The 72,089-nt window shown below is 44.8% G+C and overlaps 1 protein-coding gene across 1 annotated transcript; it reads left to right on the plus strand.

Annotated features, from left to right (window-relative positions):
* The first annotated feature begins 8,694 nt into the window (after positions 1 to 8,694).
* LOC143774426 (beta-1,3-galactosyltransferase 2-like) lies at positions 8,695 to 41,681 on the plus strand. The gene is made up of 2 exons (XM_077262010.1): positions 8,695 to 8,764; positions 39,685 to 41,681. The coding sequence occupies exon 2, from the start codon at positions 39,711 to 39,713 to the stop codon at positions 40,728 to 40,730; it is 1,020 nt and encodes a 339-aa protein (XP_077118125.1). The 5' UTR covers positions 8,695 to 8,764; positions 39,685 to 39,710; the 3' UTR covers positions 40,731 to 41,681.
* The last annotated feature ends 30,408 nt before the right edge of the window (positions 41,682 to 72,089 follow it).

Raw genomic sequence — 72,089 nt, forward strand, 5'->3', positions numbered from 1 at the left:
CTATGCTCTGGTTCGACAGACAACCTGAGTCCTTTTTGTCGGCTTACCCCCTCTGGGAGTACTGCTGAACTCTGTGTCTGTTGCTGCGTCTTACCCTGGGGAAGCTGATATCACCTCACTTCCTTCCGGTTGCTGTATTATATATAATGAATATAGCCACGGATCCGGTATCCATCTCTGCGCCTGTTATGGGTAGTGATTATTGCTTCCCGGTTCTCACAATGTCCTTTTTCTCTACTCCTCTTTTCCTACTATGGGTATTACGGGCCTATAATCCGTCATAGGGCTGTTAGGAGTTCAGTTATACGACCTCTCACTTTCAGCTCCTCAGCCCAACTGCCAGCCCTCCTCTCAGACCAGAACAGATCAAGGGGAGTCTCTGGAGCTCCCCCTTCTGGTCGGAGATGGTAGTGCAGTCTTGCTATTTTAATATTTGTATTTGGTGTCAACAACTATTTTCGTGGCAAATACCCCTAGGGGCGCCACATTCCCCCTTAGTTAAGAACAGTACTCCGGGACTGTGGGACGATAACATTTTGAAATAACAATTGATATGTACAGAGTCTTAAAAATGAAAAGTTACAAAAACCACTCAAAGAAACAAAAAAAAATGGAATTCTGTAAAAAGTCACTTCAAATAGCGTCCATTAATACAGTTCTATCCTTGAAGGTACTAGGAAGCAAAGTTCACAAAGCAGTCTTTCCGGAGCTTTGATTTAGTGTTTCCGGGCTGATAAAAAGTTCAAGAATATGCAAGAAGTTCATACAGGTAAGTCTCTGTAGGTACTGGGCTTAAACGTTACAGAACGATAACAATGACTATAGTCTTATAGTTGGTAATCCGCATACCTGGCCGGTAATTGACCCTGGGTACTACGCTGGGATCTACGTAATAGCGGTGTCTCTTTATGTGGTGTACTACTGTCTACTGCGGATATAGTATCTGCCCTCTCTGCTAAAGATAATTCCACCACTATGGGGTTGGCAAGTCCACCGTGAATGGGTTGAATAACTTCTGATTCTGGCTAGACAACTTTTGGCTCTTTCAACGTTTCCAGACATAATTTAAGATTGTCTCTTGACACTAGTACAGATGTTAAACCTCCATTTTTGCTAATGAGACACATTTTAGGATTATCCATTCTTGTTGGTAAAACTGTGTAGGGTACGGCTTCCCACTGATTATCCAGTTTATTGGTTCGATGATTCCTCTTGAGTACTTGGTCACCCGGTCTTAATGGAGTTGCTAGAGCACTCTGGTTGAAAGTTCGCTCTTGTCTTTCTCTGGTTTGCTGGAGGCTTCTTTCCACACTCTCTTGTACTTGGCGATACTGCTTTTGCCGTACGACATCCCAATTGGAGTCTTGAACTTCTGCGTCTGGTTTCAGAATTCACATTTCTAGATCAATTGGCAATTGGCCGGGTCTTGCACGCATAAGATAAGCTGGGGTGCAGTTGGTAGAGCTCACCGGAACATGATTATACAGATCCACCAAGTCAGGCAATTTCTCTGGCCATTGATTCCTTTCCGTTTCAGGTAAAGTCTTTAGTAGGTCTATCACAATATGGTTCATCTTCTCACATAAGCCGTTTGTTTGCGAATGATAGGCCGTCGTCCGGATCTTTTTGCAACCATACATATTACAGAATTCTCTGAAGATCTCTGATTCAAAGGCTGTACCCTGGTCAGTGAGAACCTGTTCCAGATATCCGTGGGGTCTACAAAAGTACGTTTGGAACGCTTTGGCCGCTGTTTTTGCAGTCAGATCTTTTACAGGTACTACTACCAAGAAGCGCGAATAATGATCCACGATGGTCAAGGCATAGACGTAACCGGACCGGCTCGGTGTCAACTTCACGTGGTCCATGGCTACCAGTTCAAGTGGTTGTTTGGTGATTATGGGCTGCAGTGGTGCTCTTTGGCTCTTTTGATCGTTCCTTCTGAGGTTGCACGGGCCACAGTTTCTACACCACTGTTCGATTGATTTTCTCATCCCGACCCAATAAAATCTTTCTCTCAGAAGTACTTCTAGCTTTTTCCAACCAAAGTGACCAGCACCATTGTGGTAAGCCTCGAGGACCATCCTCACATCTTGTTTAGGCACGATAATCTGCCAAACCAATTCATGTGTTTTCGGATTGGTGTATCTTCTACAGAGTTTCCCTTGATACAGGAACATTTTGCCTCTCTCTTTCCAGAGTTGATGCGTCTCTTCTGGGGCATCCTCATCGGGATATGCACTTTGCTCAGTCAATAGTTCCTTCACTAGCTTCACAGCCGGATTGCTATCTTGGGTGTCAGCCCATCTATGGTGTGCTAACGGATTAAAATTCACTTCTTGTTGTTTCTGATAGGTATTTGACTGACGATGTTTTACCTTGGGCTGATGAAAGGCTGGTAGTTCAATTTCTTCAAGCTCCCCCGTTTCTTCTTCTACATCTCTCAAGTGTGGCATCCGGGATAGGGCATCGGCATTTCCATTTTTGCGACCTGCTCGATACTTGATCATGAAGTTGTAATTAGATAACCGGGCTATCCATCGCTGTTCTAACGCACCTAATTTAGCCGTGTCTAGGTGGGTCAATGGATTGTTGTCAGTATAGACAATAAATTCTGCACCGGTCAAATAGTGTTTGAAACGTTCAGTCACAGCCCAAACTACTGCCAGTAGCTCCAATTTGAAGGAGCTATAATTTTCAGAATTTCTTTCAGTAGGCCGGAGTTTTCTACTTGCAAAGGCGATGACTTTCTCCCGACCTTCTTGCTTTTGTGACAGCACCGCTCCCAATCCCACATTACTGGCATCGGTGTAGAGGATGAAAGGTTGATGGTAATCCGGGTACGCCAGAACTTCTTCTCCGGTTAGTGCCTTCTTTAGTTGTTCAAAGGAGTCTTCTCTTTCGTCGTTCCACTGAAAAGGAGGGTTTCGGTTTGAAGGTTTCTTCGTCTGCCCTATCAAAGTATCTTGCAAGGGCGCTGACAATTTGGTAAATCCTTTTATAAATCTACGATAGTAACCCACTAATCCCAAGAATTGCCTCACTTCTTTTACGTTGGTAGGTCTTGGCCAATCCCTTATGGCAGTTATTTTCTCGGGATCCGGTGCTACTCCCTCCGAACTCACGATGTGCCCTAAGTATTGTACCTTTGGCTTGAGAAGGTGACATTTGGATGGTTTGATTTTCATACCATACTTGGATAAGGCTTCGAACACCTCTGCCAGGTCTGTTAAGTGCTGTTCGTAAGTCTTTGAGTAGACGATCACATCATCTAGGTACAGGAGGACGGTCTCGAAGTTCTTGTGTCCGAGGCAACATTACATCAGTCGCTGGAAAGTACCGGATGCGTTGCAGAATCCGAACGGCATGCGATTAAATTCGCTTAGACCCATTGGTGTGGTGAATGCCGTTTTTTCTTTATCTCTCTCAGCCACAGGGACTTGCCAATACCCGCTTGTTAAGTCTAAGGTGGAAAAATAATTAGCAGATTTCAAAGCAGTCAAGGACTCTTCTATCCTAGGCAAGGGATAGGCGTCTTTATGGGTGATGTTATTAATCCGCCGGTAGTCTACGCACATTCTCATGGTTCCGTCCTTTTTTTTGACAATCACCAAAGGGGCCGCCCAAGGGCTACAACTATCTCTTATTACCCCGGCCTGTTTCATCTCTCTCAGCATGTCCTTCGCGCATTGATAGTGAGCGGGCGGTATGGGTCTATATCTTTCTTTTATCGGGGGATGGTCACTGGTGGGGATTGTATGTTCCACCCCTTCTATCCGTCCAAAGTCTAATGGGTGTTTACTGAAGACCTGTTCATATTCCGTCACTAATCTATACAACCCTTGTCTTTGATGGGTAGGTGTTGAATCTACACCCACGTCTAGCTGTTGGCACCAATCCTCCGATTCTCCATCTGAGCCGTTATTTTCCACCTGACAGGTCGATTCTAAGGGCTCAACGGTTGTGATGGCATTGTTGTCAACAGTATATAACTTTGCCACTGTAGCGTACCTTGGCAAAGTGACCTCTTCCTCTCCACAGTTCTAAAGTCGTACCGGCACCCGTCCCCGGTGTACCTCAACCACCCCTCGTGCCATGAGTATAGTGGGCCTGCAGTCGGTGTACGCTGGTTCTATTAAGGCTTGATAGTCTCGTCCTTTAGTACCAATGGCCGCTCTACACCATACCAGCATTTCTGTTTTTGGTGGGATTACAATAGACGTTGGATCACTCACCCTCACACTGCCGATTTCTCCACCTGCAACTTCTATCTGTTGCCTTAACATTAATACTTTTATTTCCCTCCGGAGAACTCTCTGCTGGCAGGATCGGGCAGTTTCAGCAATTTGTTGTAAGACAGAAATAACTTCGGAAAAGCAGTTCTCTAACACATTCATTCCTATCAATACAGTTGGTTCACAGTTCTGTCGGTCAACATCAACGACAATTATACCCTGTTTCTTCAATTCTGCTTTACCAATCTTTATGGTCATCTCCCTGAATCCTAGTTTCGGTACCAACTTACCATTACTGGCCCATATATCTAGTTCAACATCAGAGGGTCCTTTATCAATATCTACCTCAGCCCAGTACCTCTTATAAAGGATATATGGTATAGATGAAATCTGGGAACCTGTATCCAGCAAGGCGTTGAGGGGAATTCCGTCCAGCACGATAGGGATGATGGGTCGTCCTCCGATGTACCTGTCGTGCCAGGGTGTTGGGCCTTGAAAATTCATTCCTGCGAAGCGGCCCGCATTCCCAGGGGATTCCCGTTTAAATCACAATTTCGTGCAAAGTGGCCTGGCTGCTGGCAATGGCGGCAAATGGGCTGTCCATCCGGTTGGTAGTGATCACAGGGTCGTCCTCTCCATGTCGGGTATCTCCGGGACCTCATCCATGGAACATCCTCTCTACGGTTTGCCAACTCCATCTTGGGTTCTCTCATCTCCTGCATGGTTTTAGCCATTGAAGCAACAACATCAGTTAAAGAGTCAAGCTTTTGCTGAAGAGCCTCATTAGTAATGGGCCCCGGGGACTTAGCACTGGCACCGGACGTAGCTGATGTCACTGGCATTCCCCATTGCTGAAGTGCATCTGCCATGGGTTGTGTGAGATCCTGATCCCGAGGTGCCTCTGCCAGCTGGAGACGTATAGCGCTCTCCTTTAATTGGGCAAATGTCAATTCGCGGTTCTTAAAAACAAGCATGCTCACATGCAACCGGTGAGAAGGGGTGTAGAGTCCCTCAATAAATTGATCTCTTAACAGTTTATCGGCTCCTGTGTTAAAAATGGGTTCAGCCAGTATAAGTGATTTAAGGGCTTCCTGCAGGTTTAAGGCAAAATCTCTCACGCCCTCATTAGCTTTTTGTTTGCAATTAAAGAATCGTACTTTAGCTTTGCTGCTGGTAGTGGTTTCAAATGTAGCTTTTAATCCAGCAAATATGCGTTCAACAGTACCTTTTAGATCAGTTGCCCATGCCGTGACTTCTCGCTTAGCATGGCCACTTAACTGCATCATCAGGAGACTAACACGCTGAGCTTCACCCACGGGGAACATATCAAAATGAGCCAGCATCTTTTCTCTGAAACCGTCAAGGGTATTAGGTTCACCTTCATACATTGGAAGTCACGGGCCACCCGGGGTATATGGCATCAACACCGGCATGATGGGCGCCACTCCTTGCACTGCTGCGCTGCCGGACTCTCTATCGACACTCTGTCTTTCAGTTGCATTAGCGTCGCCGGGTGCTGCGGCATCTCCGTGCTGCAACATACTGTACCCCCTTAGTTAATCCAGACCCCTCCGGTCCCAGCTTCCGTCTAGATAATGTAGATTCGTTCCTCTGTGCAGCAGGATGACAATGACACGCCCCCTGCTGCCTCTAACTGCCGCACGCTCTGTGATGGTGGATTTTGAAGTTTTTCAGTTAGACTGGGGCTTGGGTAATGACGTAGCTCGATTAACAGTTTTGTGCTTAACGGTTATGAGATGATTACATCAGGGGATGGCGGCCATTTTTACCCCATTATAACCAATGGAGAAAAGTCACTTTCAATAGTTTTCAATGGGGAACGGGATTTTCTTTAACAAAGTCAATTTCCAAGATTTTTCATCCAAATTTTCACAGTTTCAGACTCCAATTACGGCACACAATACCCGGTGTACGGGCTGGCCCAATCCTGTTCGTGACGCCAGTTGTGACGCCCGGGAGACCGAAGTACCCAGCACCAGATCAATGAGGTCTGTTTCTTGAGGGGGATGTCACTAGTGGCTTGACCCGGTGCTGTAGCCTCAGGCGATGCACAGTGTAAGGGATATCATGAAGGAACAGACACTTACTTGATCAGCAGCAGGTCCTCTCAGCTGTGATGACCACGATCCTGGATTGATGGCTATTGTCCAAATGAAAGATTCAGGCGCTGAAACGTTTAACCAGTTTACTTCAACAAAAAGGGATTTGTGACCAACACTGTCACCGGAGTCTGTATGAGAATTCTGAAATTACTTTAACCCTGTCAGGATTTCCACCTCTTATTATGCGCAGTTTCTGTATGGCCCTGCTGCTGTATGTGAACTGACTGCCGGCCCAATCTGTCTCTTCTATGCTCTGGTTCGACGGACAACCTGAGTCCTTTTTGTCGGCTTACCCCCTCTGGGAGTACCGCTGAACTCTGTGTCTGTTGCTGTGTCTTACCCTGGTGAAGCTGATATCACCTCACTTCCTTCCGGTTGCTGTATTATATATAATGAATATAGCCACGGATCCGGTATCCGCCTCTGCGCCTATTATGGGTAGTGATTATTGCTACCCGGTTCTCACAATGTCCTTTTTCTCTACTCCTCTTTTCCTACTATGGGTATTACGGGCCTATAATCCGTCATAGGGCTGTTAGGAGTTCAGTTATACGACCTCTCACTTTCAGCTCCTCAGCCCAACTGCCAGCCCTCCTCTCAGACCAGAACAGATCAAGGGGAGTCTCTGGAGCTCCCCCTTCTGGTCGGAGATGGTAGTGCAGTCTTGCTATTTTAATATTTGTATTTGGTGTCAACAACTATTTTCGTGGCAAATACCCCTAGGGGCGCCACACATCTCTACAACAAAGTTCCTCCAGGCAAAAAAGATCAAGGTGCTCAAGGACTGGCCAGCCCAGTCACCAGACATGAACATCATTGAGCATGTTTGGGGTAGGATGAAAGAGGAGGCTTGGAAGACAAAACCAAAGAATCTAGATAAACTCTGGGAGGCATGTAAGACTGCATTCTGTGCTATTCCTGATGACTTCATTAATAAATTGTATGAATCATTGTTGAACCGCATGGGTGCGGTCCTTCAAGCTCATGGAAGTCACACAAAATATGAAGTATGTCTCTAATAGCACCACAACTTCATTCACCAATGTTGTGCAACATATATTTGTATTTTAAGTTAATTATTTGTTTGAATATCACATCACTTTCTGTGGGCGAAAAAACTTTTGCCTTGCCAAAATCTGACCATTCTGTGTCCATTAAATGATCAATATTTCTGCATTGATGCCAATTTATTTTCTTAACCTAAACCACATTTCGGAGGGTTTCAGCTTTCAAAAGAATAATTTATACAACCAATGGATGAATTTAACGTCAGGTTATAAGCTTTTATTTACATAACATGGATAAGCGACATAACTTCTTTCAGGGAGTGTAGCGGACATTTATGGCATATCATTTTGATATGCCTGAAATGTGTCAAATGTTTTCCCTCTAAATTTTATTGGGATAATATATAGGAAAGGCTTGAGGGAACTGTTTGGTGAAGGCCCCTAGGCAATTGTCCCTGTTGCGCTCCCTATAATCCAGTTCTGGTCATGGATTGACAAGTTGACTTTTTATTTTGAAGAGAAGGAATATAAACCAGCTCACCCGTGATGCATAAGCTGAGTTTCGGGAGCACGGACCCGCTGTGTCCAGGCGTGTAGAATCCAAGAGAAGAAAATGTCCAGCTTCACCGAATCGGTGAAAAAAAGTTTTCTTTAGTCACAAACTTAAACATGGAGGATACAAACTTCAGCACAAACCAAATGGGTAAGAATCTCAACGCGTTTCTGGAGACTAAGCTCCCTTAATCTTGTCATGATGTCTGGTTTGTGCTGAAGTTTGTATCCTCCATGTTTATGTTTGTGAATAAAGAAAACTTTTTTTCATGGATTCGGTGAAGCTGGACATTTTCTTCTCTTGGACTTTTTATTTTCCCTGAACAACATGTCAAAAAATCAAGGATAGACAATATTTTTTATGAACATATTGCAAAACTATAATAAATCATTATTCTTATAAGTGATTCATGTCTGAAGCTCATAATTCTGATATGAAGACATTAGTTGCATTCATTGTAAATTGTAAATGATGATAATTACAGTCAAAAGAATTTGTATAATTTTAAAAAAATTCATGGGACGTTTTCAATTTTTTTATGGACAGATCAAAAAAGTGCCCTATTTTTTTGGGACTTTCTGAGAACTTCTGGTCGGTTGGTAACCTAGATCCTGGTCCACAGCCGTCCTTTATCCCAAAGCTGATTCCAGGTGTGATGTGGTGTGTGCATCCTGTCTATTATCAGGTTGCTATTGTGTACAATCAGTACACAGGGTGAGTGAGGCACAAAATCGACATGCTCCTGTGCCCTCCCCTTATAACACTCACTGCTCGGCTGTGCCCTGTCATGTGCATCTGACCTCTCCTCCATAGACAGGACACCTGCGGCTGCTGCTGATACTACAGGTATTATAACTCACTATTCATTATATGCTATCCATTCTTTATAGACTAGTCCTTCGTTATATACTATATTGTCTGCTCTATTATTATTATTATTATTATTTCTTTTTAGAGCACCATTAATCCCATGGTGCTGCACATGAGGAGAGGTTACATACAAAATACAGATATAAATTACACTGAACAAGCTGACAATGACAGACTGGCACAGAGGGGAGAGGACCCGGCCCTCGTGGGCTTAGAGTCTACAGGGTGATGGGGAATTAGACAGTAGGTCGGGGGTTGCAGCAGCTTCGGTGGTCGTGAGGTAACAGCGGGGTCATTGCAGGCTGTAGACCATTCTGATGAGATGAGTTCTCACTTTCTGACAGAAGGTCTCGAATGTGGTGGATAATCAGACGTGTTGGGGCACAGAATTTCAGAGGATGGGGGATACTCGGGAGAAGTCTTTGAGGCGATTGGATGAGGAACGTATGATTGTGGAGGAGAGAAGGAGGTCTTGGGAGGACTGGAGATTACTCTCTGATCCATCACATTCTCTTTTTTACATTTACCTACATTACAATATTCATCTTCTCACTTCTTATTGGAACTTATCTGCTGTTCTTCTAAAGGGTGTCTCAGTGGTTCCTAAATTATTTGAAGATTAGAGGGATAGTCTGGGACTGGGACTAAGCTTTTTTTTTTTTTTAAAATCACTTTATACCCTAATATTTTGTATCCTCCTGGATCTGCTATTCTTGCTACTATGACACCCTTGTCTCTTGGTCCCCTTTTCCGGCGACATGCTTGATCACATGACAGAGATCATGCCCTTTTCATAATTGTGATGTGATGCACACAGGACATTGCAAACTAGGATAATCAGAAGAGGAGCCGTGGAGGACAACTAGTAAGCTGCGATTCACAAGTCCCTTATTCAGTGGTCATGGAGTAGTGACCTGTCCGAATGTCCAGGGTTCTGCAAATCTCTAATTCTAAAGTTATGCATTATGTATCGTCATGGATCTGCAGTCCTTGCTACGATATCACACTAGTCTCTTAGTCCTCTCTTCCAGTGACATGCTTCATCACATGCCAGACATTATGCCTTGACTATCCCCAGTTTGGGTCATTTCCGAAAGTACCTGTTATAAGTGACACCGTATATATATGAGAAGTTTCATGCACTTGTTTGCACATGCGCACTGTTTTAATTGCGTATGCACTGCGGACAATTTCCTATCTGTGACATCACTTATGGCCAAAACGTACATCAGGGGAAGGGAAAATCCCTTTCATCATGTAAGGCCAGTGGTCAGGCACATTGCTGGAAGAGGGGACTGGTGTCATCGGGTCATGAGGATTTGATTATTACAAAAATAAATACAATTAAGATGTATAGTAATAAAATATTTTAATATAATTCAATTAATTATAATTATATTCCAATTATAAATAACTAAAAATTTGCTTGAGGACCTTGTATATAAAAGCTGAGCAAACCCGATGACTTTGGCAGGCTCGGACTATCATCTAATGTGCATGAAGGACTGCTCACTCTTCCCTGACAAATGATGGGGTAAGAGAGCCAGCTTTGACTACATCAGTTTAACCTCTTAATAGTCACTGTTAAGTTTAACAGCCACATTTAACCCCTTCAACGCCATAGTTCTTTTTCGTTCTTGTGTTCTGTTTTTCGCTCCCCTTCTTCGCAGAGCCATAACTTTTTTATTTTTCCATCAATATGGCCATGTGAGGGCTTGTTTTTTCTGCGACGAGTTGTACTTTTGAACTACATCATTACCATGTTGTGTTCTCGAAAATAGGAAAAAAATTCAAAGTGCGGTGAGATTTTTGGATTTCTTTTACCATGTTCACCAAATACTAAAACTGACCTGCCATTATGATTCTCCAGGTCATTTTGAGTTTCTAGACACCAAGGACAGAGCCCCAGAGTCCTGGTCATTGCAGTAATGTCACTCTCCTCTAGGGGGGAGTGATGTTACGTCTGAGGGCAATAAAGATCTCTTTACAAGGTATCACAAACCACACAACACACTTCACACTCCAGCCCACCAGGGGGAGCTATGCTCCTATTACTAGGGCACTCCTCACAATTAGGTAAAACTGGTGGTCTGGATAGGAAGTTAGGCAGAAGCTGACTGGGCTTCACCCAGGCAGCACCCTGTCAGGCAGCCAGAGGGGAAGGTGTTGTGAATTCCGTTCTCGAACCCCCTCCTGTGGTCATGAATGGTACTTCGGTGAGTTCTGTCTGTGGACTCCCTCTGGTGGCTGTGAGTGGAGCTGCTGGTTCTGAGATTCCTTTTCCAGCTGCCCTCGTTTGGGGCTAGGCTGATTCTCTATTTAACTCCACTCAGATCGTTACTCCATGCCAGCTGTCAATGTTCTAGTACTGGTTCAGATCTCTCCTGGATCTTTCTGAGGACCTCTCTACTCCAGCACAAGCTAAGTTCCTGCTTGTTCATTTGTTACATATGGTTTTTCTTGCTAAGTTCTAGTCCAGCTTGCTATCATGAAACTACCTGGCTAGCTGGAAGCTCTGGGGGTGCAGAGTGGCACCACCGCATCGTGAGTCGGTGCGGGGGTATTTTTTGCACACTCTGCGTGGTTTTTGTAGCTTTTTGTGTTGACCGCAAAGATCCCTTTTCTATCCTCAATCTGTTTAGTTAGACTGGCCTCTCTTTGCTAAAACCTATTTCATCCTGTGTTTGTGATTTCCTCTTATCTCACAGTCAATACTTGTGGGGGGGCTGCTTTTACCTTTGGGGAAATTTCTCTGAGGCAAGTAAGGCTTTGTTTCCTTTCTTTAGGGGTAGTTAGCTCTTAGGCTGTGAAGAGGCGTCTAGGCAGAGTCAGACACGCTCCACGGCTGTTTCTAGTTGTGTTGATAGGAGTAGGGTTTGCGGTCAGCAGAGTTCCCATTTCCCCAGAGCTTGTCCTGATTCCGTGTTTAACTATCAGGTCATTCCTGGTGCACCTAACCACCAGGTCCATAACAGTACAGCTGGCCAACAAAGTGTTAATGCATCTCAATAGAGGGAAAAGAGAAGTCCTGAGACCATTTTTTTTTCTCTGCAGTGTGTTTTGCCTTTCTTTTCCCCTTAAACTCTGGGTGGTTCAGAACTTAGGTGTGGATATGGACATTCAAGGTTTGTCCTCTAGTGTAGATCAACTCGCTGCAAGGGTACAAAACATTCAAGATTATGTAGTTCAGAATCCTATGTTGGAGCCTAGAATTCCAATTCCTGATTTGTTTTCTGGGGATAGATCTAAATTTCAGAATTTCAAAAACAATTGTAAACTGTTTCTTGCTCTGAAACCCCGCTCTTCTGGTGACCCTATTCAGCAAGTAAGAATCATTATTTCTTTGTTGCATGGCGACCCTCAAGACTGGGCATTCGCCCTGGCGCCAGGAGATCCTGCATTGCGTAATGTAGATGCGTTTTTTCTGGCGCTGGGTTTGCTTTATGATGAACCGAATTCTGTGGATCAGGCAGAGAAAATTTTGCTGGCTTTGTGTCAAGGTCAGGATGAAGCGGAGGTATATTGCCAGAAGTTCAGAAAGTGGTCTGTGCTTACTCAGTGGAATGAGTGTGCCCTGGCAGCAATTTTCAGAAAGGGTCTTTCTGAAGCCCTTAAGGATGTTATGGTGGGGTTCCCCACGCCTGCTGGTCTGAATGAATCAATGTCCTTGGCCATACAGATCGATCGGCGCTTACGTGAGCGCAAAACTGTGCACCATTTGGCGGTATCCTCTGAGCAGAGGCCTGAGCCTATGCAATGTGATAGGACTTTGACCAGAGCTGAACGGCAAGAACATAGACGTCAGAAGGGGCTGTGTTTTTACTGTGGTGACTCCACTCATGCTATCTCTGATTGTCCTAAGCGCACTAAGCGGTTCGCTAGGTCCGTCACCATTGGTACTGTACAGCCTAAATTTCTTCTGTCCGTTACTCTGATTTGCTCTTTGTCATCCTATTCTGTTATGGCATTTGTGGATTCAGGCGCTGCCCTGAATTTGATGGACTTGGAGTTTGCCAGGCGCTGTGGTTTTTTCTTGGAGCCCTTGCAGCATCCCATTCCTTTGAGGGGAATTGATGCTACGCCTTTGGCCAAGAATAAGCCTCAGTACTGGACCCAGTTGACTATGTGCATGGCTCCTGCGCATCAGGAGGATATTCTCTTTTTGGTGTTGCATAATCTGCATGATGTGGTCGTGTTGGGTTTGCCATGGCTGCAGGTCCATAATCCAGTATTGGATTGGAAATCAATGTCGGTGTCCAGTTGGGGGTGTCAAGGGGTACATGGGGATGTTTCATTATTGTCAATTTCTTCCTCCACTCCTTCTGAAGTCCCTGAGTTTTTGTCGGATTACCGGGATGTATTTGATGAGCCCAAGTCTAGTACCCTACCTCCTCATATGGATTGTGATTGTGCTATTAATTTGATTCATGGTAGCAAGTTCCCTAAGGGACGACTTTTCAATTTGTCTGTGCCAGAACACGCCGCTATGCAGAGTTATATAAAGGAGTCCTTGGAGAAAGGGCATATTCGCCCGTCGTCGTCACCATTGGGAGCAGGGTTCTTTTTTGTGGCCAAGAAGGATGGTTCTCTGAGACCTTGTATAGATTACCGCCTTCTTAATAAAATCACGGTCAAATTTCAGTACCCTTTGCCTCTACTGTCTGATTTATTTGCTCGGATTAAGGGGGCTAGTTGGTTCACCAAGATAGACCTTCGAGGGGCGTATAATCTCGTGCGTATTAAACAGGGCGATGAATGGAAAACAGCATTTAATACGCCTGAGGGCCATCTTGAGTACCTGGTGATGCCATTCGGCCTTTCTAATGCTCCCTCTGTGTTTCAGTCCTTTATGCATGACATCTTCCGAAAGTATCTGGATAGATTCATGATCGTATATTTGGATGATATTTTGGTCTTTTCGGATGATTGGGAGTCCCATGTGAAGCAGGTCAGAATGGTGTTCCAGGTCCTTCGTGCTAATTCCTTGTTTGTAAAGGGATCTAAGTGTCTCTTTGGAGTTCAGAAGGTTTCCTTTATGGGCTTCATTTTTTCCCCTTCTACTATCGAGATGGATCCTGTTAAAGTCCAAGCTGTTATGGTTACCCCAATGACCATGGGAAAAAAATACAAAACGGACTAGCTCTCGGGTGATGGAAACTAAGGTCGACCGTGACCTGAACCTGACCCAACACTTACAGTAGCCGGGGGATGTACCTACGATGCCCTAGACACCACGCGCCAGCCGGAGATCTAACTACCCCTATAAGAGGAACATACAGGCCTGCCTTACCTCCAGTGAGGAACCCCAAAAGATGATAGTAGGCCCCCACAGATATTGACGGTGAGTTCAGAGGAAATGACATACGTAGGATGAACAGCAGATTTAGCACAGTGAGGTCCGCTTACTAGATAGCAGAAGGACAGGAAAGTGTTACTTCACGGTCGACCTAAAAATCACTATTCAAAAACACCATCCAGAAATTACTTTAAACTCCAGTGACAACTCATGCCACTGGAGTAGTAATTTTCTGTCCACAAGAGCTTCCAGCACTGAAGAGTCACATTGCAGATAGCTGGACAAAAATAGCAAAACAAGAAACAAAATTCAACTTAGCTGAACTGGAACTTGAGGCAGGTGAATGCAACAGAATGCTACTAGCACATTGTTGGCCGGCATGTGACTAACAGCCAAGCAGCCTTAAATAGGAAACTCCCCTAGAGGGTGGCGACAGGTAATCAGAGATGGAGGAAGGCACATAAGAGACACTACCATAACAGACCACCGGGGGAGCCCACAAACCGAATTCACAACAGTACCCCCCCCTTAAGGAGGGGGCACCGAACCCTCACCAGAACCACCAGGGCGACCTGGATGAGCACTATGAAATGCACGAACCAAATCGGGAGCATGAACATCGGATGCTGTCACCCAAGAATTATCCTCCTGGCCATAACCTTTCCACTTAACCAGATACTGAAGTTTCCGTCTGGAAACACGGGAGTCCAAGATCTTTTCCACCACATACTCCAATTCACCCTCAACCAACACAGGAGCAGGTGGATCAGCAGAAGGAACAACCGGTACCTCATACCTCCGCAATAATGACCGATGGAAAACATTATGGATATTAAAAGATGCTGGGAGGTCCAAACGAAAGGACACAGGATTAAGAACCTCCAGAATCCTATAAGGGCCGATAAACCGAGGCTTAAACTTAGGAGACGAGACCTTCATAGGAACAAATCGAGAAGACAGCCACACCAGGTCCCCAACACAAAGACGAGGACCAATACGCCGATGACGATTAGTGAACTGTTGAGTCTTCTCCTGGGACAACTTCAGATTGTCCACAACCTGTCCCCAAATCTGATGCATCCTATCAACCACAGCATCCACTCCAGGACAATCCGAAGACTCCAATTGACCGGACGAAAACCGAGGGTGAAACCCTGAATTACAAAAAAATGGAGAAACCAAAGTGGCAGAACTAGCCCGATTGTTAAGGGCAAACTCTGCCAATGGCAAAAAGTCAAGCCAATCATCCTGATCAGCGGACACAAAACACCTCAAGTAAGTCTCCAAGGTCTGATTAGTACGCTCAGTCTGGCCATTAGTCTGAGGATGGAATGCAGACGAAAAAGACAAATCGATACCCATCCTGGCACAGAACGTCCGCCAAAATCTAGACACAAACTGAGTACCCCTGTCAGACACTATATTCTCAGGAATACCATGCAAACGCACCACATTCTGAAAAAATAGAGGAACCAACTCAGAGGAGGAGGGCAATTTGGGTAAAGGTACCAAATGAACCATCTTGGAAAAACGGTCACAAATCACCCAGATGACAGACATCCTACGAGAAACCGGAAGGTCAGAAATAAAGTCCATAGAGATGTGCGTCCAAGGCCTCTTAGGAATAGGCAAGGGCAACAACAACCCACTGGCCCTAGAACAGCAGGGCTTGGCCCGAGCACAAACATCACAAGACTGCACAAACATGCGCACATCTCGAGACAAAGAAGGCCACCAGAAGGACCTAGACACCAAATCCCTGGTGCCAAAAATTCCAGGATGACCTGTCAACGCGGAAGAATGAACCTCCGAGATAACTCTACTGGTCCAATCATCAGGGACAAACAGTCTACCAGGCGGACAGCGATCAGGCCTATCCACCTGAAACTCCTGCAAAGAACGCCGCAGGTCTGGGGAGACAGCTGACAATATCACCCCATCCTTCAGGATGCCGGTAGGTTCGGAATCACCAGGCGAGTCAGGCTCAAAACTCCTAGAGAGGGCATCCGCCTTCACATTCTTGGACCCAGGCAGATATGACACCACAAAGTTAAATCGGGAGAAAAACAACGACCAGCGCGCCTGTCTAGGATTCAGACGCCTGGCCGACTCAAGATAAATTAGATTCTTGTGGTCAGTGAGGACCACCACCTGGTGTCTAGCACCCTCAAGCCAATGACGCCACTCCTCAAACGCCCACTTCATGGCCAGAAGTTCCCGATTTCCCACATCATAATTTCGCTCAGCGGGCGAAAATTTTCGGGAGAAAAACGCACATGGTCTCATTACTGAGCAGTCAGGATCTTTCTGCGACAAAACTGCACCTGCTCCGATCTCCGAAGCATCCACCTCAACCTGGAACGGAAGTAACACATCAGGTTGGCGCAACACAGGAGCGGAAGAAAAGAGGCGCTTAAGCTCTTGAAAGGCCTCCACAGCCGCAGAGGACCAATTAGCAACATCAGCACCCTTTTTGGTCAAATCAGTCAAAGGTTTAGCAATGGCAGAAAAACCCGCTATAAATCGGCGATAGAAATTAGCAAAACCCAAGAACTTTTGCAGACTCTTCAAAGAAGTAGGTTGCATCCAATCACAAATAGCCTGGACCTTGACAGGGTCCATCTCCATAGATGAAGGGGAAAAAATATATCCCAAAAAGGAAATTCTCTGAACTCCAAAACTACACTTTGAGCCCTTTACAAAAAGAGAATTAGCTCGCAAAACCTGAAAAACTCTCCTGACCTGTTGAACGTGAGATTCCCAGTCCTCCGAAAAAACAAGAATATCATCCAAATACACAATCATAAACTCATCCAGATATTCACGGAAAATATCGTGCATAAAGGACTGAAAAACGGAAGGGGCATTTGCGAGACCGAAAGGCATTACCAAATACTCAAAATGGCCTTCAGGCGTATTAAATGCGGTCTTCCACTCATCCCCCTGCTTAATCCGCACCAAATTATACGCACCACGTAGATCGATCTTAGTGAACCACTTAGCCCCCTTTATACGAGCAAACAGATCAGTCAGTAAAGGTAACGGGTACTGGTATTTAACTGTAATCTTATTCAAAAGTCGATAGTCGATACAAGGTCTCAATGAACCATCCTTTTTACCCACAAAGAAAAACCCTGCCCCTAGTGGAGACAACGAGGGGCGAATATGACCCTTTTCCAAGGATTCTCTGATATACTCCCGCATAGCAGTATGTTCAGGTACAGACAAATTAAACAAGCGACCCTTAGGAAACTTACTACCGGGGATCAATTCAATAGCGCAGTCACACTCTCTGTGGGGAGGGAGAGAATCAACTTTAGGCTCTTGAAAGACATCATAAAAATCTGACAGAAATGCTGGGATCTCAGAGGGAATAGATGAAGAAATAGGAACCAAAGGTGCATCCCCATGAATACCCCGACATCCCCAGCTCAACACAGACATAGATTTCCAGTCCAAGACGGGATTATGAATCTGTAACCATGGTAATCCAAGCACTAAGACATCATGTAGGTTATATAATACAAGGAAACTAATAATCTCCTGATGGTCTGGGGTAAGACGCATAGTCACTTGTGTCCAATATTGTGGTTTATTGCTAGCCAAAGGTGTAGAATCAATACCCTTCAGGGGAATAGAAACTTCCAACGGCTCCAAATCAAACCCACAACGCTTGGCAAAGGACCAATCCATGAGACTCAGAGCGGCGCCAGAATCCACATAAGCATTCACAGTCACAGATGATAAGGTACAAATCAATGTCACGGACAAAAGAAATTTTGACTGCAAGGTACCTGTAGAAAAAGATTTATCAACCTTTTTATCAACCTTATTTATACGTTTAGAGCATGCTGATATAACATGAGCTGGATCTCCACAGTAGAAGCACAATCCATTTTTGCGCCTGTAATTTTGACGTTCGCCTCTAGACAAAACACGATCGCATTGCATATGCTCTAATGCCTTTTCAGAGGTCACCGCCAAATGGTGCACAGGTCTTTGCTCAGAAGACACCGCCATATGGTGCACAGGTTTTTGCTCAGAAGATACCGCCATATGGTGCACAGATTCTTCCTCAGAAGACCCCGCCATATGGTGCACAGATTTGCGCTCCCGCAAACGCCGATCAATCTGGATAGCCAATTTCATGGCATCATTCAGACCTGTAGGCACAGGGAACCCCACCATGACATCCTTCACGGCATCAGAGAGACCTTCTCTGAAATTAGCTGCTAAAGCGCACTCATTCCATTTAGTAAGCACCGACCATTTACGGAATTTCTGGCAGTATATCTCAGCTTCATCTTGCCCTTGGGAAAGAGCTATCAAGGCTTTCTCAGCCAAAATCTCCAAATTAGGTTCTTCATAAAGCAACCCCAAAGCCAGAAAAAACGCATCTACATTTAACAACGCAGGATCCCCTGGCGATAATGCAAATGCCCAACTTTGTGGGTCGCCGCGCAGTAGAGAGATAACAATTTTAACTTGTTGAGTCTGATCACCAGCAGAGTGAGATCTCAGAGACAAAAACAATTTGCAATTTTCTCTGAAACTCAAAAACCGGGATCTGTCTCCGGTAAAGTATTCAGGCAGAGGAATCTTAGGTTCAGACATTGGAGCACGTATAACAAAATCTTGTAGGTTCTGTACTTTTGTCGCAAGGTTATTCAAACCCGCAACTAAACTCTGTGGATCCATGTTTCAAATGGGTGTAACCCAAGCATTCAGAGGTTAAGAGGAGAGGAGAAAAAAAAAAGGCTGAAGACTGCAGTTTAAGCAAGGAATACAAATGATCAAACTAAGGTGCACTTTCAAACACAGAAAAAAAAAAAAACAAACCTTTTCTTCTCCTTCCTACTTTAGTGCAAATTTTAACACATAGATTTTTTACTGGCCGGCCAAACTGTTATGGTTACCCCAATGACCATGGGAAAAAAATACAAAACGGACTAGCTCTCGGGTGATGGAAACTAAGGTCGACCGTGACCTGAACCTGACCCAACACTTACAGTAGCCGGGGGATGTACCTACGATGCCCTAGACACCACGCGCCAGCCGGAGATCTAACTACCCCTATAAGAGGAATATACAGGCCTGCCTTACCTCCAGATGAACCCCAAAAGATGATAGTAGGCCCCCACAGATATTGACGGTGAGTTCAGAGGAAATGACATACGTAGGATGAACAGCAGATTTAGCACAGTGAGGTCCGCTTACTAGATAGCAGAAGGACAGGAAAGTGTTACTTCACGGTCGACCTAAAAATCACTATTCAAAAACACCATCCAGAAATTACTTTAAACTCCAGTGACAACTCATGCCACTGGAGTAGTAATTTTCTGTCCACAAGAGCTTCCAGCACTGAAGAGTCACATTGCAGATAGCTGGACAAAAATAGCAAAACAAGAAACAAAATTCAACTTAGCTGAACTGGAACTTGAGGCAGGTGAATGCAACAGAATGCTACTAGCACATTGTTGGCCGGCATGTGACTAACAGCCAAGCAGCCTTAAATAGGAAACTCCCCTAGAGGGTGGCGACAGGTAATCAGAGATGGAGGAAGGCACATAAGAGACACTACCATAACAGACCACCGGGGGAGCCCACAAACCGAATTCACAACACCAAGCTATTTATGATTGGACTCGGCCTACATCTGTGAAGAGCCTTCAGAAATTTCTGGGCTTTGCCAATTTTTACCGTCGCTTCATCGCTAATTTTTCTAGTGTTGTTAAACCATTGACTGATTTGACCAAGAAGGATGCTGATGTGGTGAATTGGTCCTCTGCGGCCGTTGAGGCTTTTCAGGAGTTGAAACGTCGTTTCTCTTCGGCTCCTGTGTTGTGTCAGCCAGATGTTTCGCTCCCTTTTCAGGTCGAGGTTGATGCTTCTGAAATTGGAGCAGGGGCTGTGTTGTCTCAGAGAAGTTCTGATTGCTCTGTAATGAAGCCATGCGCTTTCTTTTCGAGAAAGTTTTCGCCTGCTGAGCGTAATTATGATGTTGGCAATCGGGAGTTGTTGGCTATGAAGTGGGCATTCGAGGAGTGGCGACATTGGCTTGAAGGAGCCAAGCATCGCGTGGTGGTCTTGACAGATCACAAGAATCTGACTTATCTCGAGTCTGCCAAGCGGTTGAATCCTAGACAGGCTCGTTGGTCGCTGTTTTTCTCCCGTTTCAATTTTGTGGTTTCGTACCTTCCGGGTTCTAAGAATGTGAAGGCTGATGCCCTTTCAAGGAGTTTTGTGCCTGATTCTCCTGGGGTTCCTGAGCCGGCTGGTATTCTCAGAGAGGGGGTAGTTCTGTCTGCCATCTCCCCTGATTTGCGGCGGGTGCTGCAGGAGTTCCAGGCTGATAGACCTGACCGTTGTCCAGCGGAGAAACTGTTTGTCCCTGATAGATGGACTAATAGAGTTATCTCTGAGGTTCATTGTTCGGTGTTGGCTGGTCATCCTGGGATTTTTGGTACCAGAGATTTGGTGGCTAGGTCCTTTTGGTGGCCTTCCTTGTCGCGGGATGTGCGTTCTTTTGTGCAGTCTTGTGGGACTTGTGCTCGGGCTAAGCCCTGCTGTTCTCGTGCCAGTGGGTTACTTTTGCCCTTGCCGGTCCCGAAAAGGCCTTGGACGCATGTTTCCATGGATTTTATTTCAAATCTTCCTGTTTCTCAAAGGATGTCGGTCATCTGGGTGGTTTGTGATCGCTTCTCTAAAATGGTCCATTTGGTACCCTTGCCTAAATTGCCTTCTTCCTCTGATTTGGTTCCATTATTTTTCCAACATGTGGTTCGTTTGCATGGAATTCCGGAGAACATTGTGTCTGACAGAGGTTCCCAGTTTGTTTCAAGGTTTTGGCGGTCCTTTTGTGCTAAGATGGGCATTGATTTGTCTTTTTCTTCGGCTTTCCATCCTCAGACAAATGGCCAAACCGAACGAACCAATCAGACTTTGGAAACTTATCTGAGATGCTTTGTTTCTGCGGATCAGGATGATTGGGTGACCTTCTTGCCATTAGCTGAGTTCGCCCTTAATAATCGGGCCAGTTCAGCTACTTTGGTTTCACCTTTTTTTTGTAATTTTGGTTTTCATCCTCTTTTTCTTCAGGGCAGGTTGAGCCTTCGGACTGTCCTGGTGTGGATTCTGTGGTGGACAGGTTGCAACAAATTTGGACTCATGTGGTGGACAATTTGACCTTGTCCCAAGAGAAGGCTCAACGTTTCGCTAACCGCCGTCGCCGTGTTGGTCCCCGACTTCGTGTTGGGGATTTGGTTTGGTTATCATCTCGTTATGTTCCTATGAAGGTTTCTTCTCCTAAGTTTAAGCCTTGTTTCATTGGTCCTTATAAGATTTCTGAAATTCTTAATCCTGTATCATTTCGTTTGGCCCTTCCTGCTTCCTTTGCCATTCATAATGTGTTCCATAGGTCGTTGCTGCAGAGATATGTGGCGCCTATGGTTCCCTCCGTTGATCCTCCTGCTCCGGTGTTGGTCGAGGGGGAGTTGAGTATGTGGTGGAGAAGATTTTGGATTCTCGTATTTCGAGACGAAAACTTCAGTACTTGGTCAAATGGAAGGGCTATGGTCAGGAGGATAATTCCTGGGTTGTTGCCTCTGATGTCCATGCTGCCGATTTAGTTCGTGCCTTTCATTTGGCTCGTCCTGATCGGCCTGGGGGCTCTGGTGAGGGTTCGGTGACCCCTCCTCAAGGGGGGGTACTGTTGTGAATTCCGTTCTCGAACCCCCTCCTGTGGTCATGAATGGTACTTCGGTGATTTCTGTCCGTGGACTCCCTCTGGTGGCTGTGAGTGGAGCTGCTGGTTCTGAGATTCCTTCTCCAGCTGCCCTCGTTTGGGGCTAGGCTGATTCTCTATTTAACTCCACTCAGATCGTTACTCCATGCCAGCTGTCAATGTTCTAGTACTGGTTCAGATCTCTCCTGGATCTTTCTGAGGACCTGTATACTCCAGCACAAGCTAAGTTCCTACTTGTTCATTTGTTACATATGGTTTTCCTTGCTAAGTTCTAGTCCAGCTTGCTATCATGAAACTACCTGGCTAGCTGGAAGCTCTGGGGGTGCAGAGTGGCACCACCGCATCGTGAGTCGGTGCGGGGGTATTTTTTGCACACTCTGCGTGGTTTTTGTAGCTTTTTGTGTTGGCCGCAAAGATCCCTTTTCTATCCTCAATCTGTTTAGTTAGACTGGCCTCTCTTTGCTAAAACCTATTTCATCCTGTGTTTGTGATTTCCTCTTATCTCACAGTCAATACTTGTGGGGGGGGCTGCTTTTACCTTTGGGGAAATTTCTCTGAGGCAAGTAAGGCTTTGTTTCCTTTCTTTAGGGGTAGTTAGCTCTTAGGCTGTGAAGAGGCGTCTAGGCAGAGTCAGGCACGCTCCACGGCTGTTTCTAGTTGTGTTGATAGGAGTAGGGTTTGCGGTCAGCAGAATTCCCATTTCCCCAGAGCTCGTCCTGATTCCATGTTTAACTATCAGGTCATTCCTGGTGCACCTAACCACCAGGTCCATAACAGGAAGGAGGAACATCAAAGAGCTGCAGACAGAGAGGTCCCTGACAGGGGTGGGATCCTGTCAGAGGCCTAGACAGAAGGCCACGGAGCTGCGCCTGCCCCACGTGCGGCAGCATCCTAAGAAAGGACACGAAAGAGAATTGCATTGCGGAGGGTGAGAAACTAAGTCATAGCACCAGGAGAGGAAACCAGAAGGAGTTCTGGCCTGTAAAAGGCTGCATCCTTCTGAGGCGCAAGAATCCGGTAGCCAGAATACCGAGGGAGTAAGGATCTCTATGCTTTACTTCAGAAACTGGCAGGACAGGTAATTCCATGTTACCTGCCCGACCCATACCCAGGAGGCACTGTGGCAACTTGTGGGGGCCGGGGCGTGATAGAGTCCCTGTAAAAAGCCTCAGGCCACCAGTCATACGGGTTTGTCCTATCTATTCCATCAGGGTGACAGAGAGAAAGAGAAATAACATCTAGAACACCAACATCAGTTGTGAGGACCGTACTGAGAAGCTCAGCAGAGAGGGGCTACAACACCCAGGCGCTAGAGGAAAACTACTGATTTCCACCTGGATAAAGGGACTCTGGATTTGCTTCAGACCGGCCAGACTCTGCCTACCCTGTGGTCCGTACCCTGGACTGTGGATGCTGAAGCCTTCAGTAAAGGTAAAGAGAGTGCAGCCTTGTGTCCTCGTTCATCACTGCGCCTCACACCATTCACCATCTTCACTCTGGGAAGCCCTGGGGATACACTTCACCTGTGGAAGGTATACCATCTAGCTGCCATTACAATACCCCAGCAGACCCCTAAGCAGCGTCGGTCACCCTGACCGAATACCACAGGTGGCGTCACGAACATTATCCCTTGAAAGACCTTTCCCCCATTTACAATGGACGTCCCTAGGGCCACGGACCGGGTCAGCCACCATGACATCCCCACCGAGTACCCCATAGCCCTACTGGGGGCGCTCCAATCTTTTGGCGTCATAAACAGGATCTACTTAAGCCTGAAAATCGGGTCATGTGCACCTAAGAACTGTGCCAGAACTGTATTTGAACTGTGATTTGCTTAAGGACTGTGTGTTGCTATTTCCCGCCAAGATTCCCGCCAAAACTGCCGCCATTACAGCACCACAAGGAGCGCAGAAGAAGAATAAGGGTGTGTCATCGTGGGCGTGAACTGACTAAGAGCGCAAAAAGTAATGGCCGCCCAGTCCAATTATCTCTGTACCTTGAGGACGTGTCCATCAGCAGCCGAGATCCGCCTCCTGATCCTCAATGGCGGGGTGAGACAATGAAAACGAAACTTAATGGGGTCCACTGGGGTGGTGATGTTATGGCAGCAGGGATGGTATGGCTTCCCACAGGTGAAGCTGGGTCCCCAGGGCTCCCGGAGTAATAGATGAAGATGGTGATAGGTGGTGTAGTAAGAAACGGAGGACACAGGGTTGCAGTCTCTTTACCTCTTTACTTGGTTCAAGGCAGCCACTCCAGGGTACCAGTCCAGGGTACCGGATCACAGATGCTGATGTGGTCCGGCCGGCTTGGAAGCGAACTAGGAATCCCTCTAACCAGGTGGGGTTGGAAGCTTTCCTTCTTGCGCTGTGGTGTTGTAGTCCCTTGCTGCCTTAGGCCTCACACAAGGTCCTCACATTTTCTTTCTGTCCCCCTTTAAGTAGGACACTACCCGTTTGACAGGTAGCTCGAGTAGTTTTACAGGATCTCTATCATGACCCGGGCTCTATTTGTTACTGTGTCCTCAGGTGTTAATGGTGGACAGGTAACTTGCAATCAGCTGTCTGCCGGTTTCTGCCGTGGGGCATATTGTTACCCCCACAACCTCGGTCTTCCGGCTACCGGTATCTGTGCTGAGCGTGGAGGAAGCTCAATCACAGCTTCTCTCTCCAGCACTTCACTCTCCTGTGCTCCACTTCCCCAATCAGTCACTTTACAGACTGCTCTGCTTTCTCTTTCCTTCCCAGGAGCTGCAGAATCAGTTGTCTCTACTGCCCCAGCTTTCCTTCCTCTCTCTTCGCTCTCCTCTCACCAACTGTGTAACTCCAACTGCCTAGCAACTGCCTAGCAACTGACTCCTCCTCCAGACCAGAGAGAGCAGCACCCCTGAAATTGGGTGTAGAGCTCCCCCTTCTGGCCTGGAGTCAGAACAGTGTAGTATGTGCTGAATACCTGTCAAAGGGATCCTTCCTCACTTCCAAGCATGACATCACTCTCCCCGTCAGGAGAGCAATGCCACCTGGGGTGTTACATTTGCGTATTTCAGCAGGCTTTAAGCCAGTTGTACAGCTGCTATATAAATGTACACTATTTCACTAATAGCAGTGTAATTGTTTTTTTATATCGCCTTTATTACACATGCCAACAGCAGACTTCAGGTCAATTACTGGTAAATAGTGACGTTTGCATATGTCAGCAGGCTTTATGTCAGTCACACAACTACTAGATAAATATACGCTATTTCGGCAATAGGCAAGGAATTTTATTTAGCTCTAAAAAAAACATGTTTAGGGTATGCTGGTACTGATGAATATTATTTTGTTGTAAAAAAATCGGTTTAGTATATACTGATACTGAGGAATATGATTTAGCTGTAAAAAGAGCTGTTTAGTATACTCTGGTACTGGATATGAAACCCTGCCTCTCCCTACTCCCACCATCTGTTTCTACACTATACAATGCAACCTAAGAGAGATTTGCAGCATGTATTTGCAATGTTAACACCCTGCCTGGCTTTCCCTCTCCTTGGTATTAAATCTCTCCCTACGCTATCTCAAGCTAACTGAGAACTAATCTTCACTCTAAGTAGCTCTTAAAAGAGCTTTTTGGATTCAGAAACTCTCCCTATAGGTTGCTTTCACTCTCCTTACGCTGTCACTACACTGCTTCCGCATGCAATGTGCACAAGATGGTGCCAGCAGGGCTTAAATATCCCTCTATGACACTGTAAGGGCAGCCAATCACAGTAATGCCACAACAAAGATGGCGCCCGTATTGCTGTGATTGGCAAGCAAGCTCAGCATGTCCATTGGCTGCAAATAAAGCACCAAACATGCTGGGCAGGTCACTTGAATATATCGAGGCGAATACCAAATTACTCACCAAGTAATGAATAGTGCCGAATGTATTTGCTGAACACTATACTGAATCTGTTACGCCATTGTTAATTTAGGAAACTGTTTGTCAAATGAAAGAACAATACACGTGGTTCTTCTTATCAACTGATCAACCTCTTTTACATTTTGGTTCAACTGTGCATACAGGACAAGACTATAGGATCTCTATCACATGAAGACATCAACTAAAATAATACTGTTATTTACAGTAAATAGTTAAAGGGAGCCAGTCTACTTATTTCTGCTGCCCATGGCTCAGGCATTGGGTGCATTATTTCAGCCGTGTATGCTTTATTCTGAATCATTGTACTGTATTATTATTATTATTATACATTTTTATAGCGCCATTTATTCAATGGTGCTTTACATGTGAATATGGGGCAAATGTAGACAAATACATTAAACATGAGCAAAAAACAAGGCACACAGGTACATAAGGTGGGAGGACCCTGCCGCGAGGGCTCAGTCTGCAGGGGATGGGTGAGGATACACTAGGAGAGGGTAGGGCAGGTTGTGCGGCGGTTCAGTAGGTTGAGAATCACTGCAGGCTGTAGGTTTGTCGGAAGAGGTGAGTCTTCAGGTTCTTTTTGAAGGTTTCTATGTTAGGCGAGAGGCTGATGTGTTGGGGTAGAGAGTTCCAGAGTATGGGGGAAGCACGGGAGAAGTCTTGGATGCGGTTGTGTTAGCCGGAGTATTACCACAGCAGCGCGTGTTACTTCATATAAGCAGCAGAATCCAACGTAAGGCAAACTGTGTTTAATATATGCAGCTTGAACTGGAACAAAATAAGAAAGCTTTGACAGTAACTACCGATATAATCTAGTCCATGTAACACATGTCTCTCTGTGAAGGAAACAGCAGCAGAATGATGCAATCAGTGAGTGTCCTGTGACCCTTTTTTTTTTTTTATACAAACTTTAACAATCACAGCATAGCTGACAAATGAACACTCATAGACATTCAATGCAGACTACAACAGGAATGGAGTTGTTGCATTTAAACTTATTCCAACACCCCCACTCAACAACTGCTTATCCTGTTAGTCCCATTGCAGTTCTGAATTCTTCAAACTTGGCTCTTGACAATGGCTTTGTCAAAACATCTGCTAACATCTTGTCAGATTCACAGTAAACAAACTTTAGAACTTCACGCTCTACTAAGTCACGCAAGTGATGATGTTTAACATCAATGTGCTTTGTTCTTGCACTTATCCTTTCACTGCTGGCGAGCTTGATACATCCTTGGTTGTCCTCATAGATAACAGTTGGTTCAGCTAGTGGTTTGCCGAATTCTTCCAAAAGTTGCTTCAACCAAATTAACTCTTGACTTGCATGAGCAGCTGATGTATATTCTGCTTCTGTAGAAGACAATGCAACTGACACTTGTTTTCTACTCGACCATGAGATTGAAGTGTGTCCTAACTTGAACAAGTAACCACTTGTTGATCTTCGATCACTTGAGTCTCCAGCCCAATCTGCATCTACATATCCTCTGAGAATTAGATCTCCTGATGCAGAAATCTTTAGACTTAACTCTTGGGTTGCCTTAAGATACTGAAGAAGTCTCTTAATTGCATTCCAATCTCTTTGGCGTGGCTTGCTTACACGTCGGCAGAGAATTCCCACTGTGGCTGAGATATCTGGACGGGTTGTGGTTGCTATGTATAGAAGTGCCCCCACTGCTTGTCTGTAACTGTCATTTGTGGGTAGCAGATCTTCTTCTCCTTCCAATTTTAGGTAAGATGGATCCATTGGAGTTGATATGCCTTTGGCTTCTGACATTCCAAACTGGTTTAGAACTGTGGAGATTTTAGAATTTTGATTAAGAAGAAAACTTCCATCTTCCTCTCTCTGGATTTGGATTCCCAAATAGTATGTCACATCTCCAAGGTCCTTGGTCTCGAAATGCTTGTTCAGAATTTGACCTAGTTTTGAAATTTCTCTCTCTTCTTGATGCGCTATTATTACATCATCCACATATAGAATAACATACATCCAATCTTGTGATACACCTTTTGTATACAAACATGGATCCGCTTGAGACCTTTTAAATCCTTCGTCGATTAACACTTTGTTCATCTTAGTGTTCCATGCTCTTGCTGATTGCTTAAGGCCGTAGAGAGATTTTTGCATTCTGCAAACAAGGTTCTCTTTACCCCTTTTAACATAGCCTTCTGGTTGAGTCATGTACAGCTCTTCTTCAATGTCTCCATGTAGAAAGGCTGTTTTGATGTCAAAATGTCTTACTTTCATCTGCTGAACAGCAGCTATGGATAATAAAGTTCTGAATGTAGTTTGCTTGGCAACTGGAGCAAAAGTAGCATCATAATCTTCACCATATTTTTGTGAATATCCTTTTGCGACCAATCTTGCTTTAAAACGGTGAATATTACCTTCAGAGTCATATTTGTTCTTAAAGACCCACTTACATCCAATTGCTTTCTTGCCTTGAGGTAGCTCTGTGAGCTCCCATGTTTTGAGCTTATGAAGGGATTCCATTTCTTCATCAGCAGCTTTTATCCATTTTTGCTTCTTATGAATAGGCAGTTTTTGCATTTCCTGCCATGACTGTGGCTCTTCTTCTGGAATTGATCTGACCATATAAGAAAGGCGTTTAGCTGGAATTCCTTTATTTGATCTTTCTGATCTTCTGATCTCCTGAGGTTGGCTTGGTTCTTCTGTTTCTTTTTCAGTACTTTCAGAGCATATCCAGACTTCAGTATTTTCTTTGAGATTCTCTTCAATGTCTGGAATCACTGACTGAAATTCTTGTTCCTTAGGTTGAATTATTTGCGTAACCTCATGAAATTTGAGCGATACTGAGTTTTCATCAATCACTACATCTCTGCTGATTGTTACTGTGTTGGTCTGTGGATGCAGGATTCTGTATCCTTTCTGAGTTTCACTGTACCCCACAAGAACTCCTTCCTTTGCATGAGATTCCCACTTAGAACGTTTTTCTTTGGGAACATGCACAAAAGTTTTGCTTCCGAATATCCTGAGATGCTTCAGGTTGGGCTTCTCACAGTTCCATAGCTCATACGGAGTTTTACTTGTAGCTTTACTTGGCAGTCGATTTTGAAGATAGGTAGCAGTCATGATGGCTTCTCCCCAATATGTTGTAGGTAGGTTTCCATCAAATAGCATACTTCTTCCACTTTCACAAAGAGTTCGGTTCTTTCTCTCTGCTGTGCCATTCTGCTCTGGGTTGTATGGAACGGTTGTCTGGAACACGATTCCATTCTTTTTCAGGATGGTTTGCACTTTACCACTTGTATATTCAGTTCCATTATCTGCTCGCAGTACCTTTGGTATTCTTCCAAATTTGTTAAGAACTGCAGCAAGATATTCTTCAAGTTTCTGTGGAACTTCATCTTTACTTTGAAGTAGGTAAGTAACAGTATATCTGGAATAATCATCAATGAATGTGAGAAAATATCTCTTCTTGCTGGGAGTAAGAACACTCATTGGACCACACACATCTGTATGTATCAAATCCAGTATCTGTGCAGATTTAGTAGTGCTTACTTTAGGAAACGATTTTCTGGACATTTTCCCTTTTAGGCAACTTGTGCACTTCATTGTTTGATTACACTGGTTGATTGCAATACCATTTGCAAGTTGAGCTAGTTTCTTTACTGCTTCTGGATCTCTGTGGCCTAGGCGTCTGTGCCACACATGAATACAGTCCTTATGAAAATCTTGTCTAGCACTGTAAACAGTTTCATTGCATTTCAGCTGATAAAGTTCATCTTTGATTTTTCCTTCGGCAAGGGTATGACCCTTCTTTGAAATGATGCATCTGTCATCCTTAAATGTAACTATATTTCCTTGTTGTGCAAGCTTCTTTACAGATAAAAGGTTACTTTCAAGTTTGGGAACATACAGCACGTCTTTAACTGGGATTTTTCTGACTTGTGCTGAGGATTGAACTTGACAATGGAAATAACCATCTCCTATTCCTTCTGATGTCATATAGTGACCATTAGCTAAAATTACCTTTTCAGACTTGCTTTCATCTAGATTAATGAAGAAATCCTTATCACGTGTCATGTGAGCAGTCGCTCCAGAGTCAATACACCAAACATGGTTTGCATATGGGCTTGTGCTGACCCCAAATGCAGTCGCAATACATGCATCTTCCTTCTTTACAGCTGTTTTAACCTTTTGATGACTGTCCAGCTTTTTAAACTGATTCATTCTTGCTTTCCACACTCTGCAGTCTGCTTTAAGGTGACCAGGCTTTTTACAGACAAAACATTCACGAGTTTCCTTTAAATGACTCTGAGCTTTAGAAAAGTACTGTGTCTTTAATGCTGTTTCTGCTTTGCATATATTATTGCTAATAGTCTCTGACTTTCTCTTGTATTCATCTGCAAGTTTCCCTTTCACATATTCTAGTGTGAGTTCATCATCTGGTCTGGCATCTAATGCAGTCACAAGCGTGTCATAACTTTCTGGAAGACCACTTAATAGTAATGCAGCAACATGAAAATCTTTAATTTCTTCACCAATACCCCTTAGGCGCTCCACAATCTCTAGGGTGTTTCTGATATAGTCCTGCATATGCTGGCCATCACTTAATTTAGACTGATACAGCTTTCTCATAAGATATAGCTTATTGCTGAGATTTGACCTTTCATGCACTTTCTGTAATTCTTCCCACATTTTCTTTGCAGTATCACATTTGCATACATGTACAATCTGGTTATCATCTATGCTGAGGGAAATAGTGCTTTGTGCTTTCTGATCAGTCTCTAGCCAATCACCCGGTACTGGGTCAGGCACAGGCTGTTCAATACATTTCCATGTACCCTCTCTTATAAGTAACATCTTTACCTTGAATTTCCAGGAGCTGTAATTGTGATTTGTGAGACTTGGCACTGTGTACTTCACTGCATTCCTTTCTGTAGACATTCTTGTCTCTTGTACCTCTTTTTTTTGTTTGTTACTGGCCCTTTAAGCTGCGCTGTCCGGTGCTCTGTACACTGCGGTACCTTTGCGTTCCGGTGTCCTTGTATTCCGGGGGTTCCTCTGTGCTGTCTGCGCTTGGCTCGCTGCTTATTCCGGTGACTGGGCTTTTTACCATTTACTTTCCGGTGGCTGGGCCCATAACCTGTTAGCCGGAGTATTACCACAGCAGCGCGTGTTACTTCATATAAGCAGCAGAATCCAACGTAAGGCAAACTGTGTTTAATATATGCAGCTTGAACTGGAACAAAATAAGAAAGCTTTGACAGTAACTACCGATATAATCTAGTCCATGTAACACATGTCTCTCTGTGAAGGAAACAGCAGCAGAATGATGCAATCAGTGAGTGTCCTGTGACCCTTTTTTTTTTTTTATACAAACTTTAACAATCACAGCATAGCTGACAAATGAACACTCATAGACATTCAATGCAGACTACAACAGGAATGGAGTTGTTGCATTTAAACTTATTCCAACAGGTTGTGTATAGCACTGTATAGCACTGTATGGTAGTATTGTTTATGGCACTGTCATTGTAGCACAATTTTAGTTCCATTTCAGAAAGAGCACAAGGCCCCGTTACATGTTTGCTCCAAGGCTTCAATGATCTCGATGTGTCCCTTGATCAAATGACTGCTGTAATTTTCTACCTTGAGCTGGAAAATGTTCAAATAGACTGATTCATCTTAGCAACTTCACTAATTTTGTTTCATAAAGTCAGATCTGCCTCATGCATGATGATCGCCTATAAGGCTGGTTTCACACTTGCATTTGGCTGGTCTGCATATGGCTGAGTACATCCTCCGTTAAGCTATGCCTACGCTCCACCTACTTCCACATGCGGCCTGTGTCGTCCTACGTGCCTATCTTTAACATTGGGCACGCAGGGACATGCGTTGTGCGCGGATGCGTCCGCATGCGGCGTTTTGACATTCCCGCTGACCGCACAGGAACGCAAAAAGTTACCGAGTCACAGTTTCTCACAAACCAGAACTAAGTCTCCAGTCATTTCTGATGTAGCAACATTAATCACACTCAGTTATCAGGAGTTCTCTGGTGTGGAAATCATCATAGACAGGAATAAGCCTATAGGAGGTTTTATATCCTCATTCTTGAGGCAGATGATCTTTGCCCTATTGTTGGATGCACTCTTTAATCACAAGAATACATTTCTTTTCTCTCTAAGGTGTCACTCCTCACACTTTCTTCATAATAGGGGTACTCATGCAGATGGGCTGATGTACTCTAATCTTAGTACAAAACACAACAACTGCAGCATAGGCTGGAGCTCCGTACATTCACCATTTGACCCCTGACAAGTTCCCTGGAGTGGCTCATCAAGTGGCAATAGTTATTCACCTCTATTTGCTACTCTTACTTTCCATTTCTTCTGGAACATTCCGTGAAAAATGGGAGACCTCACAGAGTTGGAAATTGTCCAGGTCCCGCATAAACCCACTATAAACAAATATTTCTTGAAGACTCCCTGTGCCACATGTCAGACACATTTGAGGGGGCATGGAACTTGGTGTAGGGCGGAAATAGCCTCAATAGGAATGTGGTCATCAATGAAAATTGCATGCGAAGGACTTAACATTCTCCTGCTAAAAACTGGCAAGTAAGACTATGGTGTGGATATTCATATTTCTCAGCTCCTCTTCCTTCTTCTTCATGTTGGCAGGCTGCTAGTGTGCATATGTCTGACTCCTCTGTATTCACCCAGAAAGCATTGACATACATATTTATGCTAAGCTCAGTGTATTAATTTTCAATGCTGAGTACTTGGCACTTCAGACCTCAATAATGTCACTCAGTGGTATCATGATTGGGCATTTTAGGCAAGGGTCGCTTCTCTCGTATAACGTATTGGCTCAAACATCATTTATCACTTCCATAGCACTTCTGACACTTCACTAGATATGTCACACATTTGTTGCAGCATATACAGATAACACATGTCATGATTCATGAACCCTGACAATGATATCATGTACAGCAGCAAATATTAGCAGTAACATGACATTTGCCAAGTAATATGACAATTTAGGTAAACAGGCAGTAACTCCACCACAACTAGGTCAATGGTGACCCAACATTAACACAGTCGTAGACAGGTTTGAACTTAGGTAACCAGGTAGTATCTCCACCACAACTAGGTCAATGGTGACCCAACATTAACACAGTCGTAGACAGCTCTGAACTTAGGTAACCAGGTAGTATCTTCTCCAGAACTAGGTCAATGGTGACCCAACATTAACACAGTCATAGACAGCTCTGAACTTAGCTAACCAGGTAGTATCTCCACCACACCTAGGTCATTAACACAGTTGTACACAGGTCTGAACTTATTTAACCAGGTAGTATCTCCACCACAACTAGGTCAATGGTGACCCAACATTAACACAATTGTAGACAGGTCTGAACTTAGGTAACCAGGTAGTATATCTACCACAACTAGGTCAATGGTGACCCAACATTAACACAGTCGTAGACAGGTCTGAACTTAGGTAACCAGGTAGTATCTCCACCACAACTAGGTCATTAACACAGTTGTACACAGGTCTGAACTTATTTAACCAGGTAGTATCTCCACCACAACTACAGCAATGGTGACCCAACATTAACACAGTCATAGACAGCTCTGAACTTAGGTAACCAGGTAGTATCTCCACCACAACTAGGTCAATGGTGACCCAGCATTAACACAATTGTAGACAGGTCTGAACTTAGGTAACCAGGTAGTATCTCCACCACAACTAGGTCAATGGTGACCCAACATTAACACAGTCATAGACAGGTCTGAACTTAGGTAAACAGGTAGTATCTCCACCACAACTAGGTCAATGGTGACCCAACATTAACACAGTCACAGACAGGTCTGAACTTAGGTAACCAGGTAGTATCTCCACAACAACTAGATCATTAACACAGTTGTACACAGGTTTGAACTTAGGTAACCAGGTAGTATCTCCACCACAACTAGGTCAATGGTGACCCAACATTAACACAGTCATAGATAGGTCTGAACTAAGGTAACCGGGTAGTATCTCCACCACAACTAGGTCAATGGTGTCGCAACATTAACACAGTCGTAGACAGGTTTGAGCTTAGGTAACTAGGTAGTATCTCCACCACAACTAGGTCAATGGTGACCCAACATTAACACAGTCGTAGACAGGTCTGAACTTAGGTAACCAGGTAGTATTTCCACAACTAGATCATTGGTGACCCAACAATAACACTCGCAGACGGATCTGAACAGCTAAATATGTACCAGTGGGATGGAAAGGGTATATAACATTTATAAAACAATGGCAGATCAATTTTCAGTTGTTATTTTGATCTCAGGGTGAGAAACTTTACAAAGTGATATACATCTTTTTAGTGGTGGCCTTCTGCTGCCTAGTGTGGCATGAGGGTTATCCTTTATGCAAAAGACCTTAGGTACGATGCAATTTGTGGGACCAAAGAAGGAAATCATTTTGTTGACATCTTTTTGTCAAATTTAGTAAGTGTCAGTTACATAAATTGTCTTTCTCTCTGAAGATCTCAGCACGTCCATACACCACGGGGATGGCACAAAATGATATGTATTCATATGAAATTATGTGCATGTTAATTGATTATTTATGGTGCTGTAGGAAAGCAAAAGTGGGAAAACCATGGACATAATATCAAAAAGAGTGATACGCATTAGATAAAAATGGGCCAGAACAATCTCTCGTCAGTCAGATGAACCATTGTTCTTTGACAGCTCAAAATTAGTGTTGAGCATTCCGATACCGCAAGTATCGGGTATCGGCCGATACTTGCGGGTATCGGAATTCCGATACCGAGATCCGATACTTTTGTGGTATCGGGTATCGGTATCGAAACAACATTAATGTGTAAAAGAAAGAATTAAAATAAAAAATATTGCTATACTCACCTCTCCGACGCAGCCTGGACCTCACCGAGGGAACCGGCAGCGTTCTTTTCTTAAAATGCGCGCTTTTCCTTCCTTCCGTGACGTCACGGCTTCTGATTGGTCGCGTGCCGCCCATGTGGCCGCGACGCGACCAATCACAGCAAGCCATGACGTAATTTTCAGGTCCTTCTAGGCATTCAGTATTTTAAAATTACGTTCCGGCGTTGTGATTGGTCACGTCGCGGTCACATGGGCGACGTGACCAATCACAACGCCGGAACGTAATTTTAAAATACTGAATGCCTAGAAGGACCTGAAAATTACGTCACGGCTTGCTGTGATTGGTCGCGTCGCGGCCACATGGGCGGCACGCGACCAATCAGAAGCCGTGACGTCACGGAAGGAAGGAAAAGCGCGCATTTTAAGCAAAGAACGCTGCCGGTTCCCTCGATAAGGTGCAGGCTGCGTCGGAGAGGTGAGTATAGCAATATTTTTTATTTTAATTCTTTATTTTACACATTAATATGGTTCCCAGGGCCTGAAGGAGAGTTTCCTCTCCTTCAGACCCTGGGAACCATCAGGGATACCGTCCGATACTTGAGTCCCATTGACTTGTATTGGTATCGGGTATCGGTATCGGATTAGATCCGATACTTTGCCGGTATCGGCCGATACTTTCCGATACCGATACTTTCAAGTATCGGACGGTATCGCTCAACACTACTCAAAATAATCTCACACTGCATTGGCAAAAATTGTATTTTTTTAGACAATGTTGCAGCCAGTGCTAGTTATCAATTGAAAAAAATCCAACTTATTCGACCAGCCTTTTGAATTAAAACAAAACTTAAACGCTCCGTCATCAGACAAAACTAATGATTTGTTGCACCAAACTAACTGAAGAATGTTCATTATGATTCTAAATCACAAACTTCTGGTGACTTTATCCCCTTAATCCCATATGACGTACTATCCCGTCGAGGTGACCTGGGACTTAGTTCCCAGGGATGGGATAGTACGTCATATGCGATCGGCCGGGAGCGTGGCCGATCGCGGCCGGGTGTCAGCTGACTATCGCAGCTGACATCCGGCACTATGTGCCAGGAGCGGTCACGGACCGCTCCGGGCACATTAATCCCCGGCACACTGTGATCAAACATGATCGCTGTGTTTCGGGGGCATAGGGAAGCATCGTGCAGGGAGGGGGCTCCCTGCGGGCTTCCCTGAGACGATCGGTATAAGGCGATGTGCTCACCTTGTACCGAGCGTCTCCTCCCTGCAGGCCCCGGATCCAAAATGGCCACAGTGCAGTGCTCTGCAAAGTGTCAGATCAACGATCTGTCACTATGCAGTGATGTCCCTGGGACAAAATAAAAAAGTAAAACAAAATTTTTTTTAGATGTGTAAAAAAAAAAAAAAAAACCCTAAATAAAGAAAAAAAATATATTGTCCCCATAAATACATTTCTTTATCTAAATAAAAAAAACAATAAAGGTACACATATTTAGTATCGCCGCGTCTGTAACGACCCGACCTATAAAACTGTTCCACTAGTTAACCCCTTCAGTGAACACCGTTAAAAAAAATAAAAACAAGGCAAAAAACAATGCTTTATTATCATACTTCCGAACAAAAACTGGAATAACATGCAATCAAAAAGACAGATATAAATAACCATGGTACCACTGAAAACGAGCCACCATACAGCATCATCAGCGAAAAAATAAAAAAGTTACAGTCCTCAGAATAAAGCGATGCAAAAATAATTATTTTTTCTATAAAATAGGTTTTATCGCATAAAAGCGCCAAAACATAAAAAAAGATGTAACGGAGGTATCGCTGTAATCGTACTGACCCGAAGAATAAAACTGCTTTATCCATTTTACCAAACGTGGAACGGTATAAACGCCTCCCCCAAAAGAAATTCATGAATAGCTGTTTTTGGTCATTGTGCCTCACAAAAATCGGAATAAAAAGCGATCAAAAAATGTCACATGCCCGAAAATGTTACCAATAAAAACGTCAACTTGTTCCTCAAAAAACAAGACCTCACATGACTCTGTGGACCAAAATATGGAAAAATTATAGGTCTCAAAATGTGGTAACGCAAAAAATATTTTTTGCAATAAAAAGCGTCTTTTAGTGTGTGACACCTGCCAATCATAAAAATCCTCTAAAAAACCCGCTATAAAAGTAAATCAAACCCCCCTTCATCACCCCCTTTGTTAGGGAAACATAAAATTTTTTAAAAAATGTATTTATTTCCATTTTCCCATTAGGGTTAGGGCTAGGGTTAGGGCTAGGGTTAGGGTTAGGGCTAGGGTTAGGGCTAGGGTTAGGGTTAGGGTTGGGGCTAGGGTTAGGGTTAGGGCTAGGGTTATTGAAAGGTTTAGGGTTAGGGTTAGGGCTAGGGTTAGGGTTGGGGATAGGGTTAGGGTTAGGGCTACAGTTAGGGTTGGGGCTAAAGTTAGGGTTAGGGCTGGGGCTTAAAATAAACTTAGGGCTACAGTTAGAGTTGGGGTTAAAGTTAAGGTTAGGGTTGGGGCTAAAGTTAGGGTTAGGGTTGGGGCTAAAGTTAGAGTTAGGGTTGGGGCAAAAGTTAAAGTTAGGGTTGGGGCTAAAGTTAGGGTTAGGGTTGGGGCTAAAGTTAGGGTAAGGGCTAAAGTTAGGGTTTGGATTACATTTACGGTTGGGATTAGGGTTAGGCGTGTGTCAGGGTTAGGAGTGTGTTTAGGGTTATGGCTGGGATTAGGGTTAGGGGTGTGTTTGGGATAGGGTTTCAGTTAGAATTGGGGGTTTCCACTGTTTAGGCACATCAGGGCTCTCCAAACACGACATGGCATCCGATCTCAATTCCAGCCAATTCTGCGTTGAAAAAGTAAAACAGGGCTCCTTCCCTTCCGAGCTCTCCCGTGCGCCCAAACAGGGGTTTACCCCAACATATGGGGTATCAGCATACTCAGGACAAATTGGACAACAACTATTGGGGTCCAATCTCTCTTGTTACCCTTGGGAAAATAAAAATTTGGGGGGCTAAAAAACATTTTTTGTGGGAAAAAAATAAATTTTTATTTTCACGACTGCGTTATAAAGTGTAGTGAAACACTTGGGAGTTCAAAGCTGTCATAACACATCTAGATAAGTTCCTTGGGGGGTCTAGTTTACAAAATGGTGTCACTTGTGGGGGGTTTCTACTGTTTAGGTGCATCAGGGGCTCTGCAAATGCAACGTGACGCCTGCAGACCAATCCATCTAAGTCTGCATTCCAAATGGCGCTCCTTCCCTTCCGAGCTCTGCCATGCACCCAAACGGTGGTTCCTCCCCACATATGGGGTATCAGCATACTCAGGACAAATTGGATAACAACTTTTGGGGTCGAATTTCTCCTGTTACACTTGGGAAAATACAAAACTGGGGGCTAAAAAATCATTTTTGTGAAAAAAACAAAATAATTTTTATTTTCACGGCTCTGCATTATAAACTGTAGTGAAACATTTGGGGGTTCAAAGTTGTCAAAACACATCTAGATAAGTTCCTTAGGGGGTCTACTTTCCAAAATGGTGTCACTTGTGGGAGGTTTCAATGTTTAGGCCCATCAGGGGCTCTCCAAACGTGACATGATGTCCCATCTCAATTCCAGTCAATTTTGCATTGAAAAGTCAAACGGCGCTCCTTCCCTTCCGAGCTCTGCATGCGCCCAAACAGTGGTTTACCCCACATGTGGGGTATCGGCGTACTCAGAGCAAATGGCACAACAACTTTTGGGGTCCAATTTCTTGTCTTACCCTCGGGAAAATAAAAAATTGGGGGCGAAAAAATCATATTCGTGAAAAAATATGATTTTTTATTTTTATGGCTCTGCATTATAAACTTCTGTGAAGCACTTGGTGGGATAAAGTGCTCACCACACATCTAGATAAGTTCCTTAGGGGTATACTTTCCAAAATGGTGTCACTTGGGGGAGTTTCAATGTTTAGGCACATTAGGGGCTCTCCAAACACAACATGGCGTCCCATCTCAATTCCAGTCAATTTTGCATTGAAAAGTCAAACGGCGCTCCTTTCCTTCCGAGCTCTACCATGCACCCAAACAGTGGTTTACCCCCACATATGGGGTATCAGCGTACTCAGAACAAATTGTACAACAACTTTTGGGGTCCATTTTCTCCTGTTACCTTTGGTAAAATAAAAGAAATTGGAGCTGAAGTAAATTTTTTGTGAAAAAAAGTTAAATGTTAATTGTTTTTTAAACATTCCAAAAATTCCTGTAAAACACCTGAAGGGTTAATAAACTTCTTGAATGTGGTTTTGAGCACATTAACGGGTGCAGTTTTTAGAATGGTGTCACACTTGGTTATTTTCTATCATATAGACCCGTCAAAATGACTTCAAATGTGATGTGGTCCCTAAAAAATATTAATGTTGTAAAAATGAGAAATTGCTGGTCAAATTTTAACCCTTATAACTCTGTAACAAAAAAAATTTTGCTTCCAAAATTGTGCTTATGTAAAGTAGACATGTGGGAAATGTTACTTATTAATTATTTTGTGTGACATATCTCTGTGATTTAAGGGCCTAAAAATTAAAAGTTGGAAAATTGCAAAATTTTCTAAATTTTCGCCAAATTTCCATTTTTTTCACAAATAAACGCAAGATATATAGAAAATTTTTTACCACTATCATGAAGTATAATATGTCACGAGAAAACAATGTCAGAATCGGCAAGATCCATTGAAGCGTTCCAGAGTTATAACCTCATAAATGGACAGTGGTCAGAATTGTAAAAAATTGGCCCGGTCATTAACGTGCAAACCACCCTTGGGGCTTAAGGGGTTAATATAATGTGCATGGCCTCCAATAGATGTTGGCAAGACAAGGGTGATACATACATACCTCTACATTGCCAACATCAATATTGATAATTGGGGATTACAATAATAAAAATGAAATGTGCATCCTCCCTTACTTCACTATATTGTGTAAATTTGTAGAATTTTCAGCCCACAATGTATAATTTGGTTCATTTTGTAAAATATTTCCATGATTTCTTTACTAAACATTTTCCCTTTTATACCCTTTCCAGAAATTTCTCCATGTTCTACTGACAAGATGTATTTCCGAAACCACTTATCGAAATTCTGCATTACACTTTGTCTGGTTCTCATATCTTTAAGTGGATATGTATTGTACTACGAAAAGAAAATAGAACATTTCACCAAGTGGTTTCAAGCATCTGTAAAATTACAGGACAGAAAGAAACCTGTGAATAATTTGACTTACCCGGCGTTCCAGCACCCCCTGGCTCCTCCATACCCGTTTCCATACAAGTTCCTCATTAACCAGCCGGACAAGTGCAAGAACCGGAAGCCTTTCCTTGTTATAATGATCTTGGGACTATGCTATGACTCAGAGTCTAGACACACAATCCGAGAAACATGGGGTAATGAAAGTCTTTATGATGTTGAGGTGGTCAGGATTTTTCTGGTGGGTCGATCTCATTTTTTTCCAGAGCGAATCCAGGATTTGTTAGAGGAGGAAAGTGAGATCTTTGGGGACATCATACAACAAGACTTCATGGACACGTATTACAATTTAACTTTGAAAACCTTAATGGGTATGGAGTGGGTGACCAAATTCTGTCCTTCTGCCAGCTATGTCATTAAGATAGACAACGACATGTTTCTTAACGTAGACAACTTGGTCCATCAGCTTCTTAATCCAGATTTACCTGTTCGTCAAAATTACTTTACAGGATATATTGTAACCAACACTGGACCCTTAAGGAGCAAGGCTTATAAGTGGTATGTACCTGAAGAAGTCTATCCAAATAATACTTACCCACCCTATTGCGCTGGTCCTGGATATGTCTTTTCAGTTGATATGGCAAAAAAAATCTACGATGTGGCCCAAGAAATAAGGGTCATCCCCATGGAGGATGTTTTTATGGGAATTTGCTTATATGAGCTCCATATCCCACCCACTGAACCCCCTAAAGATAAATTTAATGGTCACAGGATTAATTATGATCGTTGTAAATTCAAGGAAGTTATCACAGTGCACCATTATGCGGGAAGTGAGCTGCGGTCTATATGGGCAGACTTTCAAGCTTATAAATCTCTGAATTGTTAGGGCTCATTCAGACCATTTTTTAGGTACAAATGCTATTGTGTTTTTCATGATACAAATGTCCCACTCAAAATCACGAGGACTTTTCCGATAACGGTCCTAGTGTTGATCAAGATCGGCAATGTAATCTATGGGTCCATGAAAAAAATTGAACAGCACTCGGATACGCTTTTAATGATAGGAAAAGATGGAGGAACTATTTTTAATTGTTTCTCATCCAAGAAAAACTGATGAAACTGGGACCAAACTCTGATGGTAAATACTAACACACTGACCAAACTCTGATGACACTTTGATTAAAAAATATTGATGAAATTTGGACCAAATTTTTCATACAAAGCCTATAAAACATTTTTTTTAGAGAAAATTTGATCAAGGGTGTGTGCACACGTTAAGTGTTTGGTGACAAAATTTCTGCACCATTTGTGCATCTCTTGGCAGGAAGAGGTAGCAGCAAAAACATGCTTTTTTTTGCTGCGTTTTTTACTTGTGTTTTTAGTGCAGATTTTTCCTAATTCATTAGTATGGGTGAAATCTGCAGAAAAAACACTGAAAGAATTGGCATGGTGCAGATTTAATTCTGCACCAAATGTGCAAGTCACAAATAAGCAAAGTGTTTATGAGACTTCAGGATTCTCATTCACTTTGCTTGGCATCGGAAACTCTTCAGGCTTTGTGGCAAATCTGGACTGAAAAAATACAGCAAAAACGCATCATGTGCAACAGTTAGACCAGTCCACCAGAGTACTGGATGATCCTCTTGTGGGCCATGGTTCTCACGAAATAAAGGATGACTACAAGAACAAGGCCACAAACGTCCAGGAGAAGACTACAAACTTATTTGGTGCTGACTGAATGCCAATTACTTGCTAGAATTGTGTAATAATGTGCTGAATAATGTTATCACACAGTATATGGTCGTATATGACGTACCTTTGGTGAATAAAACATTTTAAAATAATATTAATTTTGACTTCTTTGTATTGCTTTGCAAAAATAATTTATAACAAGAAATGTGACCTTAGTTAAAGTGAATATTCTTTGGAGGAATTTGGGAGGTGAATGATGATTTCCATATGGGTGCATCCAATACTTGTAATTATTTTTACCTGGCAACCTTCTTGTCCAGTGACTGCTTTAAAAGTTCTGAAGTCGACCAAATCTAATTGGTGGATGCCAGAACTTCCAAAAACTCCCACCCAGCCATAAATTGCAATGTGGAGCCTTCCAAGCCTAAGCTTAGCTGTAGCAAAAGAGCTTCATCACTTTGTATATTAGATTCTGTATCAGTCCAGCTTTTGAGAAGACAGGTCAATACTAGTGATAAGCGGATTTATTCGGAAAACGATCGCCAAACATACAGTACAGACCAAAAGTTTGGGCACACCTCATTTAAAGATTTTTCTGTATTTTCATGACTATTAAAATTGTACATTCATACTGAAGGCATCAAAACTATGAATTAACACATGTGGAATTATATACTTAACAAAAAAGTGTGAAACGACTGAAATTATGTCTTATATTCTAGGTTCTTCAAAGTAGCCACCTATTGCTTTGATGACTGCTTTGCACACTCTTGGCATTCTCTTGATGAGCTTCAAGAGGTAGTCACCGTAAATGGTTTTAACTTCACAGGTGTGCCCTGTCAGGTTTAATAAGTGGGATTTCTTGCCTTATAAATGGGGTTGGGGCCATCAGTTGTATTGAGCAGTCTGGTGGATACACAGCTGATAGTCCCACAGAATAGACTGTTAGAATTTGTATAATGGCAAGAAAAAAGCAGCTAAGTAAAGTAAAACGAGTGGCCATCATTATTTTAAGAAATGAAGGTCAGTCAGTCAGAAAAATTGGGCAAACTTTGAAAGTGTCCCCAAGTGCAGTGGCAAAAACCATCAAGTGCTACAAAGAAACTGGCTCACATGAGGACCACCCCAGGAAAGGAAGACCAAGAGTCACCTCTGCTTCTGAGGAAAAGTTTATCCGACCGCCCTCAGAAATTGCAGGTTAACAGCAGCTCAGATTAGAGACCAGGTCAATGCCACACAGAGTTCTAGCAGCAGACACATCTCTACAACAACTGTTAAGACAAAAATAGGAGAAAAAGGAGCAAACTGATTACATCCGGTAAAAATAGTCATGTAACTTTATTAATTCGTAGAAAAGATAAAACATCTCAACAGTACATAAAGAACCATTAACAATGCAGATTGCTATATACCCCACCCCCCACCTATCACCACCTCACATTGCACATGAGTCCCTGAAAAAAGTAACATAAAGGTCCAAAGACCATAACCCTGAGGGAGCAGTGCATCCAAAAGTGGACACCTGGAGGTCAGCATGCATCCATAAAGTGACTAAAGATAAAGTAACACCTGTCTTTCATATAAAGTGCGGAAGTAACTAGCAAAAGGTTCAATGCTTACCAGCAGATGAGTGGGAACAAGGGGGGTCGGATGGAGGGTCCCGACGCACCTTTCGTGGCTACTTGGGGCCGATTTCTCAAAGGAGTACTCCCTGCTGGTAAGCATTGCACCTTTTGCTAGTTACTGCATTGTTAATGGCTCTTTATGTACTGTTGAGATGTTTTATCTTTTCTACAAATTAATAAAGTTACATGACTATTTTTACCGGATGTAATCAGTTTGCTCCTATTTCTCCTATTTTTGTCTGATGTTTATTGGAGCTGAGGTTGTTTGAACAGGGGCTGCGGACAATTTGTGTCGCTACCCCTGTTTCTCAAATATGTATATGGGATTTCTGTTGCTAACAACTGTTAAGAGGAGACTTTGTGCAGCAGGTCTTCATGGTAAAATAGCTGCTAGGAAACCACTGCTAAGGACAGGCAACAAGCAGAAGAGACTTGTTTGGGCTAAAGAACACAAGGAATGGACATTAGACCAGTGGAAATCTGTGCTTTGGTCTGATGAGTCCAAATTTGAAATCTTTGGTTCCAACCACCGTGTCTTTGTGCGATGCAGAAAAGGTGAACGGATGGACTCTACATGCCTGGTTCACACCGTGAAGCATGGAGGAGGAGGTGTGATGGTGTGGGGTGCTTTGCTGGTGAAACTGTTGGGGATTTATTCAAAATTGAAGGCATACTGAACCAGCATGGCTACCACAGCATCTTGCAGCGGCATGCTATTCCATCCGGTTTGCGTTTAGTTGGACCATCATTTATCTTTCAACAGGACAATGACCCCAAACACACCTCCAGGCTGTGTAAGGGCTATTTGACTAAGAAGGAGAGTGATGGGGTGCTACGCCAGATGACCTGGCCTCCACAGTCACCAGAACTGAGCCCAATCGAGATGGTTTGGGGTGAGCTGGACCGCAGAGTGAAGGCAAAAGGGCCAACAAGTGCTAAGCATCTCTGGGAACTCCTTCAAGATTGTTGGAAGACCATTCCCGGTGGCTACCTCTTGAAGCTTATCAAGAGAATGCCAAGAGTGTGCAAAACAGTCATCAAAGCAAAAGGTGGCTACTTTGAAGAACCTAGAATATAAGACATAATTTCAGTTGTTTCACACTTTTTTGTTAAGTATATAATTCCACATGTGTCAATTCATAGTTTTGATGCCTTCAGTGTGAATGTACAATTTTGACAGTCATGAAAATACAGAAAAATCTTTAAATGAGAAGATGTGTCCAAACTTTTGGTCTGTACTGTGTATATATATATATATATATATATATATATATATATATATATATATATATATATATATATATATATATATATATATATATATATATATATATATATATATATATTTTTTTTTTTTTTTAAATACATTTTTTCATTTTTTCCCCTCAACACACAAACCCTAAGGGTAAGGTTCCAGGTTCCGGATTGCCGGCGCTTTGGATTGAGCGGAAAACTTGCTCCACCCAAAGAGCCGCCCCTTCTAAACGCGCGGTGATTCCGGATGTGTCCATTGCACATATCCGGAATCTCAGCACCCCATTCATAGGGCCCTGTGATTTACCTTGCGGCGACGCAAACGGACATGCTGCGTTCTAAAAAGACGTGCCGAATGTCCAGAAATGCAGGGCCGCCGGGTGCGTGTTCGCACGCATAGTGGAGACGGGATTTCATAAAATCCCCTCCACTATGCTGTAACATCTGGACGCTGCGGTTGTATGCAGCGTTCAATCCGCAGCTAATCCGGATGTAATCCGGGCAGTGGACACGCACCCTTAGAGCTTAACCCCAATATCTTGCACCCAAGGTCCATATAAAGTTCATGACTATCACTGCACACCCAGGTCCATGAAAAAAGTTTATCATGCACTTTTTCTTTTATTCTTTCAATGGGTCCATTTGCCCTTGGTTAAGTTTTCTGCCAAGATGTCCATTTTCATCTCTTTTTTCTTTTTAGAAAAATACACACCACCCCCACCCAACCTAAAATTAACCCCCCCAACACGTCACATACAAAACATATAAACAGAACAAAAAAACACCTTCATATTGATTATACTGTATGACTTTAACTTTAGACACACTTCTGAAAACAAACCACTGTCAGACCCAAAGTTGCCACCTTCAAGCCCAATATTAATTAACCTTCTCTGCAGAACAAAAAGCTACTTCTGCAACACAATATTCCATCACCAGGTGGCTGGAGATTTAAGAGGCCCCAACCCTGACTAAACCACACCAATCATCCTGTCCCTCTCCAACTAAAAAGCTGTCCCTCTTTCCCTATAAAAACTAACCCTATCTATCTCTACCTACCCCTTATTCTCCCTTCTCTACCTAACTTACTAGAAAACTACCTATCTACCTATCCCTAGACTGTCACTCCCCGTCCCTGTCTGCCCCATACATCTATCTGACCCTAAACACACCACCTATCTTACCCTACCAAACAATCTCACCAAAACCTAACTTTCCCTAAAAGTCAGGAGGCCCTCCCCACATCCAGCTTCTTAAACTCCAAAGAACGTATTTTGCCCAGGTCACCCAAAATGTCGCTAACCACCTCTTCCCAGGGGAGGGCCTTCTGTTGCGTTGACACTAAGCATCATATGTTCCACATGTAGAACCTAATGACTAAACTGACTAAGACTAACGTGCCCCGATCTCGGCCAACCAGGCCCCATAGGACCATTCCGCATAGGAAAGGCATGCTAGCGTAGGCCAGCCTACAGAAGCGCCCACACTGTTGTAAACCCCTGTATTAAAGGGACACCAAAGGAGGAAGTGCTCCATGCTTTGTAGCATGTTGCCACACTCCTCTCTGGGACAGTCCCGGTATTCAGAGTTCCTTTACTTCAGGTTGTCCCTCACATACAGTTTCCCATGGAAGCAGTGCCAAACCAAGTCCCAAAACATCAAGGGGATCTGCGAAGTGTTTAACAACCCAAGTCCCACCTCCAGATCCCAGCCTAGGTAATCTTTGAGCACCAGAGGCTTCCGGAAAGGGGTCAACAGAACCCTACTGTCAAGGGATTTCCTCAACATGGTCCTGATCTCGAACATCCCCAGACCCCACAGGCGGATCACCTTCAAAACCGGGGTAGCATAAGCCGGAAGATGTCCATGTGGTGCGTGAAGGTCCTCCACCTGCCCTTCTCTCTCCCATACCTGGAAGAAAGGCTGAAACTAACCCCTGCAGGAGAATACCCATGGAGGAGCCCTCTCTAACCAGAGGCTGGAGACTTTTGTTTTAATAAAAGTGCTTACTAGAAACACCACCGGGTTGACAATACCCAACCCTCCTAGTCTCCTTGTGTGGTACCTGACCTCCCTCTTCATTAGGCTAAACCTGTTACCACATAACAGTCGGAAGAACAGGCTATAGACGCATGTCCAAAGAGGTTCTGGCAAGATGCAGACACTGCCCAGGTTTATTAACAAAGGAAGCAGAAAACCTTCGGCCAAGTTAACCCTTTCCTGGTTGATCATGGACCCGGAAGCCTCAGAGTATCGCATGACCTCCGACATAACTCAATCCGCCTCCTCTATGAATACAAAAAGGGAAAAGTCATTGGCATATGCTACCACCCTCAGAGTGGCCCCTGACCCCACCCGGTCCATCCCGACTCCCACCAACGGTCCTGCTCCTGACAGACCTTGCTCTCCCCGCTCCCTTGCGGCAAACCCACAACAGGGCCCAAGCCAGGGTGGGCAGTGGGTTCCACAAAATGGGATCGGATGGCTCCAGGAAGGGGAACATAGGCAAACTTTTCCATTGCAGTTGTTTTTGCCTTCTTGGTATTCCTCTTCTTTTGCTTTTTCTCCTTCCAATTCCTCATCTTCACAGACCTCATCCCCGAATGTTAGCTGGCCAAACCGTATCAGGAACTCAATCTGCTGAATCTGCTGCAGGATGAGGCAGCCCTCCTCACTACTGCTCCCACTTCTACCATCCTCCCCCCGCTCCCACTACCCTCTGACATAGTCAGGTGGGAGAGCCACTTGCTCAGGGGCTATCCCACTATGCATTGCCTGGGGTTCACTTACCAGGCCTCCAGGTGGGTTCGGCAAGAAGGACTCATCGTCTTCCTCCTCTTCCACCTGGACGGGACTATGTGACCCCCAAGGGGTCCCACCGATCAGGGCTCCGAATCGGTCATCATTGCATAGCTTTTCTGCAAACTTGCCGCTTCCAGCAAGGATGGCAGATCTTCTTTCTTCCAACTTGCTGATGGATCCCTTTAACCTCTTCACCACAGCAGACAGCTCTGCTCTTTTTGAGCTGGATACCCAGTTCTTGGCTGGTATCCTCACCAACCTCAACTCCTCCCGGAGTATCCGTAGCTGTTTCCCAGCATCCTCATACTCGCAGAGGTGTGCGTGTATGGCTACGTTCACATTTGCATTGTTGGGTGCAGCGTCAGTGACACGACGCAACCAACAACGCATGTACACAATGCAGCGTTTTGTGACGCATGCGTTGTCATAAGATCCTACAGATCAAGAATTTCAGCGCAGGGAAAACGCTACAAGTAGCGTCCCCTGCGCGCTGTCTTGTGCGTCTATATGACGCATGCGTCGTAAAACGCAGTACAACGCATACCAGCGCATGTCCATGCATCCCCCATGTTAAAGATAGGGGGCGCACAACGCATGCATCGGTATATGTCGACGACGCTGCGCCCAACAACGCAAATGTGAACGTAGCCTATGCAGGAGCCATAGGTGGTGACCGACTCCCTCTCTTCCTTAGTGCCCCAGTCAAGGGATACCACTGCCACACCTCTGCAAGATGCCTTCTTACATCCGGAGGAGGAGCCGCTATGGCTGCATCTTCAGGGATCTTGCGGCCCCCCGAGGTCTTTGCCTTCTGGCTTGCTCCATCCTGGGACCGGCCAGATCATATTGTGCCTCCTGCTGGTTCCTGGAGGTGGGAGCCGGGGGCTCAGCCCCGGGATCCAGTCTCACAAAGCCTTTCTTTTGCTGGGAAGGGGCAGACAAAAGTCCAGACGGAAGAAAAAAAAAACTCTCTTCCCATCAGCAGCTCCACACAGCACACCAGCAGCTCACCCACAGACCTCGCCTCCAACCAAACTCCTCCCGTGGATGATGGAATGGCCCCTCCTGTTGTGTGCAATCAAGTATACAACATACAATGCCTGCCTAGCCTACGTAGCACTGATACCTATATACACCGTAATTAGTCCATTAGTAGGGAGAAATGTGGGCGTTCAGAATCAAATCCTCTGGTGGGCTCAATGTTCTTCAGTCTGACACTGCTTATGCTTATGTGCATTTCTTTACAGGTAGTGTCAATGTGTGCACAAGGGCTTAGATCTCTGCAACTTTCAGTAAAAGTCTTTCATGTTTTGAACATTTCAATAAACGATGTGGCGATGTTTGTTAGTTTGGTTATATAGCAATAAACGGGCTACATATAGCTTGTGTGGGTTTTACTACATTCGTGATTGAACTGTAAAACATGGTGCAATGGAATTTGAATTCTCTATTATGAGTAACAGTAGTGCCCTATACTACTTACTCATCAAACACTATTGTACATCAATGTTTTGCTTGATGGTTTATGGCACGTACATTGTCTCAGAAAACAGAAATTGGTATCCACGTATGCAATAACAGCTGTCAGAGTTTGCTTGCCTACCAAAGATTTTTCGGCAGCTTTGAAAGTTTTCTTAAACAAAGGAAAATCGAATTACTCAACCTGGCATTTTTTTCAATTTTGTGCTTTTGTTTTTTTTTTCATTTCTTCTTTAAAGAGCCATCACTTATTTCTTTTTTTCCCAATCAACATAGCTTTGTTTTTGCAGGACTGATTGTGATTTTGAAAAACAACATTCATTTTACCATGGAATATACTGAAAAACAGGAAAAAAAATCCCAAATAGGGAGAAATGGTAGAAACACTCCAAATCCAGCCATTGTTATTTGCGTTTTATTTTTATGGCAGTCAGTGTACATTAAAAATGATCTAGTATTATGATTCTTCAGGTCAGTATGCTTACAGAGATATCTAATTTCAACTTTTTTGTTTTTAGTGGCACATATAATTAAAAACTTTTCAAAAAGGAAAAAAAAAACTGGTTTGTTCCTCTATTTCCTTAGGCCAGTAACTGTTTTATCTTTTCTGTTGATGGATCCATGTGAGGGCTTGTTGTTTTGTTTGTCGAGTTGTAGTTTTTACTAACACTATTTTGGGGGTACATGCAATGTTTTAAATCACTTTTTATCACATTTTTGGAGCGGACTTTGGCAGCTAAGAACTGCAAATTGGACACTAATTTTTACAGTATTTTGAAGCCTCCCCTAGGAAACTTTAACCTGCGATTATTTGGCCTATTTTCCTATATACAGCAATAGTACTGAATTGTAATATACACTCACCGGCCACTTTATTAGGTACACCATGCTAGTAACGGGTTGGACCCCCTTTTGCCTTCAGAACTGCCTCAATTCTTCGTGGCATAGATTCAACAAGGTGCTGGAAGCATTCCTCAGAGATTTTGGTCCATATTGACATGATGGCATCACACAGTTGCCGCAGATTTGTCGGCTGCACATCCCAAAGATGCTCCATACAAGGCAGGATGGATCCATGCTTTCATGTTGTTTACGCCAAATTCTGACCCTACCATCCGAATGTCGCAGCAGAAATCGAGACTCATCAGACCAAGCAACGTTTTTCCAATCTTCTACTGTCCAATTTCGATGAGCTTGTACAAATTGTAGCCTCAGTTTCCTGTTCTTAGCTGAAAGGAGTGGTACCCGGTGTGGTCTTCTGCTGCTGTAGCCCATCTGCCTCAAAGTTCGACGCACTGTGCGTTCAGAGATGCTCTTAGGCCTACCTTGGTTGTAACGGGTGGTGATTTGAGTCACTGTTGCCTTTCTATCAGCTCGAACCAGTCTGCCCATTCTCCTCTGAACTCTAGCATCAACAAGGCATTTCCGCCCACAGAACTGCCGCTCACTGGATTTTTTTTCTTTTTCGGACCATTCTCTGTAAACCCTAGAGATGGTTGTGCGTGAAAATCCCAGTAGATCAGCAGTTTCTGAAATACTCAGACCAGCCCTTCTGGCACCAACAACCATGCCACGTTCAAAGGCACTCAAATCACCTTTCTTCCCCATACTGATGCTCGGTTTGAACTGCAGGAGATTGTCTTGACCATGTCTACATGCCTAAATGCACTGAGTTGCCGCCATGTGATTGGCTGATTAGAAATTAAGTGTTAACAAGAAGTTGGACAGGTATACCTAATAAAGTGGCCGGTGAGTGTATAGTACTACTACTGATCTCTTATGGGCTGTCCTAACATTGCAATTGATTGCTGTGCTGAACTTGGTGCTGTATACATGTACTGATAGTGGTTCCAGTAATGTATTCATGTAATTCAGGTATTCCCGTCATTTCCTGTTATGGACGATGAATTCAAGAATAAATGGGAGGAATTGTCTACCAATTGTGCGTTGGGTTTCATTACCCTATTGAAAGGTCTGGACTCACAAAAATTGGGTGAAATAGAGAAAGAAATAGAGATGATACAGCAAACCTTGAGAAAGGATATGTCTGGTGAAGAAATCCAAAAACTTAATGACGAGGTGGATGTGGACCTACAAAAATGGGTTAAAGAAATACAAACCTCCAAGGCAAGAAAATTTAAACGTGATGTTCAAGATAAACAGACCGGTAACATATATAGGTGGCGCAATCCGAGCGAACGGTCTCGCCCTCGTTTTAGAAACTATTCAAGCTCACGCTCTAGATCCAGGTCCACTGCCTCAAACGCTCCATCAGATGGTAACAACACATCACACCCTGGGCCGTCTAGAAATCAAGGTGGACCAAACCCACCTTCTAATAAAATTGTGACACGCCAGACCTCTAAAAATAAGAATGCTTCTGGCAGACATGGGGCTGACATCGGCGGTGGCCTTCAGGTACTGAATTTGTCCACACGATCCTTTACTAAGGATCAGATTGAAGTTTTAAGTAGGGGTTTGAGTTTTTCCCCAACTAATTCTTTTGACTTTTTTACAGTTATGAAAGATCTTCACCTCTTCTCTCGGAAATTAATTTTAAAAAAACTACACTCTAAGGATTACCCACCCCATGGGTCTGTGACTGAGATTGAGACAGAGGCTTTGCAGGCTTTGGAAGACCTTTTGGAGGAGCAAACCATCGCACCCCAAGGTAGGTTCCCACCTGCAGTCATGCCCAGATCGACGAGGTTCCCCCCCTTGTCTTTATGTCCCGCAATAGACATATTTACACGCCTAGTGACTGAGGATTTGAAACAACTCTCCTCGAGACGTAGGTTTGATAACCTTACATATAAGCAGAGATTGGCTATTAACGAGTTAAAATCTTATAGAGATGTTGTATTCAAACCTGCAGACAAGGGGGGGAATATCGTCATCTGGCCATGTGATAAATATGAGAAAGAGGCATTCCGACAATTGAAGGATGCCTCAACTTATATTAAATTAACTTACAATCCTATGGCCTCCTTCTCCTCTCAGTTACAGACCATTTTGGGGAGGGCATTGGAAGCAGGGATCATTGACAAAAAAGTGCTTGAGGGACTCACAGTTAGATCACCAAGGACACCGACTTTTTACCTTCTACCTAAAGTCCACAAGGACGCCGCCAACCCACCGGGGCGTCCGATTGTGTCAGGCATTGATGGCCTATGTAACCCAGTGTGCAAATTTATAGATTATTACTTGAAGCCACTGGTGGAGGTGCTACCATCGTACATCAGAGACACAACGGACGTCCTTTCACGTGTTGACGGCGTCCTTGTCGATCCCGGTGTCCTTTTGGTTACCGCCGATGTCCAAACACTCTACACCTGTATAGACCATGAGCATGGTTTAGCAGCTGTCCGCCTCTTCCTGGGAGCTTCTGACCTGGGCGGTCCCATGTGCGATCTAATCCTCGAGCTGCTGCGCTTTGTTCTCACCCACAACTTTTTCGTCTTTAAAGATATTTACCACCTGCAGCGGCGCGGCACAGCCATGGGCACGGCCTGTGCGCCCTCGTACGCCAACCTCTTCCTGGGCTCATGGGAGAGGTCAATTTTTGGCGACGGGGGCGCGCAGTCCGCGGACCATGTGCTGTGCTGGATGTGCTATATAGACAACATTTTGTTTCTGTGGGGGGGAACGGCGCAGCAGCTCGATGAATTTATGGACCGGCTTAATAACAACGAGCTTAACATAAAATTGACATATCAATCTGATGCTCAAAGTATCGATTTTCTGGATGTTACCTTCAAGATAGATGACGCCCGTCAAATTCAGACGGACGTCTTCAGAAAATCTACATCCGTTAATGCTCTTTTACATGCCGGCTCAGCACATAATCATAGCACCATTGGGGCCGTCCCGGGAGGACAATTTTTGAGGGTGAGGCGGATATGCTCCACGGATAATAGCTTCTTTGCACAGGCGGACGATCTGAAGGAGCGTTTTGAAGCACGGGGCTATAGTCGTAGGGCCATCAAGCGGGGGTTCGAAAGAGCCAGAAGGACACCTCGGAGGGACCTACTATATTCAAAAAATGATGCACGGGGAATGTGTACAAAAGCAGACAGAGTCCGTTTCATCACGACGTATAATCATGAATGGTTAAATGTCCGACATATTTTAAATAAACATTGGCCTGTTCTGTTGACAGAACCGGCATTAGTTTCTGCATTGGGAGAGTTTCCATCAATGACCGCCAGAAGATCTCCCAATCTTGGTAATTTTTTGGTTCGGAGCCATTATGTCCCCCCGCTTTCGAATCCATTTGGCACTAGGGGCCCATTGTTGGGGTCTTTTAAGTGTGGCCATTGCCTCGCATGTGCTAACATGACACAAATCGCATCCTTTAAATCTTCTGATGGATCTAAGGTATACGGCATCAGACAACACATTACCTGTGGTACGTCTAATGTCGTGTACTATGCGACGTGCGGATGCTCTCTGATTTATGTGGGACTCACATCCAGAGAGCTCCGCATACGTGTTCGTGAACATGTTAGGGAAATAGGTGCGGCACGAACCACCGATGATGACTCTGACCTGAAGACACTCCCCCGCCACTTTAAACAATTCCACAATTGTGATGCGAGGTCTCTTCAGGTCAGAGGGATTGAATGTGTCCATCTCGGGGTCAGAGGTGGAAATTATAAGAAAGTATTGGCACAACGGGAGGCGGCCTGGATTGTCCGCCTCAACACCCTGACCCCCAATGGACTCAATGAATCCCTCTGCTTTTCCTCCTTCCTGGGTTAAATATATTTATATATTATCTCTCAGCTTCGCTATTTTTCTCCCTTAGATTATTTATGGATTTATTACTTCCTGTTGCGCCCCTGACCAGTCTATGTATCCGTGTTCCCGGTAATGTGGGTCTCTTGTTTGGGACTATTTCTGCTTTTAAATTGTTTTTATTCATTGTATTTTCTTTTTGTGTTATTTTTTAGTATATATCGCACTTTGTCCCACTCCGGCTTTCAGGACATCTCGTTTAGGTGAATTTCATCATATGCGGCAACATGTACTCGTGCTACCATCTTTACAAGCATCTTGTATATGAATGTGATATGGACATCCATGTATTATATATAAAAAACTTTCGGTGTCTTGTTGCTTGTAATTTGTATACTTGTATAACACATTTGTGTTGGATTTTTATTAACAGTATTATACATTGCGGGTTATGTTGCACATGTGTATATGTGTGTATACATATATACATGTATATACATGTACTTTTCATATTTTCTTACCATGGTCAGGTATCGCCGCGGTGCGCATGCGCTGCTTGCGGCTCCACGCATTCCTGTTCGGAACGGCGTCTCTATGGTCTCGCGCATGCGCCGCTGGGTCACCGGCGGCGTCTGTGGTGACGCCTGACGCCAGCTCTGACGTGGGATGGGGCGCCGCGGGTGCTCATGCGCCGTATCGCTGGCGGCTATTGGTCCAGGTATCCCATGTGACATTGTCACATGGGTAAGATCTCGCACTATTTGAAGGGTCCTGATTTGCCTTGGGGCACCTCCCCTTGAGAAAGCCAAACATTCGCATTGCGAAACGCGCATTGGGGTCTTCCACGGATTGGTCCCTGCCTGGTCCACACCGCCCCCCTGCATTCTAGTGGTAAGCAGTGTCCTGTTACCCCTTATTTCTTATTGTGGTGCGTGCATCTGTCTCCCACAACGGTGATATGGCCTAAGTATTTACTTGCTTCCCTAGCAGCACTCCATGTGTGGGACTCTGCGGTGTGGTCTTGGCAAGTGACCCACTCTGTTTTAACCTCCCTTTTCTATTTTGTATATCATGTACTTATGCACTTTTTATGCTTGTGAACTAATAAATATTTATATTTTGCACTATTCTTCTGCTCCGCTGGTACTCCTTTTTCTCAACATACAATGCCTGCCTAGCCTACCTAGCACTGATACCTATATACACCGTAATTAGTCCATTAGTAGGGAGAAATGTGGGCGTTCAGAATCAAATCCTCTGGTGGGTTCAATGTTCTTCAGTCTGACACTGCTTATGCTTATGTGCATTTCTTTACAGGTAGTGTCAATGTGTGCACAAGGGCTTAGATCTCTGCAACTTTCAGTAAAAGTCTTTCATGTTTTGAACATTTCAATAAACGATGTGGCGATGTTTGTTAGTTTGGTTATATAGCAATAAACGGGCTACATATAGCTTGTGTGGGTTTTACTACATTCGTGATTGAACTGTAAAACATGGTGCAATGGAATTTGAATTCTCTATTATGAGTAACAGTAGTGCCCTATACTACTTACTCATCAAACACTATTGTACATCAATGTTTTGCTTGATGGTTTATGGCACGTACATTGTCTCAGAAAAAAGAAATTGGTATCCACGTATGCAATAACAGCTGTCAGAGTTTGCTTGCCTACCAAAGATTTTTCGGCAGCTTGGAAAGTTTTCTTAAACAAAGGAAAATCGAATTACTCAACCTGGCATTTTTTTCAATTTTGTGCTTTTGTTTTTTTTTTCATTTCTTCTTTAAAGAGCCATCACTTATTTCTTTTTTTCCCAATCAACATAGCTTTGTTTTTGCAGGACTGATTGTGTTTTTGAAAAACAACATTCATTTTACCATGGAATATACTGAAAAACAGGAAAAAAAATCCCAAATAGGGAGAAATGGTAGAAACACTCCAAATCCAGCCATTGTTATTTGCGTTTTATTTTTATGGCAGTCAGTGTACATTAAAAATGATCTAGTATTATGATTCTTCAGGTCAGTATGCTTACAGTGATATCTAATTTCAACTTTTTTGTTTTTAGTGGTTTTAAAAATAATTAAAAACTTTTCAAAAAGGAAAAAAAAAACTGGTTTGTTCCTCTATTTCCTTAGGCCAGTAACTGTTTTATCTTTTCTGTTGATGGATCCATGTGAGGGCTTGTTGTTTTGTTTGTCGAGTTGTAGTTTTTACTAACACTATTTTGGGGTACATACAATGTTTTAAATAACTTTTTATCACATTTTTGGAGCGGACTTTGGCAGCTAAGAACTGCAAATTGGACACTAATTTTTACAGTATTTTGAAGCCTCCCCTAGGAAACTTTAACCTGCGATTATTTGGCCTATTTTCCTATATACAGCAATAGTACTGAATTGTAATATATAGTACTACTACTGATCTCTTATGGGCTGTCCTAACATTGCAATTGATTGCTGTGCTGAACTTGGTGCTGTATACATGTACTGATAGTGGTTCCAGTAATGTATTCATGTACTGATGGTGGTTCTTGAGATGTATTTCTGTACTGATGGAGGTTGTGATGCTTTGTTTTTGTACTGATGGTGGTTCTGGTGATGTATTCATATACAGATAGTGTTTCTAGTTATGTATTTTGGTACTGCTGGTGGTTCTGGTGATGTATTTCTATACTGTTGGGGGTTCTCATGATGTTTTCCTGTACTGATGGTGGCTTTAGTGATGAATTTCTGTACTGATGGTGGTTCTGGTCATATTTTCATGTACTGATGATGTTCTGGTGATGTATTCATGTACTGATGGTTTGTATGGTCTGTATGTTTACACTGTTGAGAATCAAAATCCACTGATACATACTACAACCCCTGGCAAATATTATGGAATCACCGGCCTTGGAGGATGTTCATTCTGATGGTTAATTTTGTAAAAAAAACGCAAATCACAGACATGGCACAAAACAACAGTCATTTCAAATGACAACTTTCTGGCTTTAAGAAACACTAAAAGAAATCAAGAACAAAAAATGTTGTAGTCACTAATGGTTACTTTTTTAGAACAAGCAGAGGGAACAAATTATGGACTCACTCAATTATGTGGGAAAAAGTTATGGAATCACCCTCTATATTTCAATTCCCAAAACTAACAACTGCATCAAATTAGATCGGCTCGTTAGTCTGCATCTAAAAAGGAGTGATCACACCCTGGAGAGCTGTTGCACCAAGTGGACTGACATGAATCATGGCTCCAACACGAGAGATGTCAATTGAAATGAAGGAGAGGATTATCAAACTATTAAAAGAGGGTAAATCATCACGCAATGTTGCAAAAGATGTTGGTTGTTCAGTCAGCTGTGTCTAAAATCTGGACCAAATACAAACAACATGGTCAGGTTGTTAAAGGCAAACATACTGGTAGACCAAGGAAGACATCAAAGCATCAAGACCTTAAAGCAATATGTCTCCAAAACAGGAAATGCACAACAAAACAAATGAGGAACGAGTGGGTGGAAACTGGAGTCAACGTCTGTGACCGAACTGTAAGAAACTGCCAAAAGGAAATGGGATTTACATACAGAAAAGCTAAACGAAAGCCATCATTAACACCTAAACAGAAGAAAACAAGGTTTCAATGGGCTAAGGAAAAGCAATCGTGGACTGTGGATGACTGAATGAAAGTCATATTCAGTGATGAATCGCGGATCTGCATTGGGCAAGGTGATGATGCTGGAACTTTTGTTTGGTGCCATTCCATTGAGATTTATAAAGATGAAGAGAACATGCAAATTTCCACAGTCATTGATGATATGGGGCTGCATGTCAGGTAAAGGCACTGGGGAGATGAATGTCATTACATCTTCAATAAATGCACAAGTTTATGTTGATATTTTGGACACTTTTCTTTTCCCATCACTTGAAAGGATGTTTGGGGATGATGAAATCATTTTTCAAGATGATAATGCATCCTGCCATACAGCAAAAACTGTGCAAACATTCCTTGAAAAAAGACACATAAGGTCAATGTCATGGCCTGCAAATAGTCCGGATCTCAATCCAATTGAAACTCTTTGGTGGAAGTTGAAGAAAATGGTCCATGACAAGGCTCCAACCTGCAAAGCTGATCTGGCAGCAGCAATCAGAGAAAGTTAGAGACAGATTGATGAAGAGTCCTGTGTGACACTCATGAAGTCCATGCCTCAGAGTCTGAAAGCTGTTATAAAAGCCGGAGGTGATGCAACAAAATACTAGTGATGGTTTGGAGTGTTTTTTGTTTGTTTGTTTTTCATGATTCCATAATTTTTTCCTCAGAATTGAGTGACTCCATAATTTTTCCCCTATGCTTGGTTAAAAAAGTAACCATTACTGACTACCACATTTTTTGTTCTTGATTTCTTTTAGTGTTTATTAAAGCCAGAAAGTTGTCATTTGAAATGACTGTAGTTTTGTGCCATGTCTGTGATCTGCTTTCTTTCTACAAAATTAAACAACTGAATGAACATCCTCCAAGGCCGGTGATTCCATAATTTTTGCCAGGGGTTGTACATAAATGTCACACTGGCCAAATGCCAATATCGAAGACAAGAAAAGCAATATCAAAGGATACTTCCAATAATATTAATCCTACAAAATACATGGAGTAGAAGTCCACACAAAGTTTCCAATAATTAAGTAAATTTATTAAATCATGAGGCAGAAAGTTTAAAACACAAAGCATAATAAAAAGTCAAAAGACAGGAAAGGCTCAGGTATGAAGGACATCAATGCATCATGTGAACACTTGCAAGCTGCTCAGCCTGGGGTCCCTTCTTGTCTAAGCAGCTTCACCCCACGGCTATTTTGTCTGCTCTCTCTCTGCTACATCACTTCCCCTCACTAAACAGGAAGTCCCCTTCACTATCACTCACTACCCTGCACTACATCCATTTATAACTCCTCCCAGTCTGGAAAACCCCTTTGTCATGTCGGACGCTGTTCAGACCAGGTCGTCCGACAGACAGCGGTAATTCCGCTTTTGTCCACTATGTGCTTATTGGCGTCAGCTAGATTTTATCTAGCTGTCTGGGGTTAATTTACCTGGTGCTCGGATTGGAAGCTAGGCCATGCCCACTGCCTTTAAATAGTTCTCCTGAACATTGGGCGTCGCCGATTATAGCTTCTGTCTTGTGCGTGATTATCTCGGTCTGGAGTGGTGAGCTAGTAGTTGGAGTAGCGTTGCTGGTGGTGTATTTTCCCTTTGTCTTATTTGCTCCTTCCCATATTTGTATTTGTTTTGCCCTTTGCATTTATAAGTGTATTCCTGAGTGACTGCGGCGTGGTGCTTATTAATCTGTTATCCTTGTCTGTGCTAACTGTGGGTATTGGAGTGTGGTCTCTTCACTGGGTGGTGGGCGATGGTATCAGCCTAGTGTTGATACAGGAGATAAGGCGAGGGTGGAGGCCCAGACATGCACACCATCAGTGTAAACTCTGGGAGAGGGACAGTCAGGGTTTCCCTAGTCTGAGGGAAATTGCAGGGGCCCGGGTTATTAGCTCTTTTCTACCAAGGTCTCCTGTGACATTATAATCGGCCAACATTATTTCCATGGATCCCATGATTTCCATAACCCACCAGCTGAAGGCCACTGAGTTGAGGGGGGCAGTGCAGCAACAGGGACTAGCAGTATCTAATGTGCAAGCCGGAGTTACAGGTAAAGTTGCTGAGCCTAAGTTTCCTTTGCCTGAAAAGTTTACTGGGAACCCAGTAAATTTGTTTCTTTTCGTGAAGCTTGCAAACTGTTTTTCTGTATGCGCCCGATCTCCTCCGGTAATGAGGCTCAGCGTGTGGGCCTGGTGTTGTCATTATTAAGCGGGGATCCCCAAGCGTGGGCGTTTTCTTTGCCGTCTGATTCTGCTACATTTAACTCTGTGGAGAGTTTTTTTTCTGCTCTAGGACACTGTTATGGACCTGGTGGTTAGGAGCACCTGGAATGACCTGATGGTTAAACTAGATGACAGGACAAGCTCTGGGAAGTGGGATCTCTGCTGACCGCAAACTCTAAACCTATCACACACACTAGAAATAGCCGTGGAGCGTACCCAACTCTCCCCAGACGCCTCTTCACAGCCTAAGAGCCAACCACCCCTAAAGATAGGAAATAAAGCCTTTCTTTGCCTCAGAGAAATTCCCCAAAGGAAAAGGCAGCCCCCACAAACACTGACTGTGAGCCAAGAGGAAAGTCACAAACACAGGAATGAAACAGATTTCAGCAAAGGAGGCCAGACTTACTAAATAGACTGAGGATAGGAAAGGGATCTATGCGGTCAGCACAAAACACTACAAAAGGCCACGCAGAGTGTGCAAAAAGACCCCAGCACCGACTCACGGTGTGGAGGTGCCACTCTGCACCCCAGAGCTTCCAGCTAGCAAGGCAATAACATGATAGCAAGCTGGACTAGAAAATAGCAAATACTAAGAAATATATTAGTACACAATGAACAACAAATGAGCTAGCAGGGACTAAGCTTTTGCTGGAGTAGACAGGTCATCAGAAAGATCAGAGAGAGATCTGAACCAGTACTGAACCAGTACTGAAACATTGACAGCCGGCACGAAGTAACGATCTGAGTGGAGTTAAATAGGGAAGCCAGCCCAGCCGTAAATGAGGACAGCTGGGGAAGCAACCTCAAAAACCAGTAGTTCCACTCACAGCCACCAGAGGGAGTCCACGGACAGAACTCGCTGAAGTACCATTCATGACCACAGGAGGGAGTTCGAGAACGGAATTCACAACAGGACACATCTACGACGATCCGGACAGAATGGCTCTAGCAGAGTCTAAGATACGCATTATTTGCCAGGGGGAGCGTGTTGCAGAGGATTACTGTTCTGAATTTCGCCGCTGGGCGGTCGACACACAGTGGAATGATTCCGCGCTGCGGAGTCACTTTGTTCATGGAGTTTCTAATAGGGTTAAAAAAGCCCTCCTGATGTACGAGACTCCTGTTTCACTAGATTCCGCTATGAGTCTTGTTGTCCGCATTGATCGCCGTATGCGTCAGGGGGATCATGAGACGCCGCCTGTGGGAGAAAGTTTAGGTTCACGTGAGGTTGCTGCAGGTGAGCCCACGGAACCTATGCAAATCGCAGGGGTATCACATGTTAAGCATCGAGCCCCTGTACTCAGGAAGCAGGGAGCCTGTTTTTACTGCGGTAAAACTGGTCATTTTATTAATATCTGTCCTCTGCTGTCAAAGAAAAACGCAACGGCGGAAAGACTTTTAAGCTCAGAGGGTGTGGAGGAGTCCAATCTGAGCTTATGTATATCCTCCATGATGGTTTCTCAGTGCATGCTCCCTGCCAAAGTTGTTGTCGCTGGCAGAGAGCTGCCAATCACTGCTTTTGTGGATAGTGGTTCTGCCACAATCTCATTGATGAGGAGTTTGCGCGCACAGCTGGTTTTAGGATCGAAAAACTGCCTCATCCTATCCGCGTTGTCACCATCAATTCTGCTCCTCTCCCACAGGGGGAGATCACTGAGTTTGTGGCTGTGGTTAAACTCCACATTGGGGTTCTTCATTTTGAGCAGGTTACATGTAAGGTGCTCAAGAGTCTTCCGGCACAATTCTGGGTTTTCCATGGTTGTCTACACACAACCCGGTTATTGACTGGAAAACTCAGGACATAATTCAGTGGAGTGATTTCTGCCAGGAGAATTGCTTGGCCATATGAGATCGTGGCAGCCATTTTCCTGAAGCAGAGATGCGAACTCTGCTTCAGGAAAATGGCCGCCGTGATCTCCATCTGCGCACGCGCGGCATCCCGCGGCCATTTTCCTGAAGCCGCGGCCAGCAGAGCGCCGCTTCTGCGCACGCACGGCCAAAGGAAGATGGCCGCCCCCACCGATCACCAATGAAATAGTGCACATCGCGCTCTTTTCACTCCCCTGTGCAGTGGATTCGGGACCTTGGACATGCGCACACCACTACGCCACCAACGGAAAACTAAGCAAGATCTGGGGGAAGACACCACGCCCATCTGACCAGACCAGCCTGATTGACAGGCGAAAACGACTACTTTGGTAACGTATTTCGGCAGCATAGGTGGGGAATCGGGGTCCACAAAATACACTATTGTAATGCACAGCTCAGGCCCTATTTAACAGTATTTTTATCTCATACGGAAAAAACGGGGTGACAGGTTCCCTTTAAGGATTACATTGCTGAAAGTTTGAGCAAAGGGCACATCAGGCCTTCATCCTCACCTGTGGCTGTGGGGTTCTTCTTTGTTAAGAAGAAAGATGGTGGACTACGGCCGTATCTGGATTTCAGGGAGTTAAACCAGATTACGTTCGTGATCCATACCCTATGCCATTGATACTGGATTTGTTCAATCAGGTGGTTGGTGCTAAGTGGTTTACCAAGCTTGACCTCAGGGGGCGTACAACCTCATAAGAGTCTGTCATGGTGATGAGTGGAAGACGGCTTTTAATACCCCTGAGGGTCCTTTTGAATATTTGGTGATGCCATTTGGGTTGACAAACGCACCTGCAGTGTTCCAACATTTCATAAATGATGTGTTCTCGCATGTTTTGGGGAAATTCGTTATTGTGTACCTTGATGACATCCTCATATATTCATGCGACTGTGATACTCATTTAGATCATGTCAGGCAGGTGTTACAGCTTCTCAGAGAGAATAAGCTATATGCTAAACAGGAGAAGTGTGTATTTTCGGTACAGGAGTTGCCTTACTTGGACTATATTGTGTCTGCTTCTGGTTTCAAAATGGACGCCGCTAAGGTGCAAGCGGTGTTGCATTGGGAACGGCCTGATAATCTGAAAGCACTTCAGAGGTTCCTTGGGTTTTCTAACTACTATAGGAAGTTTATCAAGGATTTTTCTGTCATTGCTAAACCGCTAACTGACATGACTAAAAAGGGTACCAATTTCTCCGTTTAGCCTGAGGCTGCTGTGTGCGCTTTTGAATCTCTTAAGAACAGGTTTGTTTCGGCTCCCATTCTTGTGCAGCCAGATGTATCAAAACCCTTTGTCGTAGAAGTCGATGCGTCTGAGGTTGGTGTGGGGGCGGTGCTGTCACAGGGCTCATCCTTGAGCGGTTTGCGTCCTTGCGCCTATTTTTCCAAGAAACTGTCGCCTGCCGAATGTAACTACGATATCGGCAACAGAGAGTTGTTGGCAATCAAATTGGCCTTTGAGGAATGGCGACACTCCTTGGAGGGGTCGGTTCATCAGGTTACTGTTATTACCGACCATAAAAATTTGCTTTATTTGGAGTCTGCCAAGCGTCTGTCTCCCAGGCAGGCTCGCTGGGCATTGTTTTTCACGCGGTTCAACTTTGTTGTCACTTACAGATCTGGTTCTAAAAACACTAAGGCTGATGCTCTGTCCAGGTGTTTTCTGGGGGGAGAGCCTCGGGAAGATCCAGTACCCATCCTCCAAAAGGGTGTTGTGGTTTCGGCTCTCACTACGGAGGTTGAGGCTGAGATTGCCGAGGCCCAGGAGGAGGTACCACCTGAGCTTCCCATCAACAAAACGTTTGTACCGCTTCATCTCCGCTTAAAGGTTTTGGCGGAGCATCATGATGCTGTCCTGGCTGGCCTTCCAGGGGTTAGGGGTACCTTGGAGTTGGTGTCACGTCGGTTTTGGTGGCCCAAGACCCGACTGGACATGGCCTCATACATGTCAGCTTGCACCACGTGCGCTAGGACTAAGACGTCCCGCTCCCGTCCTGTTGGCACACTACTTCCTCTCGAGGTACCTAGTAAGCCATGGACGGAAATCTCCATGGATTTTATCACTGACTTGCCCTCCTCAGCTGGGAACACGGTCATCTTGGTGACTGTTGATCGGTTCTCAAAAATGTCGCACTTTGTGCCTTTGCCTTCGTTGCCTAACGCTAAGACTCTGGCTCAGGTATTTGTGCAGGAGGTGGTCAGACTTCATGGGGTTCCTTCTGACATCGTTTCTGATAGGGGGTCTCAGTTTGTGGCAAAATTTTGGAAAGCATTTTGTTCACGGCTGGGGATCAAGTTGTCTCATTCTTCGGCGTTTCATCCTCAGTCAAATGGTCAGACCGAGCGTATGAACCAAAATTTGGCACAGTGCTTACGCTGCTTTGTTTCGGATAATCAGGAGGAGTGGTCGAAGTTCCTTCCTTTGGCTGAGTTTGCCATCAATAATCACCGCCAGGAGTCATCTGGGGAGACTCCGTTCTTTTGTGTTTACGGGCTTCATCCTCAATTTTGTACTTTGAGTAAGGGGGACTCTTCCGGCGTCCTGGAGGAAGACCAGGTAGGAGCACAATTATCATCAGTCTGGAGGAGAGTTAAACAGCGCCTGTTGAGTGTGGGTGCTAGGTACAAATGTGTGGCTGACAGTAGGCGTGTTCCAGGTCAGGGACCTGAGTGTGGATGACTGGGTGTGGTTATCCACAAAAAACATAAGACTCAAAATACCATCCCTTAAATTGGGTCCACGGTTTATTGGTCCATTTAGGGTCGCCGCTGTCATTAACCCAGTAGTGTACCGGTTGGAGCTTCCTACGGTGTATAAAATACATAACGTGTTCCACAGATCGTTGTTAAAGAAGGTGGTGGGTCTTGTGGACATGACACCGATGCCTTCTCCAGTCTTGGTGGATGGTAATTTAGAATTTAAAGTCTCCAAGGTGGTTGACTCTCGTGTAGTGCACCGCACTTTACAGTACTTAGTATACTGGCGTGTTTATGGGCCTGAGGAGAGGTCCTAGGTACCAGCCTCGGACGTTCACGCGGATTGGCTGATCAGGTTGTTTCATCGCCGCCATCCGGACAAGCCGGGTCCTATAAGCCGTGAGGGCCCTGGGGTCCCTCGTAGAAGGCGGGGTACTGTCATGTCGGACGCTGTTCAGACCAGGTCGTCCGACAGACAGCGGTAATTCCGCTTTTGTCCACTATGTGCTCATTGGCGTCGGCTAGATTTTATCTAGCTGGTCCGGGGTTAATTTACCTGGTGCTCGGATTGGAAGCTAGGCCATGCCCACTGCCTTTAAATAGTTCTCCTGAACATTGGGCGTCGCCGATTATAGCTTCTGTCTTGTGCATGGTTATCTCGGTCTGGAGTGGTAGCTAGTAGTTGGAGTAGCGTTGCTGGTGGTGTATTTTCCCTTTGTCTTATTTGCTCCTTCCCATATTTGTATTTGTTTTGCCCTTTGCATTTATAAGTGTATTCCTGAGTGACTGCGGCGTGGTGCTTATTTTTCTGTTATCCTTGTCTGTGCTAACTGTGGGTATTGGAGTGTGGTCTCTTCACTGGGTGGTGGGCGGTGGTATCAGCCTAGGGTTGATACAGGAGATAAGGCGAGGGTTGAGGCCCAGACATGCACACCATCAGTGTAAACTCTGGGAGAGGGACAGTCAGGGTTTCCCTAGTCTGAGGGAAATGGCAGAGGCCCGGGTTATTAGCTCTTTTCTACCAAGGTCTCCCGTGACACCCTTATTCTAACTAAACTCATTCTAACACTCTCATTCCCTATCTGTCACGGGGGTACTGGGTAGACTAAGGCTGGTTACCCGGGCCCCTGCGATATCCCTCAGATTAGGGAAAACCCTGTCTGTCCCTCTCCCAGAATTTACACTAATGGTGTGCTTGTCTGGGCCGCCAGGCCTGACCCTGACTCCTGTTTCAGCCCTATGCTGAAACCTCCACCCGCCACCCAGTGAATAGACCATGCACCACCCCCCAAAGAAAGCACAGACAGGGAAAACCAAAAAACTCACCACGCCGCAGACACACAGGAAAACACTATAATGTGCCCAGGGCAAAACAAATACAAATATAGGAAGGAGAAATATGAGAAAGGATAATACATCACCAGGTAAGATATTTCTTCTCCTAGACCACCACTCCAGACCGAGATCACCAGGCACAAGACACAAGCTATAATCGGCGACGCCCAAAGTTCAGAAGAACTATTTAAAGGCAGTGGGCGTGACCCAGCCTCCAATCCGAGTACCAGCTAGATTAACCCCGGACAACCTAGATAAAATCTAGCCGGCGCCACTGAGCGCATAGTGGACGAATGTGGAATTACCGCTGTCTGTCGGACACCCTAGAGTGAATAGCGTCCGACATGACAGTACCCTGCCTTCTACGAGGGACCCCAGGGCCCTCATGACTAGTGTTGAGCATTCCGATACCGCAAGTATCGGGTATCGGCCGATACTTGCCGTATCGGAATTCCGATACCGAGATCCGATACTTTTGTGATATCGGGAATCGGTATCGGGATTAATATCAATGTGTAAAATAAAGAATTAAAATAAAAAATAGGGATATACTCACCTCTCCGGCGGCCCCTGGACTTTACTGCCGTAACCGGGAGCCGTTGTACCTAAGAATGCGCGCTTGAAGGGCCTTAGATGACGTCACTGCGCTCTGATTGGTCGCGTAGCGGTCACGTGACCGCTACGCGACAAATCACAAAACCGTGACATCACCTAAGGTCTTTCAAGCGCGCATTCTTAGGTACAACGGCTCCCGGTTACGGCGGTAAAGTCCAGGGGCCGCCGGAGAGGTGAGTATATCCCTATTTTTTATTTTAATTCTTTCTTTTACACATTGATATGGATCCCAGGGCCTGGAGGAGAGTTTCCTCTCCTTCAGACCCTGGGAACCATCAGGATACCTTCCGATACTTGGTGTCCCATTGACTTGTATGGGTATCGGTATCGGATTAGATCCGATACTTTGCCGGTATCTGCCGATATTTTCCGATACCGATACTTTCAAGTATCGGACGGTATCGCTCAACACTACTCATGACTTATAGGACCCAGCTTGTCCGGATGGCGGCGGTGAAACATACTGACCAGCCGGTCCACATGAATGTCCGAAGCTGGTATCCAAGACCTCTCCTCCGGCCCATAACCACGCCAGTGTACCAGGTACTGTAATGTGCGGCGCACTACTCGAGAGTCAACCACCTTGGAGACTTCAAATTCCAAACTGCCATCCACCAAGACTGGAGATGGCATTGGCGTCGCGTCCACGGAACCCACCACCTTTTTTAATAATGATCTGTGGAACACGTTGTGTATTTTATAAACTGTAGGAAGCTCCAATCGGTAGGCTACTGGGTTAATGATGGCGGCGACCCTAAATGGACCAATAAACCTTGGACCTAATTTCTGGGATGGTATTTTGAGTTTTATGTTTTTTGTGGACAACCACACCCAGTCACCCACACTCAGGTCCGGACCTGACACCCTTCTACTGTCAGCCATACGTTTGTACCTAGCACCCACACTCAGCAAGCGCTGTTTCACTCTCCTCCAGACAGATGACAGTTGTGCTCCTAGCTGGTCCTCCTCCGGGATGCCAGCAGAGCCCCCCTGATGCAGAGTACAAAATTGAGGATGATGCCCGTAAACACAAAAGAACGGGGACTCCCCAGAAGATTCCTGGCGGTGATTATTTATAGCAAACTCCGCCAAAGGAAGGAACTTCGACCACTGCTCCTGATTGTCAGAAACAAAGCAGCGTACATACTGCTCCAAATTCTGGTTCATACGCTCGGTCTGACCATTTGACTGAGGATGAAACGCCGAAGAATGAGACAACTTGATCCCCAGCCGTGAACAAAATGCTTTCCAAAATTTTGCCACAAACTGAGACCCCCTATCAGAAACGATGTCAGAAAGAACCCCATGAAGTCTGACCACCTCCTGCACAAATACCTGATACAGAGTCTTAGCGTTAGGCAACGAAGGCAAAGACACAAAGTGCGACATTTTTGAGAACCGATCAACAGTCACCAAGATGACCGTGTTCCCAGCTGAAGAGGGCAGGTCTGTAATAAAATCCATGGAGATCTCCATCCATGGCCTACTGGGTACCCCTAGAGGATGTAATGTGCCAGCAGGACGGGAGCGGGGCGTCTTAGCCCTAACACACGTGGTACATGCTGACACGTACGAGACCACGTCCTGTCGGATTTTGGGCCACCAAAACCGACGCGACACCAACTCCAAGGTACCCCTAACCCCTGGATGGCCAGCCAGGACAGCATCATGATGCTCACCCAACACCTTTAGGTGAAGATGGAGCGGTACAAACGATTTGTTAATGGGAAGCTCTGGTGGTGCTTCCTCCTGAGCCTCGGCAATCTCAGCCTCAACCTCGGTCATGAGAGCCGAGACCACTACACCCTTTTGGAGGATGGGTACCGGATCTTCCCTAGGTTCTCCCCCCGGAAAACACCTGGATAAAGCATCCACTTTAGTGTTCTTAGACCCCGGTTGGTAAGTAACAAAAAAGTTGAACCGCGTGAAAAACAATGCCCAGCGAGCCTGCCTGGGGGACAGATGCTTGGCTGACTCAAGATAAAGCAGATTTTTATGGTCGGTGATAACTGTAACCTGGTGGACCGACCCCTCCAAGAAGTGTTGCCATTCCTCAAAAGCCAACTTGATAGCCAACAACTCCCTGTTGCCGATATCGTAGTTACGTTCGGCGGGCGACAGCTTCTTGGAAAAGTAGGCGCATAGACGCAACTCGCCCAAAGATGAGCCTTGTGACAGCACCGCCCCCACTCCAACCTCAGACGCATCGACTTCCATGGTAAATGGTTTCGATACGTCCGGCTGCACCAGAATGGGGGCTGAAGCAAAACTGTTCTTCAGAAATTTGAATGCGCGCACAGTAGCCTCAGGCCAGGCGGAGAAATGAGTTTCAAGTTATGCCACTGATGCCCACTATTGTCCTATGCTATTGATACCCTTCTATTCTATCCCTGATCCTATACACAATACATGTAAAGTACATACACATTACAATAACGGTAAATGAATACATTAACATTTATAAAATCTATAAAACTGCATGTATTTAATATGATCACTGTTTAAAGAAGGGGAAGCATATGACAGCCACTGTCACTTTCCCGTACACCGACACTGAAGAATCCTGACAGTGTGCTGTATGCAATGTGATTCAGATGTCTGCGGTTACATAGAGTGACTGCAAACTTTCATCAGAAACCTGGACATTCCTTTACTTATAAAATGCCCCACAGTAAAATTATTTTAATTTAGGTATGGATTGATTAAAAACGATAAACAAGGGCATAACCTACCTTTCATCACCCCTGCGCATCCAGAGCTTTTCAGCAGCTCCAGAATCAGTGTCTGACCAGTTCACAAGTCACAGTCCAGTGACAAGAAGAGCGTGTCATCAGATGTTTCTCTAATGAATCCAACAAACAGGCTCTCCATGCATGTGTTGTGACTGTCAAACAGCCGCGACAAATGTATCTGCGGAGCCGAATAGCTGATCAGCCGGAACGATACAGGAAGCCGGGTTCCCTCTGCAGCTTATTCGGTAAGTGCTATAGCTTGCTGAATAAACCCTGACCCAATCAAATTTGATAGATAGAGTAAATAGGATAGATGTCCTGTAGATATTTAATGTCACAAGCCTTCTACCTATAATAACCTAGCATGCTTTAGTGCCTTTCATGTTGCTCTAAAGGTTGTATAGCCTTATTTAACCTATTAGTAATTAATTTAAAAAAAAAGAGTGGGATCACCCGTTTTTTTAATAACCAGATGAGGGAAAGCAGACAGCTGTGCCCTGGTGTTATTATTCTGGGAAGGGGCCAATATCCATGGAGCTTTCCAGCCTATTAATAACAGCTCACAGCTGTCTACATACCCTTTACTGGTTATTAAAAAGGGACAACAAAAAAAGATGATGCGGGGTCCCCTCCATGGGAAGTTCCATGGATATTTTTCCCTTCCCAGAATAAAAACACTAGGTGTGAAGCTGCCTGCTTTCCCTCAGCTGATTATTAAAAATAAGGAGGGACTCCATGTCATTTTTTTATAATATTTATTCATTAGCTAAATTCAAGTGCATTAATTCTAAATACAACTACACGCAAAACACTAATTATATATCTCACTGACATATTTCTATCTATTCCATTCTGATGGTTCTGGTTGTGTGCATTTACTGTACTTGGCTGATGAAATATCAGGTTTCCTATGTAATGTGTGCGTAAAAATCGGACATCATATGCATAGTATTTGTGCCTTGCGATTTTTTTCTCGCACCATTGACTTGCATTGGCGAGTGAGATCTGATTCTTGCAGGCAAGCGCTCCGTGCTGTAATTTTTTCTTCAGCTGAGAAAAATCTCACAGATGAGCACTTAATCATTGTATAACATTGGTCAGAGTGCAAGGTGATGTTTTCTCGCATTCCACTCATCCAGTTTATACACCAGTGTGACGGAGACCTTATCCTGATATATCAATGTCTACCACTGCTTGTATGTATTATCTTTTCCTCGTTTACCTACCTCTGCTTATTCTGGAGTCAAGAAAGGCCGTACTGGGCCCCTGGCAATTAGGGGAGGCCGCCATGACAGGGGAACGTGCGACGTAAGTGAGCTTATTAGGACTGCTAGGGGTGACAAGGTTAAAGGAACTGAGGGGAGGGGAAGAGTTTTTTGAATTTGAAAGTGGAGGAGGGGTTATGGGCAGGGGGGGGGGACCTTATAAAAAGGGGTGGCCACGTGAGTGGGGCAACCATTTTGGGTACTCACCGGCCACAGACGAAAGCTCCAGAGTACTCATCACGATGGACGTAGAGGCCTTACTGCAGCAGTTGAGGGACGCAGCGGGCACTCAGGGCGCAGATTGGCTGCAGGCTTCGGTTTCCAGCCTGCTCCAGGGGTCGGTAGCCGGAGCCTCCATCGCTCCTCCAGCAGGACGCCGGCCGCGGAGGTCCCGTCCTCCGGCGCGCTTAAGCCCTGAGGCTACCCCCCGGGTCCGGCGCCGCATTAGGAGCCCCTCCAGGGACCCTCCAGCCAGGGCCGGCGGGCGCACTCCCCCTGCCCCTCGCCCACAGGCTGGGAGGAATCCTTCCACCAGGCGGGACCCACAACAGGGGCCGGGTTCCCACCCCCCCGCGGCACAGAGGCGTCGGGATTCAGGACCGGGAGCGGCAGGTGCTAGCGTCCCGGCTGGCCCTGCTCGGCGGGGAGGAACGCGAGGAGCCAGGGGACGGGCCCCCATGCGGAGGAGATCCAGCGGCCGGCAGTCGGCCGGCTTCTCTTCAAGTGCGCCAGGGAGAGTGGCGCAGGACGGTCAGCAGGGTCGGGACACAGCAAGAGCGGCTCCGGTGAGAGGCGGGCAGCAGTCGGCTACCTCAGTCAGCAGCGCTGCGGTGTCACCACACGGCCGGAGTCTCAGGCAAGATGGCGCCGCAGCAGGGAGCTCGGCGTCACGTGATCCAGTTCTTCACCAAGATGGCGCTGCATCCTGGAGTTCTTCATCTGTAATCCAGGATCCAGGACCTCCCCAAGATGGCGGCGCCCTGTGGACAGCGGCGGCAGCTCCGAGGGGCCCTGCCACTATCACCGGTTTGCCTGCTTCTGGCGGTGGGCAGCTGGTGAGGCAGGTTGACCCGGGAGCTGCGGAGCCAGCAGTATCCGGACCCAGCATGGAACCAGCACTCATTCATCAGGATCCAGGATCTGCGGCTGCTGGGTTCACAGCACCCAGGCAGCCAGGTGAGAGCCAGCATTTCCCTATATTTAACCCCTGCTTAGCTCCTACTGAGGTTAGGGACCGGGAGGCAGTTATGGGGGGGGCTAGTGGGGGGATGGGTTTAATATTGCATGGCCTTAGGGATTTGGCTAGAATATGGTACGGGGGTCCTTTTGGAGTAGGGTCACCCACAGCGGCTTGGCTAGGGGGTGCAGAAAGGGCGACGGGTGTAGGTATGCTATCGGACGCTGAAGTACTTTCGCAGTGTGGAGGTCGGGGTATGGCAGGCTCAGCTGCGTCGGGGGGAGGCAGCAACGATGCAGAAAGGGGGTCTGGGTCAGCCGATTTGGGAAGCGGGGCCCAGAGCACAGGGGCTAGCAAAGAAAAAGAAAGCGAGGAGACAGTGCGCTTGGACGATTCAGCAAGGAGCGAGGTATACGTGTGCTTTGAGGGGCCGCTGGGGTCACATTTGAAGGGGGAGGTGAAAGAGAAGATTTGGAAAGGGGACTATGTGGATATCTTTTCATTGTTACCGTTAGAGAGATTCAATCGTGATAGGTTACGGAGAGACGATTCAAAAAAAGAGGACGAGGAAAAGAAGAGGTATCGTCTGATCCCTCGTTCTTTTTCGAATTGGTTGCAAGCTTTTGCGATATTGGCGAGCATCATAGGGGAAAGGGCACCGGAAAATTGTTCCGGTCTCTTTTGCTATATGGATGCAATTGGTGAGGCTTACAGGGTGTATGGAGGGCAAGGCTGGCTGCGATATGATGAACAGTTCAGGCAGCGTAAAGCAGTCCGCTCGAGCATACGGTGGGACCATAAGAACATTGCGTTATGGATGAGGGTTATGGCACCGGCCAGAGCAAACCAAGGAAATCAGCCATTTCATGGGGGCACCGGGAGTTCAGGGCAGTCGGGACATTCGGTCGCAATGCAGAAGGGACTGTGTTTTTCCTTTAATGAGGGGACCTGTAGGTTTGGGAGCAAGTGTAAGTTTAAGCACGAATGCTCTACTTGTGGGGGCACACATGGGGCAACAAGATGTTTCAGAGGGGGGAAAACAAGAGGTGGGGAAGTTGCTGAAAAAAGGGGAGACGCCGGTGCGGCTGGACGCGATGGAGGCGTA

Source organism: Ranitomeya variabilis, chromosome 5, assembly GCF_051348905.1.
Source record: "Ranitomeya variabilis isolate aRanVar5 chromosome 5, aRanVar5.hap1, whole genome shotgun sequence".
Classification (NCBI taxonomy): domain Eukaryota; kingdom Metazoa; phylum Chordata; class Amphibia; order Anura; family Dendrobatidae; genus Ranitomeya; species Ranitomeya variabilis.

What these genes read in the sequence shown, in the direction of transcription:
- LOC143774426 (XM_077262010.1), top strand. Translation starts at nt 39,711, where the DNA reads ATGTATTTCCGAAACCACTTATCGAAATTCTGCATTACACTTTGTCTG.